This window comes from Micropterus salmoides, unplaced genomic scaffold, assembly GCF_014851395.1.
Source record: "Micropterus salmoides isolate LMB-PRFRI ecotype aquatic unplaced genomic scaffold, ASM1485139v1 Ms_hic_scaffold_17, whole genome shotgun sequence".
Taxonomy (NCBI): Eukaryota; Metazoa; Chordata; class Actinopteri; order Centrarchiformes; family Centrarchidae; genus Micropterus; species Micropterus salmoides.
Genome location: NW_024040817.1, coordinates 30387486 through 30458793, shown reverse-complemented (window position 1 = coordinate 30458793; position 71308 = coordinate 30387486). Strand labels below are relative to the sequence as shown.

At 40.9% G+C, this 71308-nt stretch overlaps 3 protein-coding genes across 6 annotated transcripts; 2 read left to right on the top strand and 1 right to left on the bottom strand.

The window, feature by feature from the left end:
• Positions 1-19356: 19356 nt before the first annotated feature.
• On the bottom strand, positions 19357-21989 carry oxsm (3-oxoacyl-ACP synthase, mitochondrial). Its single transcript, XM_038724066.1, has 2 exons — positions 20596-21989; positions 19357-19911 (listed from the first exon to the last, which is right to left on the bottom strand). The coding sequence occupies exons 1-2, from the start codon at positions 21585-21587 to the stop codon at positions 19509-19511; spliced, it is 1395 nt and encodes a 464-aa protein (XP_038579994.1). The 5' UTR covers positions 21588-21989; the 3' UTR covers positions 19357-19508.
• A 35-nt stretch (positions 21990-22024) lies between these two features.
• Positions 22025-33967, top strand: ngly1 (N-glycanase 1). Of its 2 annotated transcripts, XM_038724064.1 has the most exons (12): positions 22027-22186; positions 22862-22976; positions 23117-23329; positions 24876-25038; positions 25167-25386; positions 25852-25973; positions 27031-27176; positions 28968-29078; positions 29162-29347; positions 31613-31798; positions 32982-33159; positions 33257-33967. In XM_038724064.1, exons 1-12 carry the CDS (start codon positions 22086-22088, stop codon positions 33430-33432), a joined length of 1917 nt encoding a protein of 638 aa, XP_038579992.1. In that variant the 5' UTR covers positions 22027-22085; the 3' UTR covers positions 33433-33967. The 2 variants fall into 2 exon arrangements, with proteins under 2 accessions (XP_038579993.1, XP_038579992.1); XM_038724065.1 differs by lacking the exon at positions 29162-29347 and having other exon boundaries at positions 22025-22186.
• A 189-nt stretch (positions 33968-34156) lies between these two features.
• On the top strand, positions 34157-60055 carry top2b (DNA topoisomerase II beta). Of its 3 annotated transcripts, none has more exons than XM_038724062.1 (36): positions 34157-34692; positions 36907-37071; positions 37841-37931; positions 39551-39614; positions 41066-41211; positions 41294-41391; positions 42505-42717; positions 43113-43286; positions 43389-43490; positions 43600-43737; positions 43838-43976; positions 45171-45328; positions 45756-45881; positions 45968-46078; positions 46769-46874; positions 46985-47094; positions 47652-47744; positions 48048-48162; positions 48371-48492; positions 48929-49077; positions 49226-49457; positions 50243-50377; positions 50579-50779; positions 50868-51063; positions 51160-51251; positions 51459-51614; positions 51809-51892; positions 52405-52599; positions 52680-52806; positions 53395-53550; positions 56056-56272; positions 56469-56551; positions 57462-57557; positions 57864-57992; positions 58083-58168; positions 59561-60055. In XM_038724062.1, exons 1-36 carry the CDS (start codon positions 34651-34653, stop codon positions 59732-59734), a joined length of 4821 nt encoding a protein of 1606 aa, XP_038579990.1. In that variant the 5' UTR covers positions 34157-34650; the 3' UTR covers positions 59735-60055. The 3 variants fall into 3 exon arrangements, with proteins under 3 accessions (XP_038579990.1, XP_038579989.1, XP_038579991.1); XM_038724061.1 differs by having other exon boundaries at positions 57861-57992; XM_038724063.1 differs by lacking the exons at positions 34157-34692; positions 36907-37071; positions 37841-37931; positions 39551-39614; positions 41066-41211 and adding an exon at positions 42256-42282 and having other exon boundaries at positions 41328-41391; positions 57861-57992.
• Positions 60056-71308: the final 11253 nt, after the last annotated feature.

Below are 71308 nucleotides of genomic sequence, written 5' to 3'. Positions count from 1 at the left end.
TTTTCTTGGTTAATATTGAGTTAGTAGCAAACTTTTATTTGATATTATTGTTTATTTATTGTTTTTGTATTTCCCCTCATGAGTTAAAACTGTTTGGCTGTATGTTTCCCTTTTGTGTCATGTAGTTAGGTGAATTTTTTTAAATGCCTCACAGACTATGTCGCGCAGCCCCTCTATGACTGGAAGGTCTCAGGCCTGTCTCACTGTATGAGAGTTTGAGGGCTCTGTCTTTTTTAGCCCATCATACACACTTTCTGCAAATGTGGAACTTTGTGGAAGATTTTGATGAAGGAAAAACCGCGCACTTTTAGACACCCGTGTCTTTTGTTAAAGTCTGAATTCTTACTGGGCAACATCAAGTGAAAGGCTACCTACTGTACTACTTCGAGGCTTGGCATTACGATAAAATAACTTAATACAGGAGATGTTACTGTACAATACCATATTAAGAGTCAGACTGGTTACCCATTAATCTTTAAATTTTTAACACTAATGATGCCATATATATAGGACTAACGAGCAGGGAGGGGAATAAATAAAAATATAGGGTACGTTTAATTAGCTGTTAAGTTCTGCGTGTGTAGCATGAAGCAACTACAAATAGTCTTTTTGCTACACAACCTTGTGTTGTATAATGGCACATAAACTACCTTGTAATTATGGAACAACCTGCTCACAGGCGTTACCACATTTCAGACATTGGAAAGCAAATCTTTCAGTAAGGAAACATTTTCAGTACAGTTTACAATACCTACAATATAGAGGGTATGCGTTGATGTCACTTCCTTTCCGGAACACGCTGGACTGAGTGGCAAAACATCTGTTACCATGGCTGCGTTTAGCAAACCGGGAGTAAAACAAATGATTATTTGCTCAAATTAAAGGCAGTCAGACTCGACAGTGATCCTTACTGCTTTCCCATTTTAGATGTGTTGTTTGTGTTTTTGCTGATTCAATCTAACACTGCTGCTCGTCTTTCTGCCACTCAGTGAGCGTAACTGCATTCTGTGACGTCACGTGCATACCCTCTATTCTCAGATCTCAGTGCCCTGTCAGTGTCAGTCCTACAACTGGAGAAGAGAAGGGGTCTATACATTGGACTGTGTCTCTTACTTCTTTCAGAGAAACTGTCCAATGCACATGTGCTTTATGTCCACGTCACCTGGGTCCATCGTAACTTATTGGTTTAATGATTTAGGTTAGCAGTATTTGTAGTTGCCACTAAATATCAGAAACCCAGAGAAGTTTAACTTGTGGAATCTGATTAATTCATATGAATTAAAACAAATTTTTTCAACCAAGCTTTCAATATATAAAATATATCTAATTGATAATGGAATTCGGAATTATCAGTTTGTTACACAATAATAAGCACGTGTCATGGAAAACTGGACTGTGTGTAACAGTGAAACTAAGCAGATGAATGTCCACTGTGCAGTCTGTGTTTTGGATGAAGAAATATTTATCACCACCCATTTTTCAACGCCCACAACGTACTCTGTTATGATATCACATTATTGTAAACACATAACAAAACACAAATATTGACCAGCTACCATACTATTATAACAGTAGCTGACCAGCTGATTCCAGGGCTATGTGGCCAGAGAAATGATCTACCGAGCGCTATGTAAACAGCAGTCGATGTTTGTCAGACTGTTCCTCCAGCTCTGTTTGTCCCTCACGCTGGACTTTAGATTATGAGATTGGTCACGTATATGATCAAACGTAGGGGCACAAGCAGCAAATGTCAGTCTACATAAGGCAACTCGTTCCTGTGTGCGGTGTAAACGGGAAGATAAAAGACAAGATAATGGTCGGAGCACTTCCTTGTTGCTGAAATGCTTAAGGGCAATAAAGGTGAGGGGAGCTGCAAATTGAGGGGATAATTCTCTGTAGGTTCATCACTATGATTCCTGTACATTCTCTTCACATTGTCATTTGATAAATAAAAAAACAATAAATACAATTTAACAATTTGATTATAAGCATTGGCTCATGCAGATGTTAATATAAGATCCTTGTGCTTTTATGCATTTTTCCTGATTAGTCATGCAGACACAGACATGGGGATTTCACTCCTGTTCATTTGCAAAACTAGAAATAAGTTGCTAAAAACACAGCATTGATAGTAAGTAGTTTCTTTTATACCATAGTGCGAATGCTTTTTGGGTTTGACGTGTGAGGACACATCATTTATGTACAATTTGTTTCTTTTGATCAGAGTAGACTTCACACATACTCAAAGCCTGAGAGCTGGCAGTTGCTGTATCCTTTTATATTGCAAAATGACTGTTTCAGCATTTTAATGAATGTAAATTATATTAATACTTTTGGTGGAATTAGTGTTCCTGTTTGTTCACTCCTCTCCGGTTTAGAAGAAACGATTCACCAGAGGAGAAGATTGGAGATTAAATTTTTTTTTAAAAAAAGGATGATTACAGGGCCAGAGTCAGTTATTATTACCCAGCCCTGTGAAGAGATCATACACATTTCTCTCTGTTAAGGAAGCTGGTTAATTATATATGTGTGTGTGTGTGTGTGTGTGTGTCAGTCAGCGATCACAGCTCCACTCCTACTGACATTTCATTCAAAACAAGAGCTGAAGACCAGATTGAGCACTGCTGATACCAGCACTGGAGAAGCAGCAAGCATATTGTTTGTATTCACCTTCAAGGAAAATATGATGCAACCACTGCAGCATGTGTGGCAGTTTGCACCGTCCTTGACCTCTACTGTCTGCACTGACCCACTGTTCACTGTTATAGCGCCTGACTGTAGGACTGTCCATACTTCACATATCTTTTTAACTTTAGCATCATTTGTGGGCAACCTGTTATAACGTGTCTTTGGAGAGTGTGGCCTCCCTTTTGTGTATAAATATCAGTGTCTGCCATATACAGAATAGATGTGTTTTACTGCTGTGGTGAACATATGACAAAATGAAATGCATGTTTTATATGCATTATTATTATTATTATTATTGTATGCAGGTCCACCTTATATAAGATCCACCTTCCAACTCCCCCTGCCACCCTAAAATTCCCAGGTTCACGGTTTGATAGTTTGAGTAATTACTCATTTGTCAGAGAATTTACCCCTTATTGTACTAAAGTACAATATCAAGGTGGATCTTGCATTATTATCTAATCTGGTGGCTGTCTTGTTGTTAGAAGAAAGTTTTGTATGATCAATAGCATGGTAAAAAGTAGATGTATGTGCAAACTGTTCGCTGCTCCTACAATGCTGTTTTATTTACTGTTGCTGTGCAAAGTTTCAATCAATCAGATCTTTTTCAAAAAACGTTAAAGAATAGTATGCAGTGTACACATAATGCCTCCTGTTAGGTCCAGCAATGTGTGTATCTTTCTTTTTTTTTTTTTTACAATCAAAATACCAAAATATTTGACACAGAAATTCTGGGCCAGGGCCAAGTAGTATTATTCCAGCATACTGTAATAGCTCCACTTCCAGCAAATCAAAGCAGCAAATCCTCATTTAAGAAGCTGAAAAAAGAGAGTGCTGCTTGACAAATTACAGGGATTAATATTTTTTTAAAATGTTGCCAATCAAATTTCTGCTTACGGCCAAAACGATTTTTGGAGCCCTGAAGAAAATACAACAGAAATGTCCAAAAAACAAAACATAGTTTCATGAAGCCGATCATCTCACAACCCCTCAGATTTACCTGGGGACCCTTTTAGTTGTCCCAAGCTTTAAGTGGTGTGTACAGTTTCAGGTTAAGGTTAACACTGGACCTCGGTAATGGTCATAGCAGAGGAATGAAGGCCATCCAGAATGTGCCATAGTGAGAGAGAGAGGAGGTCTAATTTTAGAACCTGGTGATAAGCTGTGCTCCATGTGGGACAGGGTGATATCAAAGGGAATGCATGCTGACTCTGTTGCCATGGTGATCATAATTCAGCTTGGATATCTTCTAATTAGGAGGTAGGGATGTAAAAAAAAAAAAAAGGAGTAACAAAATCATCATCATTACAGCAATAGGAATCAATAGTTCTTGCCCTGCATAGGGACGATTGATATGGAGTGATGGAATGGGTACGCATAGCACCTTCTGAGTACCCAGGGCAGGGGACAAGGCAGGAGTCATGATGCAGTGCTGCTGCAAAATGCTCATCATCAAGTCTTTACATTCAGTGCTATTTTTTTAAACATATTTTTGGCATGTCACTCCTGATGCTATGTAAAGGTAGGGAATCCCGTCCATGCAACGGTACAGTGGTTATAATGTACAACTCCATATACAAACAAAACAATGGTGCATGTTAGCTCTTGATGCTCAATGATGCAAAGCTAAGATTAAGAAACTGCTGAAAAACCCCAACACACGTACTGTGCAGCACCAGTGTAAGAAACCAGAGTTGGACAGAGAGTGATGTATAAGTCCTGAGGCTAAAATATTCCCCATGAAGATGCTGGGCTTTCCTTTTCCAACCGGCGAAAAAAGCTTGTCGCAACTCATTTATCTGTGTCAGATTATTTCAAATTAAAAAATGTATGAATAATTGATTTATTCATTAGCTGGACGTGACATCCAGAGGAGCTAATAAAACGTAATCTCTAAAAATGGGTCTGGAAAGACATTCCCCAGTATAGTAATTCATCATTTGGGTCCAGCTGTACATCATGCCATTAAATTCAGTCGGGACAGTGAAATTATTCATCAAGTGAAATACAGAGCAAGGTCCAAGCTTCAATATACAGGACATCAAACAAAGGTTTCAGAACCAGGGACTGATAGAATTTGGCTTCATGCGCAACTTAGGACATTGTGAGAGCATGATTAGAGTGAATCAATAAAATAATTCCATCTGTGACTGTGGTGATATTTTACTGCTTTTTTTGTGTCCTGTGTTTTTCCCCTGTCTCTGCTTTGGTATGTGGGTGTGTGTGAATGTGCATTGGCGTGGTCTGCTCGGGGCACCTGGTTCACCTGGTTTGAGTTACAGCAAGTGTTTTGGATAAATTTTTTTCTTTGCTACAGTATTCTGGTGACAGTGTCTTCCACGCTATCTGCCACACCACGGGGAGGAGACAATACTGTAGCTCCATGAGTTTGAAGGTTTATCACACGACAAAACACTGCACAGTGGCTTATTTTCTTAATGATTGAGGTAAAAAGCAGGATGCTGTTCATTACAAAATAATATATCAGACACGTGCGCCTGTATCTACTGATTGGCAAAAACAGAGCGTTGCCAAATGATGCCCCATTGTGGTGGCAATAGTTGAGGCAGTTTTAGCACTGTGTGGGACCGTGTCATCCACTGAATGGTTGGGAAGTTCCCCTTCGAGGGAACTCGAACTGCGTCGGTGACGACACTATGGGAATGCCTCTGGGCATGGCAGGGCTGAACTATGAATGAAACTACTCCAATCCTATTGGTGTTACTAGAACAGTAGTGTGTGACGGCGTAACCGGAGGGGGTATACAAGCACACCGGCACATAGGACACATTAGCTTCTTTCTATTCAGCAGGCACTCTGGCTATGTTTGGAAGCTCCATCATCCTACCTGAAGTCGAGACGAAGCAGCAGATCATGTCGAAGCGATTCCGACAGTGTCTTTCCATGTGAGCGTTTCATCACGGAGGGTGATACCCATGGGATGTGCGTCTCATGCCTGGGGATGTCGCATGCTTAGGCAGCTCTCGAGGGGGCTGCCTGCGACCATTGCGAGGCCCTGTCCCTGAGGGTGCTGAGGTCTCGAGCGGCTCTTTTCCTAGAGGGTGGTCGGATTCGCTCCCGCTGTGGCACAGGCCCCGTGGTCGCTGCAGCGTCGCGGCGGCTCCGATCCTGGGGATTGCAAAGCAAGATCGCCGAGGGTACCGGAACGGCTGAGGCCTTTTTCCGGTCCTCGTCCACAGAATCCTCCTCCCCTCGGTTTTCAGTCGCCACATCCTTCTCAGAACCGACAATACGGCAGTGGTGGCCTATTTGAATCACCAGGGGGGTCTGCGCTCGCGCCCATTATGCAAACTACACTGTCCCCTGTGGTTCTCCCTCTCGCCCCCAGCCCCACTAGGGCTGGATGCCATGGTGCAGACGTGGCCGAGGCAGAGCTACTACTAGTAGCCCCGTTTTTTGAGTGTGGTTCTCGGATTTAATATCGCTCCTCGAGGGCCCACCCTGGCAGGTCCCTCTGAGGAGAGACCTGCTGTCCCAGGCGGAGGGCCAAATCTTTCACCCACACCCTGCCCTGTGGCAGCTATGGGTCTGGCCCCTGAGGGGGCGCAGTTCCTAGAGGCGGGCCTGACGAGGAGCAGTCGAGACGCTGCTCAGCTCCAGAGCCCCGTCCACGAGAAGGATGTGCAGCCTAAAGTGGAATGTGTTCACCACCTGGTGCAGAAAACGGGCGATGGACCCAGTTACCTGCTCGGTAATTGTGATACTGGAGTTCCTCCAGCACCTCGCTATCACCTCTCTGAGGAGGGTGGGGGATCTCCAGGCACTTTCAGTTTCTCCCCGATGCCTGGAGTTTGCCCCGGGGAGGGTCAGGGCTATCCTGCACCCTTGTCCAGGTTATGTCCCTAAGGTTCTGGCCAGACTGGCAGGGTCCACGGTGCTGCAGGCGTTTCATCCCCCACCTCATGTGACGGCGGAGGACGGGAGACTTCATCTGCTCTGCCCTGTCAGAGCACTGAGTATTTACACTCTGAGGTCTTCCCGGTGGAGGAAAGCAGACCAGTTGCTGGTGTGTTTCGGGTCCCCCAAGGCTGGGCTCCCCGCTTCTAAACACACCATCAGCAACTGGATCGTTCAGACTATTTCCCTTGCCTTCACCTATAGCCGTAAGGCGCACTCTACTCGAGGCATGGCGGCTTCTAGGGCCCTCCACGCAGGGGCGTCACTCCAGGATTTGTGTGACGCGGCTGGCTGGGCCACCCCTCGCACTTTTATCCGGTTTTACAGTCTGGACCTTCCTTCTTCACCCGGCACCCGCGTGCTCTACTCCTAGTCTTGCCGTCAGGTTCTGCACGCTGGGGGCAGGCGGGGTTTCGGCGTGGCCTAAGTGGGTATCTCGTTCCCATAGTGTCGTCACCGACGCAGTTCGAGTTCCCTCGAAGGGGAACGTCTCAGGTTACGTATGTAACCCTTGTTCCCCGAGAAGGGGAACGAGACACTGCGTCGGTGACGACACTATGGGAACACCTCTGGGCGTGGCAGGGCTGAACTATGAATGAAACTACTCCAATCCTATTGGTGTTATTAGAACGGTAGTGTGTGACGGCGTAACCGGAGGGGGTATATAAGCACGCCGGCACATAGGACACATTAGCCCTTTCTATGAAGCAAGGCACTCTAGGCGGGGTGAGGTGTGGCGGACCTACCTCAGACCTACATCTGCAAAAGTGATTAGTCCTCATACAGCATATGTCTCAACTTTGCATGGTTTGTCCAAATGTTTTTGAGTATAAAATGGGCTAACGGCGGTTCTTACCATAAGTAGAAGAAGTGGATGTAGGCACTGTGGCATCACCCATCACTTTGAAGTCTTGAGTTTTTGCCATCTTGGTTTTTTGGAACCAGAAGTGACCATATTGCAACAAGAGGGTGGAGCTAGCTAGCTTGATTAGTAAGCAAGATCAGTAATTCAAATTGATAATTCATGTGATATTAATTGGGATGCAAATTTTGGGCAGCGAAAAACAGGCTGCAGCTGACATGTTAAGGCACCCTAAATTTTACATTTAAATTTACAATTAACTTTCATGAACTGAAAACAACTAACTGAAATGGTTAGACAAGACACAGACTGCACCCAATAACATGTTCAAGGCTAGTTAAATGTACACAGTTCAGTGGAAATTATATCCTGATCCCAGATCACCATGGTAGCAACTTGTCACTCACATGGAAACTGCTCTCATAATCATACTGGGCTTTAAAGAGGTGGTATTATGCTCATTTTCAGGTTCAAAATCTTATTTAGGGGTTGTACCAGAACAGGTTTACATGGTTTAAGTTTCAAAAAACACCATATTTTTTGTCATACTGTACATTGCTGCAGCTCCTCTTTTCACCCTGTGTTGAAGGCTTTGTTTTAGCTATGGAGTGATACATCTTGTCTCTAGAGGATCTTTGTTGGGAGTTGCACATGCGCAGTTCCTAGTTAAGGACTACTAGCCAATCAGAAGCAGAGAAGGGCGGGGCAGCGAAAAGCTGGTAATAGCCAATCAGAGGCAGAGAAGAGCGGGTCAGCGAGAAGACGGCAAACAGCTTTGATTCGGCTGTAGGCTACATGTTGCTGACCAGCTTGGCATCATGGACTGGAGCAAGAGTTTCAGAGTGGTGAGTTATTAATCTATAACAAAAGTATCTTTCATCCATAAAGTTTAAACTGAGTTCTGTCTCTACATAACAGTAACAACTTTCTGTCCATTGACTGCCTGGAGGGTAGCCAGTGTTTGGAAGGGAGAGGTGTGCTGCAGCTCAGTGTTTTTCCATCTGTGTTTTTGAGGGCGTGTCGGACTAACTGCTTAGCGAGAGTTATATGAGGCACATTTAGCTTTCATCCCTGTGATGTCACAGGGATGAAAGGGAAGCGGCTGGACTACAAACTGTTTTCAGTCAGTTCAGAGCAGAGTTTTCTGTGGGAGATGGGAACTCCCTGTGGGGTGGACTTTGGGCTTTTACACTTTGCAAACCTATTACATGCACAAAAAAGAGGGAAAATGCCAAAAAGCATAATACCACCTCTATACGGTTTATTTTACTCTAAATGAACCTGTTTTGGCTAGGCGCACCACCATGACACAAAGAAAACACCAATATAAAACTTACTTCAACTTACTTTGATTTATTTTTATTATACAGAGATGTCTGTAAAACTGTTGACGGGACTCCTTGAACAAACAAGGTCAATCATTACACTTTGTGTTATGATTTAATAAACCATGGATCTGAAAGCCTCCTGTGTCTCTCCATTGGTTTTTCTCTTCTGAGACCTTTGATATTTCATAATTGCTCAACAGCTTTGAGCCTTTTAACCTTTCACCTGAGTCACTTTGAAGGACTGCTCTCAGGACTCCTTGAACAAACACTGTAGATCAATCATTACACTTGGGTTAGAGTATGTATTATGAATTACACCGGGTGGGCAATTTTCATTCAATTGAATTCAGAATCAGAAGGAGTTTTATTGCCAATTAGTGTTTTACACATACGAGGAATTTGCTGTGGTGATAAGGTGCTACATGTAGACAAACATACAGTCAACATAAATAAATGTAGAAATATATAAATATGGAATAGAAGAACAACCTTGTAGATATATACATGTGCATTATTCTGGGTCTGTTCCATGCAGAAGTAACGTAACGAAAGAGAATAATGTGTACATATACAGGTGCTGGTCATATAATTAGAATATCATCAAAAAGTTGATTTATTTCAGTAATTCCATTCAAAAGTGAAACTTGTATAATGTATACATTCATTCCACACAGACTGATATATTTCAAGTGTTCATTCCTTTTAATTTTGAGGATTATAACTGACAACTAATGAAAACCCCAAAATCAGTATCTCAGAAAATTAGAATATTGTGAAAAGGTTCAATATTGAAGACACCTGGTGCCACACTCTATAATAATAATAATAATAATAATCCTTATTTGTAGAGCACTTTTCAAAAACAAGTTACAAAGTGCTTTAACAAGTGTAAAGACAATAATACCCAAGAGACAATAATACAAAAAACAATACAAGATAAAAGCATGAAAACATTGAAAAGACTAAAATACAGATAAATATAAAATTAGTAAAATACAATAAAATAAAAGGGATAAAATAAAGTCAAATAAGATCGGGAAAGGCTCTCCTATAAAAGTATGTTTTAAGAAGGGACTTAAAGGAGTTCACTGACTCAGCCGACCTGATTTCCTCGGGCAGGCTGTTCCAGAGCCTCGGGGCCCTGACAGCAAACGCTCTGTCCCCTTTAGTTTTCAGTCGAGACTCTGGAACAGACAACAGACCTCTGCCCGAGGATGGTGGAGGTGTGTATGGGACTAAAAGTTCAGAAATATAACAAGGCGAGAGGCCATGAAGAGCTTTAAATGTGATCAATAGAATTTTAAAGTCAATTCTAAAACATACTGGGAGCCAGTGTAGTGAAGCTAAAATAGGAGTAATGTGGTCATATTTCTTTGTTCTGGTTAAAAGCCTGGCAGCTGAGTTCTGGACAGTCTAGAGTCGATCAATAGATTTTTGGGTTAAACAGGTGAAAAGGCTGTTGCAATAATCCAGGCGTGATGAGATGAAGGCGTGTAAAATGGTCTCGGTGTCCTTAAAAGTTAACATAGATCGAATTTTTGCTATATTTCTAAGTTGATAAAAACATGATTGAACAAGCTTTGTGGTGTGCTGCTCGAAATTTAAATTACTATCAAACCAAACACCAAGGTTCTTTGCAACAGGCTTAATGTGATTTACTAGCGAACCAGCAGATGGCAGTATTTGATTTGCCATCTGCTGGGACCCGATGACCAGGATTTCCGTTTTGTCTGAGTTCAGCTGGAGGAAATTATTTGACATCCATTTTTTAACTTCACAAAGGCAGTTGTTAAGTGAACTCAGCATTCCAGGGTCTGTGGATCTGACGGGCAAGTATATTTGTGTGTCATCAGCATAAATATGAAAAGAAATACCATGTTTATGGATAATATGTCCAAGGGGAAGCAGATACAAGGAAAACAAAATGGGTCCTATTTAACTGGACAGAACGAGGAGACATAGTTGTTTACAGACACGCAAAACTTCCTATTTGACAGGCAGGATGAAAACCATTCTAGGGCAGTACCAGAGATCCCCACCCAGTGCCTCAGTCTGTCTAACATGATGTTGTGATCAATGGTGTCAAAAGCAACGCTAAGGTCCAGGAGTACAAGGACTGAGCACATGCCTTCATCAGCAGACATTAAAAGGTCATTGGTGACTTTAAGCAGGGCAGTCTCAGTGTTCTGGTACTTCCTAAAACCAGACTGAAACTTTTCAAATATTTTGTTATTTTCCAGTACAGTGAGCAGCTGTTTGGACACAATTCTTTCTCGAATCTTCGCAATAAAAGGCAGTTTTGAAATTGGTCTAAAATTATGTGGGAGGGAGGGATCTAAACCAGGTTTCTTTAAAAGTGGGTTCACGCAAGCCGTTTTAAAATAATCAGGGACACAACCAGTAGATAGGGAGCTGTTAAAAACAGAGATCAACTGGGGCCCAACAGAATCCATTACTTTCAGTAAAAACTTTGTAGGTATTACAAGTGGGCTGGAGGACACTCATTTGTGTTACTGTTTTCAAAAGCTCAGACAAGTCGATGGGATAAAACTGGTTAAAACTCTCTTGTTGCTGGTGAGGAACCTCTGAGTAAGAGGCCGCGGGGGTAATAGAGGCTCTGATTGACACCACCTTATTGGTAAAATAAGATAAAAACAATTTACAGTCATCATTACTTCCAGCTGAAGCACAAGGAGGGGTTGGGTTTACCAGCTGATCCACAGTCTTAAACAGAAACCTGGGATTGTGTTTATGTGTAGTAATGAGAAAAATAGTGTGTTCTCGCATCCTTAACCATGTTATTGTAGTTAATTAATAAATCCTTCAGACTGAGGTAATGGACTTGGAGACTGGATTTTTTACATCTACGCTCTGCTTTCCTGCATTCCATTTTTAGGCTGCGAATGCTGTCATTTATCCACGGTTGCTTACTAGCTTTAGACGTAGGCCTAACCTTTAGAGGAGCAGTAATATTTAGTGACGACAAGCAGATATGATTGAAGTGATCGACCAGATTGTTGGTGTTGGAATCAGACAGGTGTTGGCTTTGGCTCTGAAAGAATGCGCAAAACTTTGAAACACTTTGTTCATTAAAGATGTGAGAACACACGGAGCTTGGTGAGGCGGAATGAGTAACAGGCGAATCGCAGCTAAAAACAATACATCTGTGGTCAGATATGGTCATGTCCACTAATTCCACCGAGGAAATGCTGACACCCAGGGTAAAAACCAAGTCCAGTGTATGACCACGGTTATGTGTTTGACCTTTGACATGTTGTTTGAAGTTAAAAGAAGTGGCCATATTTAAAAAGTCAGTTGCATTAACATTGTTGGGGTCATCAACATGAATATTAAAATCGCCACAAAGAACAATTCTGTCATAATTTAAAACCAGAGTAGATAAAAATTCAGGAAGTTCTGATAGAAATCCTCCAGGCGGTTTTGGGGGGCGATAAATTATAACAAATATGATAGGTTGCATCCCTCCAACTTTAAGAGTGAGAACTTCAAAGGAGTTAAATTCATCACAGCGTACTTGATGACATTTTAAATTTTTCCTAGACATGCTTACTAGCCCACCACCACGACCACTGACCCTCGGTTGACTAAAACAATCATATTGAGGCGGACACAGTTCAGCTAGCTGGCTATAGTCATTCATTTGCAACCAGGATTTAGTTAAAAACATAAAATCTAGATTTGCAGACAAGATAGAATCATTTAAGATAAAAGACTTACTTGAAAGTGATCTCACATTGAAGAGAGCCATTTTAAATGAGTTTGTTCTGAGTGCTGGAGTTGGTGCAGTTGTCCTAATCCTTAAGAGATTACTAATATTTCTGTGTGGGATGTGCACATTTCGGTTTACTGGTCTATGCGTGATGATGACAGGAATAGAAGTCTTTGGAACAGCGCTGGGAGCAGACGGCTTTACATGCCAGCAGGTGGAGACAGTTGTTTGTGGCAGTGAGGCAGAGATCTGTTCAGTGAGCGGTGGTGTGTCCAGGTGTGCTGCATGAATGATTAGTCATTCACGTAAATCATGTGTGTGTCTAATCAGCTAATTAACTCAAAACACCTGCAAAGGCCTTTAAATGGTCTCTCAGTCTAGTTCTGTAGGCTACACAATCATGGGGAAGACTGCTGACTTGACAGCTGTCCAAAAGACGACCATTGACACCTTGCACAAGGAGGGCAAGACACAAAAGGTCATTGCTAAAGAGGCTGGCTGTTCACAGAGCTCTGTGTCCAAGCACATTAATAGAGAGGCGAAGGGAAGAAAAAGATGTGGTAGAAAAAAGTGTACAAGCAATAGGGATAACCGCACCCTGGAGAGGATTGTGAAACAAAACCCATTCAAAAATGTGGGGGAGATTCACAAAGAGTGGACTGCAGCTGGAGTCAGTGCTTCAAGAACCACCACGCACAGACGTATGCAAGACATGGGTTTCAGCTGTCGCATTCCTTGTGTCAAGCCACTCTTGAACAAGACACAGCGTCAGAAGCGTCTCGCCTGGGCTAAAGACAAAAAGGACTGGACTGCTGCTGAGAGGTCCAAAGTTATGTTCTCTGATGAAAGTACATTTTGCATTTCCTTTGGAAATCAAGGTCCCAGAGTCTGGAGGAAGAGAGGAGAGGCACAGAATCCACGTTGCTTGAAGTCCAGTGTAAAGTTTCCACAGTCAGTGATGGTTTGGGGTGTCATGTCATCTGCTGCTGTTGGTCCAACGCAGCCATCTACCAGGAAGTTTTAGAGCACTTCATGCTTCCTGCTGCTGACCAACTTTATGGAGATGCAGATTTCATTTTCCAAAAGGACTTGGCACCTGCACATAGTGCCAAAGCTACCAGTACCTAGTTTAAGGACCATGGTATCCCTGTTCTTAATTGGCCAGCAAACTCGTCTGACCTTTCTAAAAATCCTTTTTTTGTATTGGTCTTAAGTAATATTCTAATTTTCGATTTGCGAGATACTGAATTTTGGTTTTTCATTAGTTGTCAGTTTTAATCATCACAATTAAATGAAATAAACATTTGAAATATATCAGTCTGTGTGTAATGAATGAATATAATATCCAAGTTTCACTTTTTGAATGGAATTACTGAAATAAATCAACTTTATGATGATATTCTAATTATATGACCAGCACCTTTAAATATATAAACTTGACACATAAAAATATACAACAACAAAGATCAACAATCAACAACAAATATGTGCAACGTGCCAGGTCTGTGCCCGACACGAGATGAATTGAATGCATCATCTTGAGTGCAGTAGCTATGTAATACATTATTGCTTATACTCCAGGAAGGTCATTCCTCTGAATTGTTATCATTCATGTTGTAATAATAATAATAGGGATAAGGATAAAATTTAAAGGTGCCCTATGGAGTTTTCTAAGCTAACTGCCTTCTGGTTCCAGCTCCATATTTAACATACAAACACAAGATTGGTATTAGTTAAGGCTGAACAATTCGTTTTCAAATTGAAATTGTGATTTGAAAGAACGTGACTAGCTAATCATGAAGATGGCGATTAAAATGTAGGTTAATTACACAGCGCATCTGACCAGTTTTAAACAGTCATGCAGTTACAACTTCATTCCGTTGTCATCCTTGTGTGAAAGACCTGCTTGCCAATCACAAGTGCCATGTGCCTCCTGTAACTGTCCTTCTCACCAATCAGAGCGGGCACAGGGCGTGTACATTTTACAACAACAAACGAAACTAGAGGAAAATGTGGGTAACTGACGCAGTTTTGTCCGGCGTCAACTCACACTTAAGTGTTTCAGCAGTGGAGTGTTTAGCCTGAACGTTGTTGATTTGTTGTTAATTTGTCATTTTGTGTGCTTCAACTATGGATAACAGGTTCCTTTCCGCTCTCTGCAGGCTAACATTACATATCCACATGGAGCATTTCAGAATAAGAGCGTTTTTCCTGTCTGATTCTGCTGACTTGTTCAGATTTTGCTTATTTGTTCAGTTGTCCTGGATTTTTGTGCTTCTACCATGGTTAAGTAGGCTACATAGTTAAATTGTTTCTTTTTTTGTCTGTTTTAACTGTGTTTATTGTTGATGTACAATCGGGAGTCTGCAAAGAGGGTTTTATTTTGAAAATCGAGCGGATTCTCTATGCTTCCGTTAAAAATAGACTGGCAGTGAATAATGAACTTTAGCTAAATTTCAGTAAAAAAAGATTGCAAATCGAATCTTAATTGCAATATCTGGTAGAAAAATCGCAATTAGATTTCCCCCCAAATTGTTCAACCCTAGTATCGATCTTATTGAACTCTTGGGACAAAAACAAATAGGTATATTTCCCAAAATGTTAAGCTATTCCTTCAAGGCTCCATGAACAATAAACATTAGTACAACAGTACATTGTTCCTCCTACTCCTACCCTCCTACTTCCACCTACGATTGTTCTGTGGGGTAATATGGACACTACAGTCTGTAGGAGCCACTAATGAGGCTTTAGTCTGGTTTATTGTCAGCCTACTTATTATATTTCAGTTTCTCTCTTCCTCAACCATCATGTAAGAGGCTTCATATGGCCATTTGATGTCCCTACCTAGTCATTATATATCTCCCCCAGGATGTCAGACACAAACTCTGGGTTTCGTCTGGCACATAAAGGAGCACAATAATTGTTGTTCAAACTTTAAGACAGACTGTCCTTCTCCATTAGGGGACTGCTTACTCTGTTCATTTCATTTCAACCCCGACATAAATGCACTATCCCCAATTAACCTTTCTCACTGCTCCTCTCTGTTCTGGTGATCCATTATTGTTTCCTCTACACTAAAGTAAAAGGCCAAAGCAGGCTGAATCCAGGGGAGAACAACAGAGTCACAGGTCCTGGTTTGGAAAGTGCCTTCATCGACTGTGAGCTCATGCCTCCATTAGGATGTTATTAAAGTCAGCTGCATACACCTACAGCACCACTTGTTCCCTGATTACAATAAATGGTCCAAGCTATTTGGAGTCTGGCTTTTTGTTAAAAGAAACACAGGTTGGATATGGGAAACGAACAGCAGGCAATTTACAGTTATTATCTTCTTAATATGATTATTCAGATCAACCACTTCTATTGGATGATTTCCTCTCAATTTACTCTAATGGATGTAGAAGCCTCCTGTGTCCCTGCCTTTCTATTTCTCTTCTGAGCACTTTAAAATTTCATGATTGCTTTAAGGTCAGGTAAGGATAATATGAATAGCACTAGAGTCCTGACCTTTGACCTTAGTCAGTTTGGATGCTTTAAACTGTGGTGATGTTTATTTCCCTGTTGTACTAAGGTATCAACTGAATGCCTAAATTGTAAACTGTACAGGAAATGCACACGAAAGCAGTATGCAGGACTTGCTGTGAGCCAGCGCCACCTGCTGGAATACAGAGAACGTCTTTCTAGCAGTGATGGTTGAGCTCACTCATTACTGGTCCAATAGTGAAATGCTCATTTTCAGCATATTTTGCAAAAGCAATTTAACATATGTAGGGACTGGCTCTTACATGTAAGTAGAAAGTAACTGCATACATTTTCTAACTTAGAGTACCAAGTACAATTTTAAGGTACTTTTGTATGCTACTTTATACTTTTACTCCACAACATTTCTAGGGGAAATACTCATTTATTTTACATACAAACATGTGATAAGCTAATAAAAAACAGTATCTTCTTAGGGTCTCTTTTCATATTTCTGATGTTAGCAATTCCACTAAAGAGGCATTTAAATGGTTCCATTTAAATAACTTTTCAAGGCACAGAAAGGTCAAATTAGCCAATATTTCACAAAACAGCAAAGATAGGAGAAAAGTAGGACATACTAGCTGTGTTTCCATCAGCGTTTCTTTATGTGTATTTTGAAGTATTGCATTAGAAAAGGTTGATGGAAAAAAAAATCGTTAATTTCACAAAAAAGTTTTTACACTGGCTTGAGATGGTTTTTGCCTTTGTCGAAAAAGAGTTAATGTACTAAATGGGATATGGGAAGATTTTTTGCCGAATACGTTCTGACGCAGTGAACATGTAATTCACGTCTGATCAGCTGTTTCCGCTGCCAGCGTCTTGCCAGATATTCCCATAACACGCAGATACATGACTGGTCGCATTTTGCCCGCTTGAAACACATTCCTGAGGACCTCTCTCCATTTGTCTAAGATCAGTGCTACTCAAGTCCATGCGGTGGTTTTGTTTCTGGTCTGGAACCCATACGTCTTGTTTATTACAGCCATGTGTAACGTCAACTACCAACGTAACTACGCTCGCCTAGCTTGGTTTATTTGCTCCAAACCAGCTGATGGAAACCTATTTCGCATTTACTTTTTTTTTTTTTGCGACATTTCAAAAGTCCGCTTAAAATTGACATGACAATTAGATGGAAACATAGCTTCTTTCCCGCCTGATTAGTCATCTCACAACCCCTCAAATTTATCTTGTGGCCCTTTGAGAGGCCCTGAACCCTAGATCGGGAACCACTAACATTTATTTTACTAACTTTTACTAACTTATTTTTACCTTGTGGTATTGGTGCTTTCCCTCAGATGGTGCATTTCTTAGATAGATCCAGTCCCCATTGGGGCTGAAGCCAAGATTTTTAGAAATGATGAGGTCAGTCATCAGTCCAAATTCCCCCAGTGCAACCCCACTGCCCAAACAAAGTTCTGACCAGTCACCAAACATGTCTGTAAAATGTTCTTTTTACATTTTATTTAATTTAAATAACATATTCTCTGTAATATTCTACTCCCCACACAATGGCACAAAGGCTTTTCCATTTGTGTCATTAAAGCCCCCACAAAACAATACCAAGGACACGTTTTTTGTTTGCTAATTTTAATGTTGTGGTAGTTAAAGTGTTCCAGTTCTTGAAATGCCACTTTAATTCTTTTGATAACCTCATAGCCAAAAGCTCTCACTTTGACTTTAAATAGTCTGTGGACCAAGACTAAGAAAGAAATTATGACTTCTACATAGACTTGAACTTAGTAGTAGTAGTAATTTGGAAAAACAGAAATGAGTGCTGTTATAAAAAGCTACAAACAATTAATCCATGAATCAATTAGCTAATCAAATATTTTCCATTTTGATAATCAAGAAATAATTTGAGTAATTTTTCAAGATAAAATAACTGTTTAAGCTTCTCCAATGTGACGACTTGGTGTGGGGTGTGGTTGGCCAGAGCAAGACATTTGAAAATGTCCCCTTTGGCTTCAAGACATTGTAATTGGCATTTTTCACTATTAACTTTTATAACATGTGATTTATTTGACTATTTTATAGACCAAAGAATGAATCTAGTAATCCAGAAATCCAGAATAGAATTTAAAATCATTCTTCTTACCTACAAAGCTCTTAATGGTCAGGCACCATCTTATCTTAAAGAGCTCATAGTACCTTACTACCCCACCAGAGCACTGCGCTCCCAGAATGCAGGGTTACTTGTGGTTCCTAGAGTCTCCAAAAGTAGACTAGGAGCCAGAGCTTTCAGCTATCAAGCTCCTCTCATGTGGAACCAGGTTCCAGTTTGGGTTCAGGAGGCAGACACCATCTCCACATTTAAGAGTAGGCTTAAGACTTTCCTCTTTGATAAAGCTTATAGTTAGGGCTGGCTCAGGTGAGTCCTGAACCATCCCTTAGTTATGTTGCTATAGGCCTAGACTGCCGGGGGATTTCCCACTATGCACTGAGCTCCTCTCTCCTCTACTTTCTCTCCCTCTGTATGCAACCTCATCCCATTATTGCACGTTACTAACACAACTTCTCCCCTTTCAGGTAGTCTTGTGCTTTCTCGTCCCTCTCCTCTCTCCTCCTATCACTTCCTGCAGGTTTTCTGGCTCTGGAGCTGTGGAGTCTGGATCTGTGGTTGCGGGTCACCTGCTGCCCCCGTGTTCCTGCTCGACACCCTCTGCTGCAACGACTATTGTTGCTAGTCTTATTGTTATTATAATCATTAACATTACGACTGTTACCATTAACACTACTATAAATATCTGTACCATTTTTCATTTAGTCTATAGCAACATCACCTTTACTGTCTGTACCTCTGTGTGTATATTGTGTAGGCTGCCTCCCTCCCCTCTCTCTCTCCTTACATCCCTCTCTTTTTCTCTCTGTTCCTCTCCTGCCCTCTCTCTCTCTCGCTCTCTCTCCCTCTCTCTCCTTCACCCCAACCGGTGGAGGCAGATGGCCGCCCACCCTGAGCCATGGTTCTGCTCGAGGTTTCTGCCTCTTAAAAGGAAGTTCTTCCTTGCCTCTGTCTCCTAGTGCTGCTCTTGGTGGGAATTGTTGGGCTTCTGTAAATAACATCACAGAGTACGGTCTAGACCTGCTCTTTTATGAAAAGCGCTGTGAGATAACTGTTGTTGTGATTTGGTGCTATATAAATAAAATTGAATTGAATTGAATTAATCAAGACTGTAACTGATAGATTGACTGAAGTCTGATCAGTTGGCCACTGAGCGGCTCAATGGCACCTGAAAGACTGTACATTTGACATTTTTTAAGTAAAAAAAAAAATACCCAACAACTCCACCAAATTAAAAACACTACAAGTATTTAGTGCTTTTCTCAGATTTTTTTTTAAGTAGTAGTTGAAATATTGTATTTATTCCTTTAAAATCAGTTCATAAGAACTTCGTCCAAACAACCAGTAGTAGTACTGATCAATTCTACTGAAAGATATTCACTCAGTGACACTCAAGGCTGCTCAGATGCTGGCAAGACACAATGAGGCGTTGGTGCCACCAAATCCAAATGAGTTTGTGAGGGCCACCCGTCGGCCCTGGGCCCTCCACGGCTGTGCTGAGCAAGGAACATAATTCAGGTCGAACTCTGGCTCAGTGCGGTCCAGGTTGAGGGTTGGGGGCAGGACCCTGTGGTAGCAGGCCAAAGCAGTGAACGCTACCTCCAGGGCCCCTGCAGCCCCGAGTAGATGTCCGGTGGCTCCCTTGGTGGAGGAAACAGCTAGGCTCTCGACACTTTGGTGGAAGAGCCTCTTGATCGCAGCATTTTCAGCGGCATCCCCCAAAGGCGTGGATGTGGCGTGAGCGTTCACATATGTCACATCTGCTGGTGAGACGCCAGCATCTCTGAGGGCCGCAGACATGCATCTGTAAAGACAGGGGTTGCACAATTAAAGGATAATTCCGGTTTATTACAGCTTTGATCTTACTATAGCTGTTTTGGCTCATTGTTTTTTTATACAAAAACATGGTTGTACTCCCAGATCTCAGCAGTTACTGAGATTGTTACATTGTTACAACAAACACCAATGGAACAAGAAACAGATGATTATAGAGGTTGTAGGTCACAAGTTTTACACAGTTTTATTTGAATATTGTTTTTAGAAGGCCTTAAGAGGCAACATGATCTGACCAAGCCAATCATTTTCTGACATGCATTAAGGGTTGTTCTTTTTGACAGTTTCTTGGTTTTTTTGCTCATTTAAAAACATTTATTGGTGTCCACTAAAATACACATCTGTATTTTTGTATAATGTTAAAATAAATAAGAAAAAAATATTGGAGGAAAGTGGGAAAAAAACATCATGTGTGCAGCAGAGATGTGTTTTTGTCTTTTTTCCTATACTGTTCATCATCTTATAACCCCTCTGAACTATCAACAACCCCAATTCCCAGGTTGGAAACCACTGATTAAAAAAGTGACAGCAGTTTTGTGGAGTAAATTATGGCATTTTTGTCGTCATCTGAAAATTTTAATGTAAGGGGAAAAGTTGTCTCTCGCATGCTAAAAAAAAAAGTATCTGCTTCTAAGAGAACCCTCAAATGAGTCACCTGAACGCTCCATCTCCGTCTGCAGTGGGTGCAGTGATGTGGCTGGCGTCCCCTGAGAGTCCATAGCCCAGGACCTCTGCATAGATCCTCGCTCCTCTTTTCACTGCATGGTTCAGCTCCTCCAGAAGGAGCACCGCTGCTCCTTCGCCCATCACAAAGCCCTCTCTCTCTGGGTGAAAGGGTCTTGACGCCTGCGTTGGGTTGTCATTCCATTTGGTGGCGAGGGCGCGTGCCCTGGCAAAGCCGGCTACTGCCAGGGGCCCCACACAGGCTTCCGTTCCCCCTGTAACCATAGCAACTGCATCCCCGTGGGCAATGAACCTGGCGGCATCGCCTACAGCGTGTGCACCCGTGGTGCATGCTGTAGACACAGCATGGTTAGGACCCTTCAATTTGTGTTTGATACTTATGTGCCCAGCAGCCATGTTGACAAGGATGCGAGGCACAAAGAAGGGACTGACTTTGTTGTAACCCTTTTCGTGGAAGGCAATGGAGGTGCGAGCAATTTCCTCCAGTGACACCATGCCCATGCCAACAGCCACCCCAGTCTTAAACTGTTCCTCTGCAGTTTTGGGGTACCACCCTGAGTCCTCCAGAGCCAGCTGAGCAGCTCCGAGGGCCATTACAGTGGCTGATGACATGCTGTTAATCTCCCCTCGAGAGGCAAAACTCTCCTCCTTAAAGTGACCTTGTTCATTTCCTCGGGGTACCAGTGCTGCCACTTTACATGGAACAGTCTTATAGTCCTCTGAGTCAAGAGCAACAATCCCACTGTGGCCTTTAATCAGGCGGTCCCAGGGTAGTGCACTCCCTGTTCCCAGAGGACACACTAACCCTATGCCAGTAATAACAACCCTCCTTTTGAGCTGTCCAGAGCTGTGGTGTCTGGAGTCTTGGTTTGGACAAACACATACTGTCTTTTGAAGAAGTGCCCTTATGTTCTGTGTTCTCAGCTGGAGTTTAGTCCAACAGTATAGTGACAAAGCGGACATCCTGTTATCTCTGTCAAGTTTGACACAGCTAGCTTGTAGCTTTCGTGAACCCCTCTTAATATAAGAGAAATAAATTCCCCAAACCAAAGGGGAAAGGTCCTCCAGATGCCACTGAACTTAAGTCTGTAACGTACCCGGCCGAGAACTTCTTCAGATAACTGTCAATTGAGAAAACTTGTCCTTAAACGAGAAGTCCATTCCTGCATCTATGAAGCTATTTTTAGGTCGCATTTTTGAACGCCAGATTCGTTTTACAAGTAAATATTCAATTTAAAGATGTAATAAAGCAGATGGAGCAGGTAAACATATAATTGCGCTTTATGAAACACCACTATGGCAAAATACAATTATAAACAATATATTTTTTATGCTGCAAACACATATTCAGGCGCTTTCGGTCAGCTACATCGAGGACCCAAAACGAGTAATAGCCAAATGCGTGCATTTGCTAGCATACTCAAGACATTTAGCTCGTCACGTTACAAGCAAAAAAGCAGTATGGCTGTGTCACCGGCAGTGACAACATTGTTTGAGAATTCAAATGAAGTATTTCTTGACGCCGCCAAGTTGTTACTTACATACGCGGACAACATTTTAAGGTAAGGCTGTGAACTTAACAACGCAGTACGTTACACAGCGGTGTTATTGGGATGTGATGTGTTAGCTAACGTTAAGCTGCGGTTGTATTAGAAATGGTTACGTTTCAAATAAATCCAACAGTTGCTAACATCGTGCCGTCGGGGTGAAGCTAACCTCGCTTTACTTGAGCCCCGATATAACGTTATCCGGTTGTTATTTATACACAGCTTTTTTTTATTTGTTTTTGCGTGTTGGAACACCTTGACATAACTTTAGTTTTAGTCGCCAGGGTGTTTTTTAATTACTTACCAGGAAGCAGTTTTAAATGGCTAACTTTACAAGCTCTATGTTCACTTATCTCTCCTAACATTGCCTCTAAAATACGCTGTGGAGTGAAGCAGATGTCTCAATTGAAAGTTGTCACATTTGTTTTTGAGTAACGTTAACGTGTACATATTAACGGCCACTTTTGTGGAAAGCAGGTGTCAGTAAACTTCCAGATCATTGCCACATCTGAAAGTGACAATAAACAAGTTGAAGTTAGTTATCTAATGATACCCATGTATTATGTGTCTGTATATTTCTTTTTTATGAACACATAACTCGGTGTACTGTACTTGTTTGAACATAATGCTCTGAAAGGCCTCGAGAAAAGCTCTAACGTTACTTCCTCATATGATGTCACCTCCAAACAGGTATCCCAATGAGGAAAAATACAGATCAATCCGCATAGGCAATCCTACTTTCTCTACAAAGCTGTTGCCAATCAAAGGTGCTGTGGAATGTCTCTTTGAGATGGGATTTGAGGAGGTAATTAATAACTAACTTCCAGGTGGCTACTGTGGTAAATTAAAGCCAGTATTAAGTTGCTTCATTGCCTATGGTTTATTTGATCATCTGTCATTGGCCTGACTGTAAGTAAACATTTAATCTCTTGCACCTGTTTTCAGGCTGAGACCCACCTTGTGTTCCCCAAGTCTGCATCTGTGAAACAGCTTAAGCTCATCAGGGAATCCATATCGGCAGAGAGGGATCGGAGACTGTGTGGAGGACAGCCTTTCCAACCCACCACTCAGACTGCTGCCTCAGCCTCAGCCTTAGCTTCAGCACCGGAGAACACTACTGCTGCCTCCAGCCAGCAAGTTACACAGCCATCATCCTTGGTAAAGATGCGTCCATCCCAAGTTTAAATGGCAGAAATTGTGATTGAACATATCTGTATTTAGCTGTAATGTCTAAAGACACCTCAGCACACTAAGAGTATGTCAAAGGGATGATTGCAAGATAAGAAGTAGTTACAATGAGCTATGAGTGAAATTCAGTTCAGACTTATTTTGTCATTAGGGACTGTAGGAAAATTTATAAGGATGGGAGGTGGCGTCAGTAATTTATATTTTTCTCATCGCAGATTTATTTTGGCCCTTGTCAGATTAATAAAATTAGCATGTAATTGTTGCAGATAATAGCCTTACTGGGTGCAGTATGTTATAGGGGTGGTGATGGTGCAGTGGATAAGACACCTGGGTTTCAATCCACTGTGAGACACCATTGTGTCCCTGAGCAAGACAATTAACCCGTAGTTGCTCCAGAGGCGTGCGACCTCTCTGACTGCGACTCCGACTGAAATGATCAATCAATCATCGAGTTTCTGATAAATTTTCTGTTGATCAGCTTATCAATTGACCCACTAATAACTTCATCTCTAATGTGAGCTAGTCGCTGATAGGACCACTGAGTATCTTAATTATGCGTTTGATTTGGTTATGACACCTAATCTTAAACCTGCTTGTACAGGCTAAAGCATCACCTGATCTGATCCATATTTATTCTGCTGTCAGTGCACAGTTTACTCAATCAGCGGCAGTCACTGTCCATAAATTGACAACTGTTTTTTACTGATTATCTGATTTGTTTGTTATGCCAATTGTCATCAATTCTAAAATTGCTAATTCCACTGCAATTAAGGGTTTTAAATTAGGGTACTACATCTCGATTCTTAATGCTTTGCCTTTCTGTGGCATTAATACTGTTTTTAAGTTAACTATTTTAAGATATCAAGGGGGAGGGTGTTTAAGGTTTATTTCCAAGACAAGTGGTGGGAGCAGAGAAAATATAAATAACGCTAGCAAGGGCCATGTTTATATTTTAAATGTTAAGGGGTACTATGACACCGGTTTCCCCAGGTCATGGTAGTGTAAATTGCTGAGCTAAAGTAAACTGAAGTTGACTCTGCCTGCGCCTTTCAGTAGGTCAGACACTCCCTCCTCACTGCCTGCTTGGTTGACTGCCTGACGCAGCTGTCTTGATAAGGATGTACTGTTATCTTTTCGCTAGGTAACCCAATGCTGAGATTTTCTTTATTTTGTTTCATTATAGACAGACTGACTGGCTCTATGTAGAGACACAAGTGTTGCATGTGACTTGAATGACACACAATGTGTCTTAAACATAACTTAAGTGCATCTCTGTATGTCTAGGAAGGATAAATATCCCCAGATAGGAAGTAATCTATAGATCTGGTGTTGGCATTGCATGTTCACACTTGGATGGTGACTCTGTATACCCTTTGACTGGGTTCATTAAACAAATGCTGTGTAAGTATTCATCAGTCGCCAAAACTTCTTCATCACTCGTGAAATTAACTCTGTCTCTATATTTCATTATTCTTGGTTTGTTTGCAATCCGGATGTTTTCTTGTCTTTCTTCCAGGAGAACAGTATGAGTTTCTTTGTGACTCTCCAGTCAAACTTTCAACATGTTATGCTGTATGAAAATCTTGAGCTGCAGCAGAAAGCTAGGAGCTGCATCCCTCACCAGCAGATGTCCTCTGCTGCTGAACACAAGCTGAAGGAGGTGAAAGAGGCTGATCCAGGTGCAGTCCCCTCACTTACTCAAAAGAATTGGTTGTGTATCTGGATTATGCTCCATGCAAGTAAAGATATGCGTGTTCCTTTAAACCGTGATTCATAGGGACCAACTGACAAGCTTTCCTGTGTGCAGAATGTAAACTTGGAATAGAGGACTTCCTGGTGCTGGAGTTGCTCAGATGGTTCAAACAGGACTTTTTCTCCTGGGTGGACTGTCTGCCCTGCAGCAGCTGCGGAGGCCCCACCCAAAACGCCAGCTCCCTCAGTCCAACCACCGATGACCTCCGCTGGGGAGCCCAGCGAGTAGAGAACCACTACTGTCAGAGCTGCTCGCTCCCTACCAGATTCCCCAGGTCTGTATGTGTCTTTGTGTGACATTTTAGTTTAGTTGTTACTACTGCAACGAGGAAGTCTAGGACCAGTGTTTGAGGTAGGATTAAAATTAGGATTAAGTTGCAGAACAAGTGAGGCAAGTTGGGGCGGCAACAGCTCAGTCTGTGGGGACTTGGCTTGGGAACCGGAGGGTCGCTGGTTCAAGTCCAGCGCTGACCACTGCTGAAGGTGTCCTTGAGCAAGGCCCTGAACCCCTGACCCCCTAACCTAATTAGGATGGGTTAAATGCAGAGAATGAATTTTGCTTCCGTGGTTCTGTGTATAACTGTTTGTGACAAATAAAGCTGATTATGTTATTGATTATAAAAGTTAGGCAGTGATATGCATCTTGCTTGTAGGAAGTTATAAATTATTACTCATATGGAGTAGAGTGCTTTCATTGATGAACATTTTGCTTTTATGTTTTCTTTGTATTATTAAACCAGATATAACAGTCCTGAGAAGCTGCTTGAAACCAGGAGGGGACGCTGTGGGGAGTGGGCTAACTGTTTCACACTGTGCTGCAGAGCCCTGGGCCTGGAGGCCAGATATGTCTGGGACAGCACAGGTATGTACATGACTAACAGATGTGGCTCTTACTTGACTAATTTGACTCTCTGTTCTGCAGTTTACTTACACACCTGTGCGTGTGACATATTAGGAGGACAAACTGTCTCTGCTCAAGGTCCACTTAATAGCTTTAATCAATTAATTGTTTTGAGTCAATTCAATTCAGCTTTATTGGCATGAATGGGGAGATAGCAGGTTAGTATATATCACATAGAAGTGGAATACATTGTATACATCTGTGAGCTGGCAACCTGAAGAGAACAGCTCAGCACTGTCAAGGTTTTGTAGTCAGAAATCTGCAAACATTACTGTGGTTTGGTCGGGTGCCAAATCAAAGTTTGAAAGTTTAGAGTGCCTAGAACATTATGACTGAACTACATGATGGCCATTCCCATGCTCTATTATGTCTCATAAGTTGTTGCAGCATTTGTGTCACAGATTCTTGACTAATCAGAAATTGATAAAAATGGTCAAAAAATATCTTCACTCTAGCTATAAAAGTGAATCTGCTACAGCGTCTGAAAGACAGTAATGTTGGTCGGGCGTAGCCATCCTTGTGGAGTTAGGAGAACAGATATCACAGCAGAGATTGGTTATAGAGTGGGGTGAGAGAACTGTATTGTTGGCCTGCAGTGAAACCTGCCTCACGTTGCCTGAAAGAGGTGCTGTTTAAAACAAAAACACTTCAGTGAAGAGTTTTAGTTGTATTCTTTAGTGATTCTTGACCTAGTCCCAAGGTCAAGAATGAACTTGCATGCTCAAATGTTTGCGTTTGTGATGGTCTACATGTGGTTTTACGTTTCCACCCTCTGCCTTCAAAATTAGAATTGTTTTCTGAAACACTGAACCAATTTTAAATACTCTGCCATTAAAATAGTACCAATATAAGGTATTGAATACTAATTATATTGGTATGTAATAGTTACACATGTATATTAGGAACATGTCGTCATATTACAAATATCACAAAATGTTGTACTTTCTTATTTGGGCTGATGTCAGAATAATTCATATAGTGTGTGAAAGTGAGTTCAGGTCTCTCTGTCTTGTTTCAGACCATGTGTGGACAGAGATTTACTCTGTCTCTCAGCGTCGTTGGCTGCACTGTGACTCATGTGAGAACGTCTGTGATAAGCCTCTACTGTATGAGGTTGGCTGGGGGAAGAAGCTGGCCTACGTTCTGGCTTTCTCTAAGGACCAGGTCAGACAGATGGACACTACATGCTGATACTGTCAAGTCAATTTTACGCATACAGCCCAATATCACAAATCACTTGAATGCTTCAAGGGGCTTTACAATCTGTACAGAATAAGTGACCCTCTATCCTTTAGACCAAGAATTTAGAAAAACTCCTCCAAAGAACCCTTTAACGGTGAAATAATGGAATAAAGCTCAGGAAGAGCAACAGAGAAGTGATCAGGACAGACAGACACGCAATAGATGTTGTGCGTACGGAATAGGCCAACATGGTAAAATGACAGTGTGGACAATCACGATGACAAAGTTATGGATAGATTGTAAACTTATTGTGGCTACTACTACAACTTTTACTGCTGCTGGTACTTCTTCTACTACTAGTTGTTACAGTATATAATGGTGTCAGTCCAGTTTTGTCTAATGAACACCAAAATAAAAGTCTCATTTCATTAAAAGATAAATATGCTTTCATTCTACATTTTTACTTGCTCACATCAGATCAAAAAATTTCAGTCTGTCTGTCAGTGCTTTCTGACTTCCCTACCCTTGCTGCAACCCATTGGATAATACTGAAGATGTAAATCATTTTAAACAAAGCTTGCAAATATATAGTTTCATTGGGTTTTTTTTCTAAAAGGCTTAGTCATGTCCTTAAAAAAACAGCTGGCCACTGTAGCTTTTAGCAAACCTTGCTTAAACAGAAGGAAATGGTGCATTTGTTGGTGACTACTATCAGCTACTGGTTACTAACCATATGGTATCCAGTGTTTCCTCTAGGATTTTTTTTCAGCAGCAGGGGGGAGGACAAACATTTTATTTGCACATTAAAATCCAAAAAGAAACATCTCCTCATTAGCTTAAAAGGACTAATTTGCATCACTAATTAGCTTTACTAACCTCAGCTCCTCCAGTCACCTCCCTCCTTTCTTTGCCAAAACTACTTTTTCAGACTGAAAACTGAAAAGAAGCTGCTCAGCTGCGCAGTCTGAAGGGGAGATGTTAGCTAACTTAGCGCTAACCGCCTTCACTTTTCCAGCAGGTGGGAAGCAACAGACTTTTCTGGGTCTTGGGAAGCTGACACACTGTAACAGACACCGTACATTTACTGCCAGAATATTTCCCTCCGCTGGTGTGGGAAATTTTAGTAGTGGGGGTCGTGAATGCATATAGAGGAAACGCATCATAGTGTTTGGAGCTCAGTGGCACAAATGAATTCAGGCTTTGGGTCCACAGACAATGCTTGGTCTGTCTTCTGATTTCTAAAAATGACTCAGTTTACGATATGCCTGTCAGAAAAGCCACATTGTTTTTGTGCTTACATCTAAAGGCAACAGAAATGTGTAACTTTATTCTGGCAGGTAGTACCAGTTGTTTGCATCTAGTGTTTCTCACCAGAATGCACCGTTGAGGTCTGACAAACATGTTAAATTCATTTCCTTCCTCATAAGATATTAGCAAACTGATTTTTCTTCAAAGTTTGAAACCTGCATTGTTTACATCCATGTTTACTTGGTAGCTGTCATCTGCACTACCTTGCTGATGCATTGCTGCACTTATAAGCACGTAGTTGTCACCTGTACATCAGCGCAGTTCTGTGAAAGTATTGGCAGGAATGTGAATACATCATGCGCTTGCACAAGAGCAAGCAAAGACTCCACTATGACTGGAATTGTCAGTATGATATCATGCTATGCAGGTGGTTTGCTTTTGAGGGTTATAGAATAACTATGTGGGTATGGTGTTTTCTTTCAGTGACGTGTGTGTGTGTGTGTGTGTGTGTGTGTTGTGATGCAGGTGGTTGATGTGACGTGGAGGTATTCCTGCAAACACCCAGAGGTTTTGTCGAGAAGGACCAAGGTTCAGGAGGCCTGGCTGCTGCACACCATTAATGGGCTCAATGCCTCGGTAAGTCTTAACCCTTTTAACCTGTCATGTAAGACTAATTGCTGTGGTGAGTCTGATGTAAAGAACCTGCTCTGATACCAAAGAGGCAGCAGTTCCTGAGTCCAGAGAGGAAGAAGGAGCTGACAGAAAGGCTGCTTGTCGAGCTGGTGGAGTTTATTTCGCCCACCAAAAAACAAACAGGAGAGCTGGGCGGACGCAACTCTGGCTCTCTGGCCTGGAGGATAGCACGGGGGGAGACCAGAAATGTTGACACAGGGACCCCTACACAGGTACAGTATATATATATATATATATATATATATATATATATATATATATATATATATATATATATATATATATATATATATATATATATATATATATATATACAGTCTCCTCTAAAAGTATTGGAACGGTAAAGCAAATCCCTTTGTTTTTGTTGTTCACTGAAGACATTTGGGTTTAAGATCAAAGAGTATGAGACAAGAGTTCAGAATTTCAGCTCTCATTTCCTGGTATTCACATCTAGATGTGTTAAACAACTCAGGACATATCACAGTTTGTATTAGACCCCACAGCATTCTTAGGTGAGCAAAAGTAAAGGAACAATTAATCTTAAAGTAAATAACATTTAAAATTTGGTGGCAGAACCCTTGCTTGCTAACTGTCTCAAGCCTGCGACCCATCGACATCACCAAACTGTTACATTCTTCATTTGTGATGCTATTCCAGGCTTTTACCGCAGCTTCTTTCAGTTCTTGTTTGTTTCGGGGTGTTTCTCCCTTCAGTCTCCTCTTAAGGAGCTGAAATGCAGCTCTGTTGGGTTAAGGTCAGGTGATTGACTTGTCCTGCTGCATGATAAACTTCCTCCCCATTAGTTTCAATGCATTTCTACCGTAAATTGGCAGACAAAATGTTTCTGTCCACTTCTGAATTCATTCTGCTGCTCCCATCATCAGTTCCATCATCAGTAAATATTAATGAGCCTGTTCCAGAAGCAGCCATGCACGCCCAAGCCATGACATTACCTCCATCCTTCACAGATGAGCTTGGATGCTTCGGATCATAAGCAGTTCCTTTCTTTCTCCACACTTTGGCCTTTCCATCACTTTGCTAGAGATTAATCTTGGTCTCATCAGTCCATAAGATTGTGTTCCAGAACTTTTGCGGCTCATCTCTGTACTTCTTTGCGAATTTATAATCTGGCCTTCCGATTCTTCCTGCTGATGAGCGGTTTGCATCTTGTGGTGTGGCCTCTAGATTTCTGCTCTCTGAGTCTTCTTCCAACAGTGGATTGTGATACCTTCACCCTGCACCGTGGAGGTCGTTGCTGATGTCACTTCCTGATGTTTTGGGGGTTTTCTTCACAGCTCTCACCATATTTCTGTCATCAACTACTGTTGTTTCTCTCGGCCGACCTGTTGGACGTCTGTTGCTCAGTACACCAGTAGTTTCTTTCTTTTTCAGGACGTTCCAAATTGTTGTGCTTGCTATGTCCAATGTTTGTCCAACGGCTCTGCTCGATATTCCTTCTTTTCTCAGCTTGACAGCGGCTTGCTTTTCTCCCATAGACAGCTCTCTGGTCTTCATGCTGGTTTATCCTCTTTAACAGGAAATGCAGTCTTTATAGGTTTGAACTAAGGATGAAAACTTCGACTAGTCATGCAGAGCTATTTAATGTTTAAACAATCAACCTAAAAGGCAACACCTGGGCAACAAGAAACATCTGTCAGTCACATGTTCCAATAGTTTTGCTCACTTGAAAAAATGGGTGGGTTCAAACAAAGGGTGCTATGTCCTGAGTTGTTTAACACATCTAGATGTGAATACCAGGAAATGAGAGCTGAAATTCTGAACTCTTGTCTCATACTCTTTGATCTTAAGCCCAAATGTCTTCAGTGAACAACAAAAACAAAGGGATTTGCCTTACTGTTCCAATACTTTTGGAGGGGACTGTATGCTGTTTATAATTGAGCTCACTCCTCTCAGCAATTATGTATTTACTGATACATGTCATTATGTCTGTTTAATAGACCTTTTCCCATCAGCAACATGATCGTAAGTGTAATGTTTGGCTAGGGATCAATATTAGGCTTCAGCAATTACTTTACAATATTATGGATGAATGAAGAAATGCCTGCTGTCTCCTAGTATTGAAAATCCTTCAGTTGCAACATGGCTCTTATTTTTGTAGCTCTGGGCAACAGTTCTGTTGGTAGTAATTGCTAAATCACTACAATAAAGCCCTTGATTTGGGCCATTGTAGGACACTAAAACCTTTTATTACAACCAAGGATCATAATCTTAGTATACAATCGACTAAAAATGAATGCTGTGTAATTTTCATAGTTCATCATAATAGTTTTTGTATTTACGGTATTTGTACAATAAATATGTAATTTACTGCAAACTACATTATACACCACACAGGTAGATGAGTGTTAAACCAGTATTGTGTTCTTAATATTTTAATAGCTTGATCTGTCATAGATGGATGTCCAATTTAAATCAGTATTTGACTGAAAGAGTGTCTCTCTCTTTCTCTCTCTCAGGCTGCAGGTTATGTGTTCACTCCTACTGAGAAAGAGAGGAGTGACAGGTTACTGCATGTGCGCTACATTTCCACCAAAGACCAGTACTGTAGAGTGTCCAACAACTCTGAGGTCATTCAGAACTGGGATCAGTGTGTGTGGAGGAAGGAGTCAGTCTTCAGAAAGGTGGAGAATGACTGGCAGATGGTACGTTTATTATTGTTTTGATGACAAATACTTTTCAGTTTAACATTGATTTTTCTTTGTTCTATGGCTCAGAATAGGAAATGCATCCTTAATGAAATGAAATTGAATGGAGGACTTAAAATGTAAACACTCAACATAAGTCGAAGCACTGTAGTTTTCTTTTTATCGTTTTGGAAATTCTCTTTGTGTATGTGGCACCTGTCAGACAAGTACAACCACAACAAACTGCAACTGACACATCCATCATATCACAAGGATCTGTTTAAGAGAGCTATACTGGAAGGTGTGAAGGATCTCTGGGCACCGATGGTCCGCAAAGGGTGGTATCCTGTACCGCCTTCCTGATTGTGGCAACTCACATTCACCATAGAGATAGGTGCGATACATCACTGAGGATTGCTCTGCCTTTCTCCACCATTCCAGACGCACATTAAAAATTCCATGGCAACCTATCCAATAGTGATCCAGACATTTTACTGAAAACCAAATGTCGACCTACAGGTGACGCTGGGGGCAAAAAATCACCGGCGGCAGGATTGATCCTTTGAGGACCATGAATGTCTGTTCCAAATGTCATAGCCATCCATCTTTCAGTCTGGACCTAAGCGGTGGACCGACATTGCAGAGCCATAGAAATATAGCGAACTATAACTGTTTTCACAGACTGAATAATGGTCCCCATAATGAGTAAACTGGTGGAGTGTCCCTTTTTTAATCAAATGAAAACATTTACATTTTGAATGAAGTTGTAGTTATTGTTTTTAATCAGACAGCGTGACAACCACATTATACAGACATGAGTATGTTTGGAGAAAGCACCTTCTGTCACAGACCAGCAAACCAAAACAAACACTAAACACTTCAATGTTTTCTTGCTTTTATCTTGTATTGTTTTTGTATTATTGTCTTTTGGGTATTATTGTCTTTACACTTGTTAAAGCACTTTGTAACTTGTTTTTGTGCTCTACAAATAAAGACGATTATTATAAAGCAAGGAGCTGCAGTATAAAAAATGTGAACATGATTATGATTAGGAACAGATTAAATATATTGGCAATACAGTGATGTAAAACAATAAGGGAATGTAGCAAATGAGAATTAACTCTGTTAATACTATAGTTATTGTTTTAGTTCCTGGAACATACAAGTAGGGATGATGACCAGTTTGTATTTCCCTCTTCAGGTGTACATAGCTCGAACAGAAGGCGCCTCAATGGGAAGAATCAGCTGGAAGTTTGACTTTGCTCCTGTGGGAATGAAGATAAAGTCTGTCTCAATTATGGCCAGTAGCCAGACCTTCCACTCTGGAAAAATGTGCTGGCACATGCAGGCAGGCCAGATTACTACAGAGTTCTCTGGAGGTATGGTTATGTTATAGATATTCTGATAAAATACTTAAATGGAATTGTGTGACACGATCCCTCCGAATAATTTCCTTTCCTGTGTTTGAACCTTCAGATGGGAAGTTGCAGTCATTCCAGAGTTTATCCGGCTCCTCAGAGTTCATTGTTGTAGCAGAACTCAGTGGTGGAGAAGGGGAGACATCATGGCAGCAGTCTCAGATCTTCAGACATAGCTTAAAGGAGCCAGAAGAGTCTTCATTTGAAGTCCTCATCCACTTAGAAGATGCTTAACAGTTGGACCCCATATTATTTTTGGTTACTTGCTTATTGTTTGGATGAATATTTGACTGTCTGTCTTCCCGAATGATTGAATACGCTTGACCTAATGATAAATGGATGACAACATGAATTTTGTACCTATGGCAGAGAAAAGATGTTACACATTTAATTTGTTTTATCTGGGCCAAATAACGGATGAGACATGAAGACTACAATGTACCTGTAAAGATTTAACCATAAAGCCATAGTTTTTGTAACATTTACCTCCCCTGTGAACGTGTCTGTATTTTGTGAGGCATGGAGAGATTTCACAGCAAATCAGGCTTGATGCTTTTGTCAGCTCTGGTTGCTACAGTTCTCCTGCTAGTAATAAATTGTAATTATTTGTGAGTGTGTCATTTAATACTGGGTATTTTTACACCTTGCCCCCAGTTACATACATGTGTAACAATAAATTAGGCAAATTAATGTATGTGTTGGTGTAATGGAAAGGGCTGAATGTTAGAAAATATATACGGTGGTATAATAAAGATATTTTTGTAGTCTGGTAGTCGAGTCTAGTATAAAGCTCGGTAAGGAATGCATTTAATTACATGCTGTCTGGTCTTTCCATGGTTTCTTGAGTGTATTTTTGCCGCCATCTTGCGTTAGTAGATGAGCATGGGTCACTAAATGTTGACTTTTCGTATTGGTCAAAGTACCGGTGCCTTTGAAAAGCTACCACCTGATTGGTCTGTTTATCTGCGAGACGATTCGCCGTCTATGGTGCAGATGGAGGAACCGGACAGCGGGTGCTGTTGCTAGCTAATATTCGTGATATTTCTAAATGAGAAGTATTTAACTATATCGTTTTCTAAGCACTTCAGTTAAACTCCTATTTTATTATGTTGAGTATTCCCATGAAATTGTAAGCCTATTTAATCCGTGCGTTTTGTACAGTATTTATTTCGCAGCAAGTAGCTTAGCCCGGTTAGCATCTTTGTTGGAAGTTTAGGCCTACTGTGCCACCGCTCGTCGATTTTAACAATAGCCGCGATACACTCCCCTGTGCTTGTTTTGATACATTCAGAGGATTATCTTGAAGATAAACGGACTAGAACATGGGAGATAAACAGGTTTGGGTACCTTTCCGCAACTGAGACGTTTGTTGTGCAGACGGACTTTTAATTTCACTGGAATTTAAGACGTTTAGCGACCTGCATCACACAAAATACAGGATCACAAAGGAAGATGTCCAACGGCGCAGCAGGAAGCGGGGGGCTGGCTTGGATGGTGAGTTAGTTTGTCATACAACTAACGTTAACAAACCAATAGTTTTACAATCTAAACGGTGCGTGTGTAACACGTAAAATGTTCACCTTAACAGAGTGCACTAGGTCGCTGAAAGCTTTAAGGTTAGCTAGCATTTAAATCCCTTAGCAAGTCCATAGTGTCTATTCTCCCGTCCAGAATACGCTTGTTAAAGACCAGCCAGCTGCAGTCTCCATTTAAATTATGCCCGGGTTAACGTTTCAAAGGCCGTAGGCCGGTTTTTAAAAAGATAACAGCAACTGATAGGCGCAAAGGCTGCCATAAACCAGTGCCCGGCTCCAGCGGACTAAAGACTCAGTTACGTTAGTTTACTGCATCGAACTAATGTTAAACGAAGAAAACTCCGCTCCCAAGTGAAACCAGCCTTGTTCATTAGTAATTAAATGTTTAATATACAATTGACCCTTACGGCCTAGCTTCAACAATCATTAGCTGTAACCTTATTGTTTATCACAGTATAAAAGTGTTTCCTAGTGTTGACCGATGAGGAACATTGGGAGTGAACTCACAGTGTTCAAACGTGCTGCCTCAGTTAGTAAATCACTTTGAAACGGCTGTAAGTTACTATTACAAGTTTAACTGTACTTGTTTAACTTACGGAGTCTTGAAGTATGCAGTAAGAGGATATGTACTATTGCCAATGAGCAGGAACTTTCAACGTCAACACAAGAGATAACCATTATGTTGACCCAGAATGCCCCCACTCACACAGGCGCGCGTGCGCGCACACAGAGTGTGGGTCCATCACTTTCGGGGACATTACATTGACTACACTTAACCTTAACACAAGGCTTCCCCCTTCCCCCCATACACATTCAGTCAGGCATCCTCAGAGACCTAGCCCGTCCACTTTAAGTTTCTGGTCTGGGATTGCATTTACAGTTGATTACATTAGTCTGACTTGAAGTACCAGATGTTGCGCCCTGGGTATATCCGGTATTAATTGCACAGTATTTACTCAGCATAGTCTCCATACCAGCACCTTCATTAACACAGACACTAAAAACAATGACATGTGTGGTTTGATAAGCTTTCCATACTATAAACCATTAGCTTCTTAAAATACAGTAGTGCAATGAGACAGCTATACCACTTTCATTACAGCAGACATGCATATGGTGTGGATCTGTCTATTAGTTTTACTAAGTGTAATAGTAGCAATAGTAATAGGACAGTAAAGAATTGGAAAAAGAAGAAAAATTTACTGCCTAACTTTTAATGGAACTTGAAAGTTAAGCATTGGTATTTTTAATAAAATGTTTCATTTGTGGTGCAGTTTCTGGTGAATGTTCAAAGCTTGACTAAACTGTTAGTTTTTGATTTCAGAGACATTTACATGTTCCATGAGGCAAAAGGCTTCTTTTTGTCTTGCATATGAAATATTACATGTTATACAAGTATATCCATTTTATTATTGATGTCCTAATTAATTTCCTTGGAATAGTAGAACAATCTTGTATTTTATAATCACCAATGGGTAAATATGATATTTAACTTCCCCAAATATTAATGTAGTTTGGAATGGAAAGATAGAAGATTTAAATCTCACTTCAATATAAACTACTGATGCTGACTACTAAGCTTAGGGGCTTCAAACACAGCCAGAGCAGTGACATCTGGTGGCTTATAAAACGTACAGCAGCCCTTCAAGACTGGAGCTGAAGCGCCACAATACCTCTCTGATTTTGATAGTTTTAGTCTTGTGTGTGCTACAAAAGTCCAAGAACCCTGTTTGTTATTATTAAATCTGCTGTCTTTCATTCTGATGTGCTGAACTGAACGAAGGCATTTTTGTGCAATATGTTACAGTAAAATAATTGATAAATGCAAGAGCAACAGCCTAGACATAACATTTTTTGCTGACATGAAATATTGTACCTTTTGTTACCTTTTTTGGTAACTGCGCTTCACAGGAGTGAAACAAGCTTCAGCGCTTCGGTATCGGACCATCTTTAGTATAAACTCAGTGTGGTCCTTCCAATTACTGTATAATGGCCAGTAGTTTGCTTCTGTTACTATCTGTCACCAAACTCTTAAAGCCACAGAGAGGACAGTTCTCCCTGTGGCAGTGAGCACTGATAATCTGCTGTCAGCAGCAGAGTCATTTTCTTGCAGGTCCTGGGTTTGTTCCAGAGTTATGTGTGTATTAATAATAAAAACAATTCTGCCAAACAGGAGGCTGCTAATGGCAGAGGTGATACCGGCAAGATGGAAGGGGCCAAGAAAGACAAGGCGGGCTCCAAGTTATCAGTGGAGCGAGTTTACCAGAAGAAGACCCAACTAGAGCACATTCTTCTCCGTCCAGACACATACATCGGCAGTGTGGAGCCCATGACCCACGTGAGTCCAGAGCAAACTGCCTTCATCATTGACTTCAGAGATAGTCCCTTTCAGACGTACACTGTAATGAACTGTAAACACTGCTCATTTTACATGTTGGCTTTGTGTTACAAGAGCACCTCTGGTTGATCTTGCAATCTGCTTACTGAGGAGTCTCATTTTATTAACATTTTCTACACAGCTTAAAAAAAAATAGTGACATAAATCTGGTTGACTCTTCAGCTGTTCCCACCTCCTGTGGGGGACTCTCTGTTGGCCCTTAAACTACATAACTAGTTAAAGGCTGAATGACAGACTCTCGCTAGTTTTAAAGCAACACTGGGGAGAGCAAATGTGGCAGGTCATAGTGGCCAACTTGCTGTTAGAGCTGACAGATCGCAGGAGGGAAAAGCTGTGAAGCTCTGTTTTTTAACACAATAAAACACAAGCTTTAAATCAAACGTCTATAATTCACTTGGACATATATTGAATCCATTTATCCAACCACTTAAGATAGTGATGTGTTTCAGTCACGTGGTTCCATGTCACATTATGGTTTATATGTTGCATTCAAATAATTGTTTATTGTATCCCTAGTTCAAACATATCTTGGTGTCAACATCAGTTATCAAAAATCCATATCAGCCTTTAAACTGGTTAATATATTATGGCTGACACATGACTCTGTTTATCTGCTCATTTGCATACTTATTTGTTTTAACAGTGGCATTTTTTGCTACCAATGTGTTGTCTACTGCGGACTTAAAAATAATTTGTATCTTTGTTTCAGCAAATGTGGGTTTTTGATGAAGACATAGGAATGAACCAGAGGGAGATCACCTACGTTCCTGGACTGTACAAAATCTTTGATGAAATTCTTGGTGAGTGAATCCACACTGTTCATCTTCCTTTGGCACTGTAGTCTACACTATTAATATAAAGGTTAATTTGTAATTCGAGGTTGTCTTTTCTAAAACTGGGATATTGAAGACTTGTAAAAAATCTCAGCATCTGTCACAGAATCACAGTCTGCTGTTGGCACTGCTCAGCGAAGAGTGTTCCAGGACTGTATGTGGAGATTAGCTTCCCTCTGTGAGCTTGTCTTTGTGTGCACTGTTTGCAGCCTGAATAGAGACATTTGTGACGGAGAAATCATTTCAGTGTTTGTGGCAGCCCACGGTCAAAGCTTCAGTCTTATTTATGTTCTCTGGTAAAGTGCTCAGTCAGCTTTTCTTAGCTTAATAATGGTTAATAAAGCAGTTGTACAGTCAATCTGTTGCACAATGTAGGAGTAATTCTGTGGTTGATGCCTCTGCTAGTAAAGTGCACCAGTGTAATCAGGTTTTAAATGATGCTGCTCAACACTGCTCACTGCATGGGAGTGTTTCTGATTATTGCTTTCATCTCTGCACACTTGGCCCTCTTAGCCTGTGTGTTAATAAACATGTTTGATTAATGTATGGATATTACTGCTGTGTCCATGTAATTACTTAGACAAGGAGGCACAGGCCAGAGGTCTCAGCAAAAATGCAAGTTACAGTTTCCCTCTGCCTGTGTGAAGTGATGACCAAGTGGGGCGCACAGTTGTTATTCAGTAGTTTCAATGTCCCTATTGTACTTCATTTAATCCAGATATTATCACATTCTTGTTGTCAGTGATTGTAATCTGTCCAAGATACAACCTTACTGTCCATCATAACTTGTCAAGACTCTTAGGCTTAACATATATTCTTCTAAACACTTTCATCTTTTTACAAGCGTTCGGGTGCCCACTAGAGCAGCAACTAACGGTTTTAATTATCTTATTCATTAACGTGTTGATTATTATTTTAATGAGATCGATGGTCTATTAAATATACTTCTGTAATACTGGGGGAAATGCCCATTACGTAGCCAAAGGTGAGAAATTGAATTGCTTGTTTTATCCGGCCAACAGTCCTAAACCCCAAGATATTCAAGTTATAATGATAAAAACAGCCCAGCAGCAAATCCTCACACTGAAGAAGCTGGAACCAAAGGATGTTTGGCATTTTTGCTTGATAAATGCAGTACCTTAAATTTAATAAAATATTTGTATGAATTTGTTTGCTTTTTGTGTGCTGGTAAATATGAGTGTGAAAATTTGTTTTCATTCATCTTTAATTGATTATTCTGTAATCACTCATTTGCAGACATAGTTCTTTATATATCGTTATGAGACGCCAATGGATATCTTTAATAATACCCTTCATGTGTGGAATAGAGCAAATATCTTCTAAGTTTAGTGTAGTACCAAAATTAGTCAATCACGTAATCGATACAAAATTATTCAGCATACATACACACGTCACCTTGGATCTGGAAAATTCTGATCTGACACTGTTTGATATTGTGACACACATGATATTACAGCAGCAGACGAATTGATTGATTTTAGTTGCACCCCAAGTTCATGTCTTCAGCATCTTATTGGATGTTTCTGTGTATAACGTTTTGTTTTGATGTTTTGTTTCTTGGACAGTCAATGCAGCAGACAACAAACAAAGGGACAAGAACATGACTGCCATTAAGATCACCATTGATCCGTGAGTACATAGTTTCACAATATTATTACCAAAAAGAGTATGCAAAGTACAATGTGTACCTCTGTGAAAATACTGTATCATTGCCACATGTTGGATTTTGACCAAAAGGTTTATCGTATCTTTGTTGTCCAATGGCCAGCTTTTCTGCTTAATGTTATGTAAAAATGTATTTATAACTATTATGAGCTTATGAAATCCTTTTTAAAAATGACAGCTACTTTTGGAAGGAAATGCTTGTTCTTTTCTCAGACTGTGATTTTGTTTTCATTATCAGTAAATTTTGATGCCGATGGTCGGGCTAGATGCTCAGCCCTGCCTGTTTTCAGATGGCTGTTTTCTTCATGCATATAACCAGGGCTTGGTTAATACATGGAGTAGATGAGGAGGTTTGAGACATGGATCCAGGCAGAATTGCAGTGTAATGAGTTTATGCTGAGTTTTATATGCGGTTCACCTCCAGCCTTCCAAGTGCATCTGCATCTGACTGCTCAAACAGCAGCGTGTCCTTCAGCCGAGCTGCTGCTCTCTCTAATGTCCCCTGCTGTATAAGTGATACCATTAGCCTTGCCGCACTCGGGTCTCTGCTGCTAATATGGTTTTATAGCGATGTTAATGGTCCTCTTCACAGCTCCCCCTGCCTGTTTGTGGGTGCGCTAACTGCATCATATCAGCGGTGGGGGGCACTGCATATGTCGGATTCTTTTTAAAGAGCAAAGTGTTTTTGCTTGAACACATATTCAAAATGTATTAATACCCACACACCCGCTGTTACCTCATGATCATTTACAATCCCACCCTCCCTCATAGCTCTGACAGATCATTACTCCACTGTCCCTCTATCTTTCTTTTCTCCTGTTTAAACAGGACACATGCTTTAGCAGATGCAGCCGAGGCAATGGAGAGATAGAATAGGGATGTTCATGATTTGTAGGGAGGATGTAGTTTTGCCCCCAAATGTACATAACCACTATGGTAGAGAGGTTTTTTTTTGGTCTGTTTTGGTTTAGAATTCCAGAAAAAGCAAATAACTACTGCTGAAAGCAATGCTAATGTCTGCGACCCGAATCACACCATAATAAACAGACTTAAATGCAGATATTGGGCCAATTTACTGTCAAATTAAGGAATCACAAATTTTCTGATATGGGTTTTGGTAAGGACAACAAAGAGATACTTTGAAGAAATGGAAAAATGTTTTTTTAACAAAAACCATTCTTTAAACCGTATAAGCCTTAAAGCAAAAACTCAAAATCAGAAACTAAAAGAATTGGTAAACACCACTAAGAATCTGACTAGGTACTACATGAGATTTTCCGATCTCTATGTTGACACATTTGGTCGGTACCCAGAAAGTATTGAGGCTCAAACCCCTTCCCAATATACTGTTTATCAGATTGTCTGTATCCTGGTTCTATTCATTTAATCTCTGTCCTTTATTCTGCCTCCGCCAGTGAGTCCAACACCATTTCTATCTGGAACAATGGTAAAGGAATACCTGTGGTGGAGCACAAGGACGAGAAGATGTATGTCCCAGCTCTCATTTTTGGTCACCTGCTCACCTCGAGCAACTATGATGACGATGAGAAAAAGGTCACAGGTGAGAGGCGCCGTGTTAACATCAGCGGTTACTGAAGTCAGTTCAGGAAGGTGAATGCTGCTAACTGTTTGTTTGGCCCAAGGTGGAAGGAACGGGTATGGTGCTAAACTCTGCAACATCTTCAGTACCAAGTTCACAGTGGAAACTGCCTGCAAGGAATACAGACACAGTTTCAAACAGGTGAGGATGTTTCTTCTGTTAAAGGTGCTTTGATAGTTTGATATTGTGACACCACCAAACAAAAAACACCAGGACCATTGACAGGCTCAGAGTGTTTTTATTAGTGTCTGATAACATTATGGGAAAGCATTCCTACAAAGATTTACCTTTTTTCTACCTTTTTTTTTTTAAAGAATAAGATCTTTTTTGTTTAACCAGTTGCTATACCACTCCATTCTGAGCAACCAGACTCCATTGGCAAAATGTCATTTTGCCTACTGCCACTGCCTTGGTCTGTTAGTTTGTTTGTGTAATTGTGGGACTTTGGTATTTATGTTTGTTTACCGTTGTTAACCCTTTAATTTACCAAAGTCACGCAATCAAGGTAGCGGTGGACCAGAGGTAAAATAGCTGTTTTTGTAAAGGGAGTCTGGTGGCTTTGATGAGAGTGATATAGTGACTCTTAAATAATGTCTTGTTAAACAAAAAGGATCTTTCTCTTTAAAAAGATATCTCGGTAGGGATACTTTCCATAATGTTGTCAGACGCTTGTAATAACAATCTGAGCCCGTCAGTGGCAGCACGCTTGCTCAATGCCAGACCAATTTCAGAAAAAGTTGTCCCAATTAGTCTCACAGACACGAAAATAAGGTCCAGGTTGAAAAATACAGAATTTACCCTTTAAATTAAGATTATGATGACGATGTTTGCTTCTTTGATCAAAGGATTCTCCACTACACTAAAAGATAAGTCGTCAGTAATAATCAATTTTTTTTTTATCATCTCCCTCATATTCCCTGCATATTTCCTGCTTTGTACTGTACATGCAGTAAAATCTTCACCAGTGCTGCTTGATATCTGAATGAAGTAATTGCTGTTTTGTAGGGGTTTTGACATGTGGTCATATCTGGGGTAAGGTTGTGTGTATTATTACATTTTGTGATTGTATGGGCACAATTGTTAAGTCACCGGGTGTTTCATATCATGGTTGTTTTGGAGATGGACTAAACTTAACACAGCAAAGGTGGTCTGAGTTTAATAGGATATAAGATAGTTTTGCATTACAGTTTAAGTAATACAATTAAAGAGCAGCAGGTAAAGGTTGCATGTTACATTGTATTTTACCGTCCTCAGACATGGCAGAACAACATGAGCAAGACTTCTGACCCCAAGATCAAGTTCTTTGATGGGGACGATTTCACCTGTGTGACATTCCAGCCAGACCTAACTAAGTTCAAGATGGAGAAACTGGACAAGGATATTGTAGCGCTTCTTACCCGCAGAGCATATGATGTAGCTGGCTCCTGCAGGGGCGTTAAAGTCACGCTGAATGGCAAAAAACTACCTGTAAGTCTCTTTCGCATCTCATTATGCAATTTTTCCCTAGCTAGTGTGTGTTGATATTGAACTAATACGGGACTTGGACTGCTGTAAAAAAATTGGTAAAGACAATGTTGCAGTCTATGCCAAGAAATATTAACCAGATTAGAGTTTTTTTGTAATTTACAGCTGCTCCTGATGAGTTGCAAATTGCCTAATGTTGTGTTGACCTGATTCAGAGATTCCTCTTTTTTTGGCATTTTTGGTATATCAATAAATTGTTACAGTCTATGGTAATTTACAACACAGTTTCTTTTGACTTATGACAGGCAGGAGTGCAGTTGTGATGTTTGTTTTTTAATGGTGTTGAAGGTGAATATTACTTTTTGAACCTAACTTTAATCTTACCTTTCTGTCACAAGATTAATGGTTTCCGCAGCTATGTGGATCTGTATGTAAAAGACAAACTGGACGAGACGGGTGTGGCCCTGAAGGTGGTGAATGAGACTGTAAATGACCGGTGGGAGGTTTGCCTCACCCTGAGCGAGAAGGGATTCCAACAAATCAGCTTTGTTAACAGCATCGCCACTACCAAGGTATCTAAATATCAACAGTGAAAACTGGTAGATGTGGTATAAGTAAACATAGAAGCAAAGAGTAAAAATGTGTTTCTAACAGTGTGGGTGTGTACGTTTCAGGGTGGCAGACACATTGACTATGTGGTGGACCAGATAGTGGCCAAACTTATTGAAGTGGTAAAGAAGAAGAACAAGGCAGGAGTGTCAGTCAAACCATTCCAGGTAAGGTTACAGAAGATTTTTATGCAGCATTTCTAACTCTGAGTGACTGGTGATGTCATTGAAGACGTGTGTTAAAAACCGATTGGCCTTCCTCTCATTTGTGCTTCAGGTGAAGAACCACATCTGGGTGTTTGTGAACGCGCTGATCGAGAACCCCAGCTTTGATTCCCAGACCAAGGAGAATATGACACTCCAGACCAAGAGCTTCGGGTCCAAGTGCCTTCTGTCAGACAAGTTTGTCAGGGCTGTAAGGACACTTCTCATTCACTTCAACTCCTCACTTGGTTTCTCATGTAAAATTGCTTGGAATCAGTCATGAAAGGATTTTGTCTCTTTGTCACCCACAGGCAACCAACTGTGGGATTGTTGAGAGTATACTCAACTGGGTGAAGTTCAAAGCTCAGACCCAGCTGAATAAGAAGTGCTCATCTGTGAAGCACAGCAAGATCAAAGGGATCCCCAAGCTAGACGACGCCAACGATGCAGGTGTGTTAAGTGCGATGTGTTACCCTGAATATCCAGCACTGACAGCAGAGCGGTGGTTGTTGCCTCGTAAACTAAATAAAATATTGATGATAGGTGATAATATGATGATTGATAGAGAGGTTTACGGGGCACATTACTGGTTATACTTAATGGTTATTACTTTAATCAGTACATGATATAGGCTTAATGAACACTTCTGGGAGTTGAATATAAAATGTTGAATATACCATTTTTCCTCTAAATAGTGGTGAGAGCCTTTGTTTCCCTCAACTGAAAAGTGAACTGGGCCTTTATTTTTAGTCCTCTTTTATTTATTATCTTACCTTATCTTTCATGAGCTACAGGATCCAAAAACTGAAGCTCCTTGTTCAAAACTATCAAATTGTTAGTCTTCAGTAATCGATCTGATATGAGTGAAAGTTCATTAGGACATTGAGCGCACTGAAATTGACATTGAGATTGAGATCTGCTAGAGAGAAGACGTTTCACTCTGCTGTAGGAGTTGGAACCACAGAAACACTTGTCTACTTATATATGTACTGTGCTGCAACAAAGTGGGGGTGCCTCCTCTTAAATGGTCTTTGGCTGAATACAGACACCACATGCAGAGAGCACTTTAACCCGGAAAACAAACTTTTTTTATTTTGTTCTGTCATCAAGTTAGTTACAGAATTAACCATGACGGTCAGTGCTGGCTTAAAAGAGAAGCTGCTGCCTGGATGTTCTGTGCACAGCTTCTTGCTAAGAAAAGGAGTGTTGGAGTCTGAGCTCAGGAGATCTGTGTATTTTGCCAGCCACAACGAGAATTCAGAATCCACTCAAATCATTTTTCACTTTCATACACTCCAATTTTCACTCCCATATGCAGCGAATGCTCACACTACAGGCTGTCATAAAGTAAAGCAGCGTTTCAGCACTAGCCCGCTGAGGTCGACAAAAAGTAGTATGGTAAAGGAAGGGTCGGATTTTGATTGGCTTTATTTTAGCTGATATCAATCCATGAAAATATGCTCAGATCAGTGTTTAGGATCTCTGTTAATGTTGTTAGTAACGCCTGTCCCTTTCCTGTGACAGCTCAAAATCTGCTTTGAAAAAGGCTTATATGAGAATTTACTATAAATTTGGATTAAAGCCATCCATAAAACTATACAATGATACGCAGTGATTTTATTTTTCATCTTTTCCATCTCCTAGGTGGCAAACACTCTTCTGAATGCACACTCATCCTCACTGAGGGAGACTCGGCCAAGTCTCTGGCTGTCTCTGGACTAGGAGTCATCGGGCGCGACCGCTACGGAGTGTTCCCACTGAGAGGGAAGATCCTAAATGTGCGAGAGGCAACACATAAGCAGGTATGAGACCGGATAAGTGTGAAATTTCTCCCACAGATATGCGTTAGTGTGGTCACTACTACTTTCCCTATGTGAAAAAGCTGTTGTACTAAATGTTGCTTACAGACACTACAAAGGTGAGTCATGTTAGAGTGAGTGAGTCAGGGCTTTAAGTGGCACTACAGGATGTCAGCTGAAAAGGAAGCAAGAGGCAGCTTATGCTGCAGCTCAGTTCCACTCATAGCAAACAGTTAGTGTTCACACTCTATATTTAGTTTTAGAGAAATTGTAACAAAACAGCTGAAATCTTTGTTGACTGGGATTATCAATGTGAATAATCTGCTTCTGTTTCACATAATCAGTTTATTCAAAATTCATATAGAAATATTACTTTATGAAACTTTATTATGTTCTGCTTTGCATCTGACATGACCTGTTTTGTCAACAGATCATGGAAAATGCTGAGATTAACAACATTATCAAAATCGTCGGCCTTCAATACAAGAAGAGCTATGACGACCCAGAGTCACTGAGGAGCCTGCGCTACGGCAAGATCATGATCATGACAGATCAGGTGACCTATCTCATAGACACTTGCACAGCCTTCATATAATTATAAGCTGTTCAACCAGTAGTTCTAACATTGCTTTCTTGACCCAGGATCAAGATGGCTCCCATATCAAAGGTCTGCTTATCAACTTCTTTCACCACAACTGGCCATCTCTACTGAAACACACATTCCTGGAGGAGTTTATCACACCCATTGTCAAAGTAAGAGACAGACACACTCACACATACTGAACGTTACCATCTCAATACACCTGATAACAAGCAGCACTTAGCTGCAAAATATGCTGGGAATGCTCTTTAACACATGCAGCAGCAGACCTTCTGTTATGCACACAATTGTCCATAATATGCAGATGAAGCAATTTGAAGCTGCAGCAGGTGAAAAGGGGACATGTGCCTCTGCACAGGGGGACTCCGACAATTTTACACATCCAAGTCTGTTTCCAGGTGTGGGGGAGTACTACTGCATAAGTGAAAAAAGTCTCTTGTGTCTCCATAGGGAGCTGTGTCAAGTCTGATAAATGTCCTCAAGTGATGTCACTTGAGTCAGTCTCGATTGGGTCTGAAGACGACAAGTTTGAAAATTAAAAAAAATAAAATCATTTTCAAATTGCATTGTGGGTAATGCGGGCGCCAGGCTGTAACAAGGACAAAGAATGTGCGCAATTAGAAAGCTGTCGTCTGGTTCTCCTGCATCGATGTTTTCGCAAAGTGTCCGTTATGAGCCTGATGATGTTCATAGGAGTGAAATGCTAAATCAGTGGAGCGCTTTTTTAAGGGACTGTTTGCATCACATGTTAATTTGCATGAAATATCTAGTGGACATGATGAAAACTCAACGCAAACGCACACTAAAGCTGGACCTCACTGATCTTCATTTGTTGTCTGCAGGTGACCAAGAATAAGCAGGAGCAGGCCTTCTACAGCATTCCAGAGTTTGATGAGTGGAAGAAACAGACAGAGAACTATAAAACTTGGCATATAAAGTACTACAAAGGTTTGCTACTCAAGTATTTAAATATATCACCATCAACTTTGCAAATTAAACTTCTTTCTGTTGCTCTTTTTTTATGTATTTGTTTTAAAAATGTTATATTTATGTTTCAGGTTTGGGTACAAGTACAAGCAAAGAGGCAAAGGAATACTTTGCTGACATGGAGAAACATCGCATCACATTCAGATACAGCGGTGCAGAGGACGACGCTGCCATTACTCTGGTGAGTACTGCAACACTGAAATACTGTTCTCTACTGGACCTTCAGTAAAAGAAGAGGGAAAACGGAAATGTTAAGGAAGTCAGCATTGATTTATGTTAAGTGAAAATATGTCGGAGTTGCGTACACTTCTCGAAAATTGAGGCAGAGCGTTTTGTGAAGCAAGCGACACATCTGTCCGTTCACTGACACATAAAGCAGGTTAGAACCTCTTTACTGCAGGTGGGCCTCCTCGTGAGTATGTGTAGGTCTTGGTGCTTTTTTGATAATTGTTCCAGGACTGTACCTGAGATTTGGTAGCAATACCTTACCTTTTCAACAAAAAATTGTTTTTTATTTGATTAAAAAAAGTTTCTTAAATGTAAATCACATGCGTCAGTACAAGAACAATGCTTAAATTAAATACAGATTAGGAGTGTATGAACAGTGAACAGTTCTTCAGTACTCTGCTTTAAACACATTAGGGTCGATACAAAAAATAGCCGTGTACCTATATCTAATATGAAAAAGTGTGTGGTAAATGGAGACTGAGCTGCGGTGTTGTGGTTGTTTTGCTTCAGGCCTTCAGTAAGAAGAAGACAGATGACAGGAAGGAGTGGCTGACTAACTTCATGGAGGACAGACGCCAGAGGAGGATGCATGGACTGCCGGAGGTTTGTGGCTTTGCTCGAAGTTGTGTGCAGCACTGATTAGAGAACGCAAGTCGTGGTGTGTGTGTGTGTGTGTGTGTGTGAAGATGTTTTGTTTTTTCGTGTGTGATCATCCCACTGTGGGAATTCTTTGGACTGATTAGGTGGAATTTGGTCATGGCTGTTTTCCTCAGATAGAATTTGAATTGGATATGGCCCTAAAAGATCATTATACAGTTTGTAAAACCTTCCTGTGCTAAAGCTAATCTCAACATTATACCACCAATTGAAGTATGTGTATTAATATATATATATTTTATTTTTCAGCAATACCTCTATGGAACTCAGGCCAGGCACCTCTCCTACAATGACTTCATCAACAAAGAGCTGATTCTGTTCTCCAACTCTGACAACGAGAGATCCATTCCATCCTTGGTTGACGGTCTGTAGACTCACTCCATCTCTGTCTACTGTTTTTTTTACTACACATCTGTAGGAACTTTTCCTTAAGCCATCGTGAAAGAATTGTAACACCACCAACACAAAAAGTAATTCTTTTGTAAAACTATTATGATTAAAATCATCACTATCTGTTCTGACTCTGGATGAATGGTGATGTGTTGAATATGGGATGTGTGTGTTGTTTCCAGGCTTAAAGCCAGGCCAGAGGAAGGTGCTGTTCACCTGCATGAAGAGGAACGACAAGAGGGAAGTGAAGGTAGCACAGCTGGCTGGTTCAGTGGCAGAGATGTCTGCCTACCATCATGGAGAGGTACAGTAAACGCAACGTTGTGAAGGCTGTGACACTGTGTGAAGAGAGTCATTATAACAATGGAGATTTGTGTGGCGCCCCCTCCTGTACAGCCATTCTAGCAGGTTCGCTTTAGATTTCAATCCATTGTTTTCTTTACTCCTATGATAGTAAAGTGAATATCTTTGGGTTGTGGACAGAGCAACACATTTGAGGACAGCTTCTTGGGCTTTGAGAAACAGTGATGTGTTTCTGACTAGACAAATAATCGATTAATTAAGGAAATAATGGACAGATTAATTGACAATTACAATAGTCGTTAGTTGCAGGCCTAAAGTTAAGAATGTCCTTTTTTTGTCTGTCATGTTTGTTTTGTTGCAGATATTTATACGTAGTTATTGCATCATTATCTATTCTGTTCACTGTTAAATTATTAAGTTTCCATTTGTCCTTATAGCAAGCTCTCATGATGACCATAGTGAACTTGGCCCAGAACTTTGTGGGCAGTAACAACGTGAACATCCTGCAGCCACTGGGTCAGTTTGGTACTCGCATCAATGGAGGCAAAGACGCTGCCAGCCCTCGTTACATCTTCACCATGCTCAGGTAAAGCAGCAATGAACGTTTAGATTCTTTTCTTTATGCCAATGTCTTTTCACAGAATTAGTGTATTTTCCAAAACCTTTATACAAACTCTTAAGTCAAGATTATTGTGAATACGTTAGCCTCATAATGGTGGTCTTATTTCCCACAGTCCTCTAGCCAAGCTGCTGTTCCCGGCGGTGGATTCCAACCTGCTCAAGTTCCTGTACGATGACAACCAGAAGGTGGAGCCTGAGTGGTACATTCCCATCATTCCAATGGTGCTGGTGAATGGTGCCGAGGGCATCGGGACAGGCTGGGCGTGTAAGATCCCCAACTACGACCCCCGAGAGATCGTCAACAACATCAATCGCATGCTGAACCACCAGGATCCCCTGCCAATGGTAAACAGTCGAAGGGCTCTGGGCATGAAAAAGAAACCATTCATGTCTGCCAATCTGACTTCTGTTGCTGAGGCTACTTGATTGATGCATCCCTGATTTCTGTATGTTAATGCAATGACATACCTTTATTTGTCAGGTATTTAATTCTGCCAAAAATATTTAATGTGTAGTTTCATCTACATACTCACACATTTCCAGAAAACTACACCATTTATACATCAGGATTTCTTCATAACAAATGAATGATATTCTGTGATAGATCCATAGGGCCAGATCCATCCATATTACCCAGCTCTAAGTCACTAGTCACTCCTGAATCCAACGAACCACTTGGCCAGTCCCACTGACTGATCAATAAAGGAATAGAAAACCCTTTCTTCACAAAACCCTCAATCAGTCAATAATGCTTTAGATTATTGGGCCTGGCGTTTGATACATTGAATCTGAATTGTTTGTTTCCTGTACTCCTTCAAAGAAAGGTTGTAGAGAATTTTGCCCAACTATGCTTTTTCCTAAAATGAAATTACATTGTTGTGTAAACAAAACAAAGGAAACTTTTTGGCAGCCCTGGCCACATTTTCTTGTCTGATAAGCTGTTTTCTGGCAGTATACAGATCAGCTGTGCTTTCCTGATTGCTCATGGACCTCCATGGCGTGCTGCTTGCAGTGTGGATGCAGGCAGCAGACTACATCTTGGCATCAAAATTTGAAGCATTTGTTTTGGTGAAAAAATGTGCCACTTTTCTCAGTTGTAATCCCTGTGTAATCTTTGTCCCCTAAAACAGCTCCCGAGCTACAAAAACTTCAAAGGGTTGATCCATGAACTGGGTCAGAACCAGTACCTGGTCAGTGGAGAGGTGTCAGTCATAGACAGAAACACCATTGAGATCACAGAGCTTCCTGTTCGGACATGGACACAGGTACGTTTCAGCCTCTTTTTCTAATAATCTATTGTTTATTTTTTTTCACCAGAGATAGGAATGAACTGGTGTCCATATGAAGATCGGGAATATTTAATGATATAAATAGGAGACAACAATAAACAGTACAAATACGATGTGTGGTAAATCTTGGTGCATATGCGTTGTCAGATGTATTATTGTGAGTTATTGTGTGTGCAGGCCTATAAGGAGTCTGTGCTGGAGCCCATGTTGCAGGGCACTGACAAAACACCAGCTCTCATCAATGATTATAAGGAATACCACACAGATGCCACAGTCAAGTTTGTGGTTCGCATGTCTGAGGAGAAACTGGCCCAGGCCGAGGCAGCTGGCCTTCACAAAGTCTTCAAGCTGCAGTCCAGCCTTACCTGCAACTCCATGGTAATCTGTGATTGTCTTGGCCTCCTTGGTTTGTCCATTTTTAAAATCTTGCATTTAAATGACAGATTTTAAACGACGTATTCCTCAGGTGCTGTTTGACCACATGGGTTGTCTAAAGAGGTACGATTCAGTCCAAGACATTCTCAAGGAGTTCTTTGAGCTCCGCCTGCACTACTACAAACTGAGGAAGGACTGGTCACTGGGCAGCATGGGAGCCGAGGCGGCCAAACTGTCCAACCAGGCTCGCTTTGTGCTGGAGAAGATCGAAGGAAAAATTTCAATCGGTAAGAATGCTAAAAATCCTTTTTAATCAGATTCTTACGTAAGAGTGGGTAGTTCAATATTTTTTCTTCTAACCTATATATTTTTTTTCCTGACAGAGAACAAATCCAAGCGTGAACTGATCCGCATGCTGGTCCAGAAAGGCTACGAGTCCGATCCAGTAGCTGCCTGGGTCAAGGCTCAGGAAAAGGTACTGTTACAGTGGCTTGGTCATACGTCTACACAAAATTCATTAGGCCTAATAAAAGCATTATACATATTTATATTTCAAGAAAAGCAAATGGCTTCAGTTTCATGGTTATAGTAATCTTTGCTGCTGCTGCACAAGGACTATACATTACAGCATGTCATTAAATTCACATGTAGTTACTCTCTGTCTCTTGTTTTTCTCTGTCAGGCTCAGGAAGATGATTACCGTGACGCAAACGACAGCGACAGCTCTGTGGACTCCGGCTCCACTTCGGGGCCAAACTTCAACTACATCCTGAACATGCCTCTGTGGTGCCTGACTAAAGAGAAGGTGGAGGAGTTGCTCAAACAGAGGGACCAAAAGGTATTATTAATCATTATTTTATTTCTTTTAATCTCATCATTCACATGTTATCTCAGTAATCTCCTGCCATGCCTCTCAGGACTTTGTGGTTAATGTAAACAAACACTGTTGCAGCCCTGCTCAGTTGACTGATCCAGGACCACGGTTCAGATTTACGTGTGTTGATTAACAAATGAATGTGTGCTGATGTACAGAGAGCAGAGCTGAATGACCTTCAGAGGAAACATCCAGAGGATCTGTGGAAGGATGACTTGGCAGTGTTCATTGAGGAGCTGGATGTAAGTTTTGTGTGTTAGTCATTTCTTGTCGTCTCAACATGCAGCACTTACTCAGCTGTGAAAAGTGATATCTGATAGTTTCCTTTAAGGTTGGTATGCTTCCAGTCACTGTTAGCAAGTTATTATTAACTGATCTATGTCTGATATCAAAAACAAATTGAAACTTACATTTCCACAGCACCAATTCCTTCAGAACAACAGAGGCTGTCACTCTCACCACACTCTTCTCTACAGTTTTCATTCACTTAATTGTGTTCAGTTGATTCTACTCTGTCCAAATGTTACAAAATCCACCTACCAGCACCTCTAGAGCTCACTAATTAATAATAATAATAATAATAAAAACTTTATTTATATAGCACCTTTCAAAACAAAGTTACAAAGTTCTTTACAATAAAAACATAATTCTGGCCACTGCCATAATGTGAGTACTGGCTTCTATTTGAGAATTTTCTATATTTAGAAACTTTGAAAGTTATGTAACTTAAGAATTGCTGTGTTTTGTCTTTCAGAAACTGGAGGCCCATGAGCGAGAGGAGCAGAGTTTAGGTAAGGCCGTTAAACTGGTGAAGGGGAAGGTGGGCAAACCTAAAGTGAAGAAGATGAACCTGGAGGAGACCATGCCCTCGCCATTTGGTCGCAGAGTGGAGCCTCCAACTCAGCCAATCAAATCCGATGCGGCCAAGAAACTGACCAAAAAGAAGAAGGTAACAACTGCTGATGTAATGCTGACATGAGAAGGGATGCCAGGGATGCAGCATTCTTACAGGTTGTGTTTTTCTCTCAGGGTGACACAGATCTGTCGGTGAAGTTGGAGTTTGATGATGATGGTTTGGGCGGTGATGGAGGAACAGGAGAAAACTCTGTGGCCAAACCAAAGGCTCCACGTGTGAAGAAAGAGAAGAAGGAGCCCGGTCAGTGCTACACTAAAATTAAAAACAAGTTTAACAAGTACCATTTACCTCAAGTAAACCAATGGTTCTCAGTAGCTGGCATAGTATCAGACATTCAGCAGTAGTTATCTTGACTCTAGCCCTCCATGCAGTGTCTCAACTACTATCTGCTTTAGAAAAGTATCGCCCAGTGGTATAAGCAGACACACACTTTACTTGAAGTTTCCATGGTTAAGTTTTTGCTGTTTCTCAAGTACTGAATTAAAAAGGCCAAATTGAAAATGGAAATTCAGTTGCAAACTTTTTGAAGATTCAGGCAGTGGGTTGTAAGAAATGATGGATTTGGACTTTCTGTATCAGTAGATAAATGATTTATCAGCACAGACAGAGACAGCTATTTATCAACCACCATCCACAGCTGATACAGCGTTCTTCCCCTGTGTGCGGTGGATAGGACTGGTTTGAAAGTAGCTGTTACCCGGGCCTCCTTTGATGCTTTGCAGTGCATTGAGAAAACTGTAATCCATTATTGAACAACCAGGGGCTCCTCAGACCTAAGTGAGAATACTGACAGTCAACAAGCAGTCTGGTAATGTTACTGTATTGCAGGAGCTCCCAGAGTGAGAAAGCCTCCAGGACCCAAAGCTGCCTCTGTGAAGAAGGTGAAGAAGAGAAACCCCTGGTCTGATGACGAGTCCAAGTCAGACAGTGATCTGGACAGTCAGCCCATCATCCCCAGAGAGAACAAGTCCCAGAGAGCATCAGGTAACGATGGGCACTCAGTTGCAATAATATATCATTGGCAGCTATTTTAAATCTAAATCTTAAAGGGTAAATCTGGTGTCAGCAAATCATATGAAAAGACCCAAAGCAGCATTGAGCATTTGAGTGATGTCAAGTAAAGTATACTAAAGTTTCTCAATTATCTGTTTTTTTCTATCGGTTAATCTAACGACTATTATTCAAAAGGAAAAACATTTATTTTCTCAGTTATATTACTTATATTACAACGTAGCCAAAATTATTCATTCATTATTTGTCAAATGCCTGATCAGAAAAATACTGGACCTCATATTCAAAAGGACTGTTATGACACAGATTCATTTAATCAGTGTACATCACCCCTTTCCTGAACTAGAGAATCTGTATTTTTACTGAAGTACTTGACTTAAAAATAGGGCTGGGCAAGTTAACGCAGTAATTAATTAATGCCGACAATTATTTTATCTCACGTTAACGCAGTTTTTACAATCAAACCATGGGTCACAGAGGGGGCAGGATGTTGATCAGCCTGCGAATCACCCACCCAAACAAGCAGTGGAGGGAGGCTTCGGCAGACTACGCTGCAGCGTGTGGGACACAATGCATGCTGATCAGTATTGGGGAAGATGTCGCGTAGTTTCTTGGCCCCGCGGGGTCGCTATGCACTCCTCAGATGAACAGAAAGGGAAACAAGCACTTGGCGAGAAAACAGCAAGCGCTCTATGGATAGTAACCATGGCAACGGCTTGTGTGCGCTACACAGCTGTAGCCTATTTAACTTAAGTTAAAATTATAGGCTACATGACTTTACCTGATCGGCCTTCGTCTAGTTTTGCGGGGCTTGCTCTAACATGCAAATTCCCCCCTGTTGATGTCCTATTTAGCAAACAGTTATAGATTCTGGAAACTCATAAACAGCGAGGATCAGTCGCTCTTGTGATGATTTGTGCAGCGCGTTGTTTATAAAACGGGCAAGACAATTCAGCTTCGATGGCGGACGTGTGCGTGAGGCGAGCACAACCGCGTCAGTTTCATAGGAACGTGCCTGCTTGTCGCTACAGCCTGTGCGCGACCACTTCACCTCACAGGGACACTTGCTACTGATCATAGAGTGTTTCTGCTGCTCCCTGACAAAAGAAAAATGTTTCTGCTGATACCTGAAAACAGATTTATGTGTTAACCTGTTGCTCAGAAGGAGCCTGTTATGATGTTCTGATCGTGGCTATGGACTCCAACTTGTTTTAACAAGCTAGATAAAAGGTAATGCCCTGGCAGTGACAAATAGCTTTGGTTTTATATTTGACTTGATCACATTGAGATTTACAAGAGATATTTCGTTGCTACTGTGTAAAGGGAATACTTCTGGTAAAAAGCTCCTTATTTGTTTAAAGTGTTTGCAAACCACATGTTATTGCACTTTTGTGTATATAGCAGTACATTTAAATTAAAAGTTCACAATACACTACTTAAGAATTCATTATTCAATTTTGAGCATAACTATGAGATCGCAATTAAAATTTTTAATTGTTGCCTAGCAGAACTTAAAATGTAAAATGATTATGACATGGATTTATTTCATCTCTGGAGTAAGGCACAATAAAATAATCACTGGCAAATGTATTTTTGCATCAGTGTAGGGCAAAGAAAATAACTAAGACCATTGACAGATTGTAACAACAGTCTGTAACGTTAGTTTAAGCTGTTTCTCACCCTCACTGTACGTGGCCGAACACAACAGAACAGAAAAACCCCCAGAAAATATGAAACAGCCAAGCGTTAGATGATACATGGTGTAACGTAACCATGACTTTTAACATAGGGAGGAAATTCATTTTATGTGACTACTACTAACAGAAACACCATCCTTGTGTAGAAAATCCTCATATATTGTGCTGGTGTGGAGACAAGAAGGAACCAGGATTTGCAGCTCTGTCCTGGATAAGTGTCCTGGGGAATTCCTGCTTTCACCAGGCACATTGCGACGCGCTGACGCACACTATGCAACTTGACGTATTTCTATAATCGATGATTAAACCTAGCCCTAGACAGGAGAAATTATTACACTGACCAATAACTTTCAACATGCGTATGTTATGTGACAGCCATAAAAAAAAAAGAACTTATCAAAGTCATCCTTTAAAGGACAGGTGCTGAATATTCACTGTACTGTAAAAAAATTTGAGTCACTTCAGACTTTTTTAGTGCTTGTTACAACGTCCATATTGTATTTCTTTAAACTGTTTTTTTCTCTTTCACATGGACAAATCCTTTGATATGACCCATCATCAGCATCAGGCACTCCATTTCATTCTGATTCAAGTGGCCTGGGGCCAAAAATAACTTGTGAGCTGGGTCTGCGCTTCCTCTGCCTGATTAGCCTCTGTCGGCTTCAAGTGTCTGAGGGCGCAGTCTGATGCAACCCAGCCGCAACACGAATAATTACAACCTGCACCACAATCCACAGCAATAACAATATGGTTTGAGACAGACTCTGTTCTCGTCTTTCAGCTTCCAAACCAAAATACACGTTTGACTTCTCGGAGGAGGAGGAGGAGGAGGCAGATGAAGAGGAGAACGGTGACGATGATGTGGCTTCTTCTCCAGTGAGGTCATTTAAAGATGATTTCACTTCCTCTGAGACCAAGGAGCGCTACAGCGACCATCAAGATGACGACGACGAAGACGACAACAAAGACTCTTACTCTCCCCCGAAACAAAAGACCACGTAAGATTTCTGAACACACTGAAATGGAATGGTTGTAGTGTGTCGAAGGGAACAGGGGCAGTACTTTGGGACACTTTCATGTGCTCTGGGTATAAGACCCTTAACCATCTAATCATAATGTTCAACCCCCCCCACCACGCAGGCAAAAATGCTTAAAAAGAAATAGAAAAGAAATGTTGTTTCTGCTTCTTTGAAGGTCTGCACCTGTAGCTAAAAAGAAAGAGACAACAAGCATCTTCTCATCCAAGACGGCCTTCTCTGAAAAAAGCATTGACAGTGGTGAGTACAAGTGTTAAGTGTGCAGTCACTCCTGTTTACAGGTTTTCCTAAAACATACAGCAGTGTAAGGTTTGGCAGTATGATTATTATTTTTCTGTGACAATAGAAGTTTGTCAACCATCAGAAATCATTCTATACCATTTAGGGCTACAGCAAACATTTATTTTCAGTATTGATTAATCTGTTGATTATTTTCATGATGAATCGTTTGGTCCTAAAATGCCTGAAATTTGTCAAAAACATTAAAAAGGCTGAAAGAAAGAACAGAGATTTTCTTTCCACATCCACAGGGGATGTATTGATAAAAAACAAAATTGTGGTATGACATCTTTCTGACAAGCAGTCACATGTCCTTGGTTTGTAAGTCCTCATGAACACATTATTAAATGATGCAGCTGAGCTCTATGCTCCATTCACGCCTGTAGGTTTGTCTGCTTGTATTGAATGAATTAACTGCTTGACTGTGAGTTGCCATCAGTGTGGTACAAACCCTTCTTCTAACTCTGACTTCCATCAGTGACATATTAGTTTAGTGATGCATACTGCCAACACTGGCTGCTTCCTTTTTTTGCACTGAACACTGCAGCCACTTAAGAAATGTCTGTTCTAGTTCTGTTAGAACCTGAAGTGTAATACGCTCAGCATCAAATTAGTTTGTTTGTATAGAAGACACAATCACAATCATCTGCAACAAAGCCAAAATGTGAAGAAAGCAAATGTGAATTCTTCTTTCATGCACAGTATTAAAGAAATGCTTCCTGTTGACATTGTGCCTGCAGAGCGTCGTGGCCCAGGAGGAAATTTGCACATTTGAATGATATGCTTTACAAATTATTAACCCTGTCAGAACTCTCCACGTGCAGGAGGGATCTGTACAGCTGGTGAACGTTGGCCTGTGTTTGTCTTGCAGATGGGTCCAAGTCTGACAGCGATGATGACAACGGCCCAGTATTCTCTACGTACTCCAGCAGCTCCGCATTTGACAAACTGTCGCCAGCAAAGAAAGGTAATGACTCACTGTGTTCACCAGTAAGAGCTCTAATGCAGCATCATAGCTAACGCCATAAAAGAAGAGATATTTTAAAAGAGATTACTGACTTGTTCATGAATAGAGTGACAGCTGGAGTGGAGCTCATTAAGTCTAATATGTATTTCATAAAGACAGCGTGGATGTAACTCATCAAAGCATGATGTTATTGCACAGTCCAAAATGGAGGTGATAAAAAGCTTCCACCACGATTGACTGTGGTAGATAACTCACCATGTGGAAGCAGTATTTCACTGTGAGGTTTTTATGTGTGATCTGTAGCAGCTAAGAAGCCCTCCGATGCAGCTCCCAAACCCAAGAAGCCTCCAGCACCAAAAGCAAAGAAACCAGATAAATCCATCTGGGACTCGGACTCTGACACGGGGTCCAAGAAGCCAGCACCAGCCCTTAAAGGTACGGCACCTGTCCAGTGTTTTCTTGCAAAAGATGAATAAACACAATTCACACTGCTGATGGTGAATGTTCTGATCACTTTTTGCTCAGGTAAAGGCAGGGGGAGGAAGAGGAAGGGCTCTGGCTCTGAAGAAGATTACAGTCCCATGAAGAAAACGGCAAAACCTGCCAGCAGAGTGAGTATCTCCCTGCGTTTGTTAGATGCTGTGTTGCACAATATAGAAGCTGCTGCTGTGAACATCAGCGAAGAAAAAACGCCCTCTGCTTCTTGTACACCGTGCTCTCTGTGGCCTGACGTCATATTTTATATACTACATTTACATTAGCCTGCCAACATATACTGTATGTCTTTGGTCAGATAGACATTTCAAAAGCTCTTCTGCTCTGTCAGCCTAAATGAAGAACTAAAGACATGGAGGGAAAAAGCTGAAGGACAGTCCAAGTACTAAGAACGTTTTATTTTCATTATTACTAATAACAAGTGTATTTCCTTTTTAATCTATTCTAGATGTTACGTATTTTTTCCATTAGTTTGTAAAAGTATTTAAAGAGCCCTCTGAAGGCCATCTCCTGAGTACTGAGAAGAAGTACTCCAGCCACAAATGCAGCTACACTGAGGGTCTGTGAAGGAGCAGTACAAGACATGCTGGAATAAATGTAATAAATGAAGTACACAGTGCCTGAAGGACAGCACGTCAAATAAATGGGTTTTTAGAGTGGAATCTTGCTTGAAGAATATTTTCTACACAAAACTTTCGTAGGTAAATTCTTGTCCGAACACAAGCAGCCGTAGAATAACATTGTGTGGCAGTGGTGGGCAATAGGCGGCCCGCGGGTCAGAACTGGCCCGCCAGCAATAATATCTGGCCAGATCGCTTTGATAGCAGAAAAATAAAAAATAAATAAATGGATAGCGGCTGATGCTGAAATAGATCTCACTCATGACAGCAACAGTTACTCACATAATCACTTCCTCTTAAGGGATTGTGCCTACAAAATAAAAGCACAAGAATGTTCTTGCCCGCCATGTAACGGCTTGAAAAAGATTTGGCCCGATGCCAGACTTACTTGCTGACCCCTGTTGTATGGGTACAGTAGTTTAAACTAAAATTGGCCACATTAGACTAAATCAGGAACTGTCTGATCAAAGAATGAATAAATAAGATTACATATCTGATCAAATATTCAGTGGCAGCTCTTGATACATGAAGCTTTTTGATGTAACTCTGTCTTTTGATTTAAGTTAAAACGTTTCACCATTACTCGGAATGTAAAGACAGAATAGCGGCATGAATATGTTACAGCTGTGGTTTCCTCTGCCGTTGTTGCTGGAGTCATTGCTGCGTTGGCCGCATCATTTCATTTGGTTGGAGGTTGCCCTTTTGTTGGTTTTAAACGAGTATGCTGATATTGCAGTATTGCGATATTTACTGAAAGAATATGAATACCTCTCTACCGCTGCAAAAATGTGTTCTAGGTGTCTTAGACAACAACCTTTTGTTTTGCAGTTTCAATGCAGTAATAGCCTAAATTGTAACTATAATAAAGTATTTTGTCTTCCTGCGCAGAAGCCTCAGAAACCTCAGAAACCTCCATCCGATGACGAGGATGATGACACCAACAGCATGAGTGCGATGAACACTCTGTCCCGTGACCGACCGGGCCGGTCCAAAAAGGAGGTGAAGTACTTTGACGAGTCAGACAACGAGGAGGACGACGACGATGACGACATGTTTGATTAAAGCAACCCTCGGTCACTTTCAACCACACTCTGCTTGTATGGAAGTTCCCTCCTCCTCCTGTGTTCCCACAGACTTTTGTACATTTCCTGTCTCATTTTCTTTTCATTAATGGTGATGTTCAATGATTTTTAATGTGTAGGTGTTTTACACTTTTTATTATACATATACAGGTTTCTTTTTTTATGCTCATTGAAATGTTCTGTATTTGTCCGAAGCGGCTTTTAGAAGTTTAGAACGCTGTGCTTTAGCACATTTTAATTGTTAAAATACTATGTAACTTTTTGAACATGAAGTTGAAAGTAAACAATGAAATGTCCACGTTCTGCTGGCTTGATTCTTTCATGACTGAGCAGTATTACAAATACGAGAATTCACACCAATACTTATGTATGTATGTATGTAGTGCTGAGAGGTCATAGTTGAAGGTACACAATGAAAAAGACAGTCACATCTATTTTCCACTAGGATGCGTGTTGGAGTAAAACAATATCAAGCAGAGTTGAAACCGATAAATCTGCAACCAAATATCTCCTGTCCCGAAAAGTTTATTTAGCTTGTGATGTTTCAAGCACTCTTCCTCAGACTCCTGAAACACCCAGAGAGTCGCCATCTTAAATACCCCAATGCTATATTAGACAGCGGTGCCTCTTAATGTGTGTTTTTGACAGCTTTCAAAGGTCTGAGCCCTTTCAGAGCATACGATCCTGTCAGCATACATATTTTGTTTATACTATGAATTTCCATTTGTATATTTTGGAGGCTTGTAGCCTAGCTGTATCTGTGTTTAAGTCTGAAGAGTCAGAGTTTTCCAAAGTGGGTTAAAATCAAGGGCGACTGTACTTGGTTGAGGCTGCTTGAAGACGTTTCACCTCTCATCCATGACTGACTGGCTGGGAGCTCTGTGGTGTTATCCTGTAGATGTATATCACTTGGTTCGTTAGTGCTCCTGGCTGTTGTGATGCCGTCGTTATGGTTGTTAGAGTCACCCCAGGCGCATTGTCACAGGAGGCCAAATGTGAGTGTTTTTTCAATCTCCTGCAAAGACAGCATTTTAAGGGGGGATAAGTGTTGTCATAGTCCTTGACCCATGGCCTTGTGACAATGCCAACGACAGTCATTCAGACTCTGCCTCAGGTGATTCCAACGACAATAATGACTGCTGTTATAACATCCAGGAGCTCTAACAAACCAGGTGGTATCCATCACTGTGATAATGAGTCCAGACTTACCGGTTTTCTTGCTGAAAGGCAGGGATGATAAAACTGACAGTTGATCTTTATTATATGATTTAGATCAACTGATTTGGCTGCCTTTGCCATATTAAGGCCTCGTTTCACCACATGATCAACGATGATGGCCCAGACTTCATTAGAGACAACAGTTCTGCCTCCCTCTCTCTGACGACCAACTGTTCGACAGGCCCTATGCCCACCTCTCTGACCAGAGGGGTGGGGGACTGAGTAGGCTTCTTTCAGAAAGTAATTACTTTTGCATTTGGCTGGATGTCGAGTTAAAGTATCTGGCAACCCTAACTTCTTCAGCTAGGCTTAAGTAATTCTTTAGAGCAATAATGTTTAGTATTAACTCTGGCAAATAAGAATCTCATATCTGTATAAACTCATGTTCTTGACCAGTTAATCACTTTGACAAACCAATGCCCTTCTGAGCTGAGAAAGTTTAGAACCATACCGCTATATGAATGATCTTATATGTTGAAAATGTTTGAATTGCAGTATAGAGGATCTCGTTATTGTGTATGAGAAAAGGACTGTTTGATATAGTGAGTGCACAGAAGGAAAAATGTAGAAGGAAATATTGTGCTATAAAATTGCAAGGCTTGGTGGTACGAAAAGATGAAGTCAAAAGAAAAATTATGAGCAGTCTTAAAACGACGAAAAAAACAAAACAAATAAATTTAAGTTAATCTAGGATAAAAAAACCCCACAAAGATGTGAGATCCAGCCTAAAGGGAAATTCCATTTTTGTCAACTAGCCAAAGAAGGAGGGTTTTTGAGGCGCGTATTGTTCGAGCTGAAACATCTATTCCTTTGTCCTGAGAGACATGTGGTGTGGAACTGAAATGCCATCTCGCTCAGTTTTATAGTGAAGAAATCTAGTGATTAAAAGTTCACATATTCACACATATAAAGGCGAGGAAAATAAGTATTTGAACACCCTGCTATTTTGCAAGTTCTCCCACTTAGAAATCATGGAGGGGTCTGAAATTGTCATCGTAGGTGCATGTCCACTGTGAGAGACATAATCAAAAAAAAAAAATCCAGAAATCACAATGTATGATTTTTTAACTATTTCTTTGTATGATACAGCTGCAAATAATTATTTGAACACCTGAGAAAATCAATGTTAATATTTGGTACAGTAGCCTTTGTTTGCAATTACAGAGGTCAAACGTTTCCTGTAGTTTTTCACCAGGTTTACACACACTGCAGGAGGGATTTTGGCCCACTCCTTCACACAGATCTTCTCTAGATCAGTCAGGTTTCTGGGCTGTCGCTGAGAAACAGTTTGAGCTCCCTCCAAAGATTCTCTATTGGGTTTAGGTCTGGAGACTGGCTAGGCCACGCCAGAACCTTGATATGCTTCTTACAGAGCCACTCCTTGGTTATCCTGGCTGTGTGCTTCGGGTCATTGTCATGTTGGAAGACCCGGCCTCGACCCATCTTCAATGCTCTAACTGAGGGAAGGAGGTTGTTCCCCAAAATCTCGCAATACATGGCCCCGGCCATCCTCTCCTTAATACAGTGCAGTCGCCCTGTCCCATGTGCAGAAAAACACCCCCAAAGCATGATGCTACCACCCCCATGCTTCACAGTAGGGATGGTGTTCTTGGGATGGTACTCATCATTCTTCTTCCTCCAAACACGGTTAGTGGAATTATGACCAAAAAGTTCTATTTTGGTCTCATCTGACCACATGACTTTCTCCCATGACTCCTCTGGATCATCCAAATGGTCATTGGCAAACTGAAGACGGGCCTTGACATGTGCTGGTTTAAGCAGGGGAACCTTCCGTGCCATGCGTGATTTCAAACCATGACGTCTTAGTGTATTACCAACAGTAACCTTGGAAACGGTGGTCCCAGCACTTTTCAGGTCATTGACCAGCTCCTCCCGTGTAGTTCTGGGCTGATTTCGCACCTTTCTTAGGATCATTGAGACCCCACGAGGTGAGATCTTGCATGGAGCCCCAGTCCGAGGGAGATTGACAGTCATGTTTAGCTTCTTCCATTTTCTAATAATTGCAGTGGACCTTTTTTCACCAAGCTGCTTGTGGAGGTGTACAATTTTGTCTCTAGTGTCTTTGGACAGCTCTTTGGTCTTGGCCATGTTAGTAGTTGGATTCTTACTGATTGTATGGGGTGGACAGGTGTCTTTATGCAGCTAACAACCTCAAACAGGTGCATCTAGTTTAGGATAATAAATGGAGTGGAGGTGGACATTTTGAAGGCAGACTAACAGGTCTTTGAGAGTCAGAATTCTAGCTGATAGACAGGTGTTCAAATACTTATTTGCAGCTGTATCATACAAATAAATAGTTAAAAAATCATACATTGTGATTTCTGGATTTTTGTTTTTAGATTATGTCTCTCACAGTGGACATGCACCTACGATGACAATTTCAGACCCCTCCATGATTTCTAAGTGGGAGAACTTGCAAAATAGCAGGGTGTTCAAATACTTATTTTCCTCACTGTATCTCAAACCATCTCTAGGGCCAATCAACCCCGATTCAAGATGTAGATATAGTTTCCCTGGTTACTTCCACAGGACTGCACGTTCTTGGGATTTTTTTTACCAGCATTTATTCTTGATTACTTTAACTGCCAAAAGACAAATTACAGTTTACATTTTTACATGACTAATAAGTGTCATAGGGTTAAACAACACAGCTTGCTTAGTAGCATTGAACTATCCTGGTTCGTTGCATCGTTAAACTAACCAACATATTTTGGTTTCCCAAAACTGTACCGTACCTTGTTGGTATTTCTTGAACTAACCTAGTTTGAACCAACAGAGTTCGAACTAACCAGATGGGTTTGTCTGACTTTCACGGCGGGACACTAGCAAAACTCACAAAACGTCACAATATGTATGTGTATGACAGTTGTGACCGATATTAAGTGAAATTATCATGCTAATTTATTATCTAGGCTTTTCATGTTGTAGTTGTATACAGGCAATAACAAGAAAATCAACAACATATGACCCAATAATTTTATTCAGCCTAAATATAGAACCTTTTTATAACAATAGCAACATTTTAGAAGAAAAAATCAAGAACTATTAGCAATTACAAAACATTTAGTAAAATAGGTTTAATCTTCAAATATCTTTTCAACACTAACGCTATTATGATTGGCTCAGCCGATAATACCTGCTGTGTCTGGAAAACAGCTCAGTTTGCTAAGCGGTGTGTGTGAGTGTTATTTATTGAGACAGACATAAGTTTGAATTTATCTTTGAAACAATAGCAACGCAATAATAGCAACTTTTATGTATATGTGGGGTATGTCGTCACACTTTTCACACTGTCTAATATTTACCACCGTATATCACAATGGTACAAATGTCATGCCAAATGAAAGAATGAAGTCTCGGGCACATATTTTGTAGTCATCACATCTTCATATCTCCTCTCATTACGGAGTTGTTGACTGTTGTGAGAGTGTGCCCTTGTAACAATTTTCCCCATTGGCAGGTAAGTTGTCACACTGGATTATCAAACAATAAAAAATACTGCTACTTAATTGTGAATATGGATTTAAATATATTATATTTAAAATTCACACCAGAACTACATTTACATTACATTTACATTTACTCAATTTACGCTTTTATCCAAAGCGACTTACATTTGAGGAACAACATATAAGCATCAACAGAGCATCAAATACAGATCTACAACTGACAATACATACTAGTAAGAGCAGCAATAAATACTAGTAAGAGCTCATAGTACATATCACATCAATGGGGTAAATACCTAGGGAAGGAAGTAAGAGTTAACAAAAAGTGCAATCAATACAAGATCATTGTAGGGGATAGAAGAAGAAGAGCACAGGAAGTGCATGTTAGAGGTTAGGAGTTAGAGGTGTTATAAGAGGAAGTGTGAGAGTGTGTAAGAGATGAGTTTTCAAGAGCTTCTTGAATTTAGAGAGGGACTCCCTGCTCTGATGGCGTCTGGTAGCTCGTTCCACCATCGTGGTGTCACAGATGATGCTTTGTGTGAAGGGATGGCAGAGCCAGAGATAACCATGGCCTGTACCAGAAGCTGGGTGGTGTAATGAGTGAGGTAGGGCCTGATTTTCCTTATGTTGTATAGAGCAAAGCAGCATGACCGAGAGACAGCAGCAACATGGTCTGAAAAGGACAGCTGGTCATGAATCATGACACCCAAGATTCTCACCACCCTGTTTGGAGTGATGGTTGAGGAGTCAATTTGTAGTGTGATGTTATGGTGGATAGATTGCTTGGCTGGAATGACCAAGAGTTCAGTCTTAGAGAGGTTTAGCTGAAGGTGGCAAGCCTTCATCCATGCAGATATGTCCGAGAGACAGTCCGTGATCCGCACCTAGATGGTGGGATCGCCTTGCGGGAAGGATAGGTAGAGTTGCGTATCGTCTGCGTAGCAGTGGTAAGAGAAGCCGTACGAGTGAATGATCAGCCCCAGTGAGGTGGTGTAAATTGAGAAGAGAAGGGGCCCTAGCACTGAGCTTTGGGGCACCCCTGTGGAGAGGCAGTGGGAGGAGGATAATTGTCCTTGCCACAAAACATTGTAGGAACGCCCCGAGAGGTAGGATTCAAACCACAGGAGTGATTTACTCGAGAGCGGAGAGCAGGATCCTGTGGTTGACTGTGTCAAAGGCAGCTTATAGGTCAAGCAGGGTAAGAACCGAACTAAAAATAAAAACAATCATGACTAGAGAATCTGGAAAATCTGTCCTTTCAATCCAAACAAAATTGCTGGCAGAACAGTAAGAGGCACGAACACTTTATTTTGAACTTTAAAATCGAACGTTCTCTGGAGTGCAAATAGAACTATGGTAATTGAATGGAATACTGCAGATAACTTGCTTAAAGTATGTTACACTGTCAGATGTTAAATGTGGCCAACCTTCAAAAAAATAGGGTAAACATATTAAAAGAAATACCCTTGAGCTAAAACCTCAGATTTCCCTCTGCTCTGAATGCTCCGGTTTTTTAGTTTTTTCTGCTCTCAGTTACTTCAAGGTTGTTGTTGTTTATTAGTCATTATACAGCACAAGGCTGCATAACGAAATGAAATTTGTTTTTCCTTTGTGCTACACACACAACATAAATAATTAAATATGGTTACATATTAATATTTATATACATAAAAATACACATATGCACCCTGAACATTCCATACTGAATTTTTTGAATTTGCATCTGGGGTGAATGTAAACAGCCGCAACCAGATGATAATCTATAGTGTGTATATATGTGTTCTCTATACTGTAGCCTGTGTTTGATTTTATTACTGTATTATTGTATAAGTAAGCACATTGTGAGCATTGTACAATCCAGAGTCAAATTCCTCGTATGTGTACACATAACTGGCAAATAAAGCTGAATCTGAATCTGATATAAAAGTTCCATCTTCACAATAAACAGTCTGACATTTGGGAAACAGAGTCCATCTTGACTGCGTTTGTGCACCAAGCATAGTCCAAGAGTCCACTTCCTCTCATCTTGCAGGAGTCTTGCTCTGGCACGTCGGAACATGGACCTCCCGCTGAGTGTTAGGTCTCTGTAATGATGTGTTCACACTCACTACTCATGATGTCATATGGAGCCGGTTATATATATATATATGTATCTGTATCTGACTAATCAGAGTCTTATTTAGAGTCACAGTTCTGGCACATAGAAATTGCCTGGCCTGAGGTGCAAGCATCATGGGCCTATTTGTTGCATTTCACACTCTTTATCCACATACTGTCTGAAATTCTGTTGATAATTATAATAAAACAATCTTCCTTCCTTTCTTCTAAAACACATTTCCTACATTGCAATTACAAATGAATTACATTATTCATCTACTAACCTTGTTGCCTAACTAAATTAATGACTGTATGAAGAAGTGCGCGCATGTGTGTGTGTGTGTGTGTGTGTGTGTGTGTGTGTGCGTGTTTGTCTACTAACATACTACATGCCTACAGTATGAGAATGTATATTCCCACACGCACACACTACTTCATACAGTGTCATGAATTCATTCTTGAGCAGCCCAGAGATCAGATTAATACTGCTGTCAGAGGTAATTACACAATTTCACACTGTTTGAGCAAAATTGTCATTCATACCTAACAAAGTTGGATTACATAAAATGTAAAGTGCAAATGTTTTTTAAAGCAAACAAATAAGAAAGTTGCACTCACCTCAGATTAGAATGACCTTGACCACATGTGAACAGGAAGTTGACCATTTGATATATACTATTTGATTTTCGAGATAGAGCCTCTAGTGTTGGAGTTATGAACAGTGTGACAACTTACCCTGCTCTCCCCTATATGTTTTTATGTAAGACTTGAGAACACCCATCTTCTTCATTGGCCTAGTAATGTACACACACAGGCTACACATGAAGGTAATATTAAAAGTCTTGTCTTTACATTCTCCGTTTTGTTGTTTTACCTCTGGGTGACTCATATTAAATGAACAGATTAGTAATCTGTGAGAAAACACCTGCTTTTCTTAGATGGTCTACACTACAACACTGCCCATGACCCAACAAATACATTTAGAAAAACTTTTACTACATTTAAAAAAAACTTCTCCTTAAGTATTCTTGTAACATTAGCGAACATTCCCTTCTTACTCACATATAAGGTGGATGTACCACCTCCTTTTGCATTTTCTGCTATCTGTGACGTAGTCACCATGACATTATTTATTCATCATTTTCTAGACCTGCACATAAAACTTATTTATTCCAGCAACCTTTGCACTGTGCTCCACCACACTGTGTACATGTATGTGTTTGTGTACCTGTATATCTCTATATATAATAATAATAATAACAATTTTACTCCTGCATCCTTTGCACTCTGCTCACTGCACTGTTGTCTCAATCTGTCTATATTGTTTTTGCTTATAGTGTGTATGTGTGTGTTCTCTATACTGTGGCCTGTGTCTGATTTTATTATTGTATTATTGTGTTATTATTGTATTGTAAGTAAGCACACTGTGAGCATTGTACAATCCAGAGTCAAATTCCTTGTATGTGTACACATACCAAATAAAGCTGATTCTGATTCTGATTCTGATTAACTAAACTTCTAACCACAGGTCAGGAGCTGTAGTTCGAACTATGCAACTTAACGACAGTGGTTGTGAACGTTCGTCTGGATATGGTTTCTGGAAACACCTGCGTTGCTTAATGATGGTTCGTATCATGCAAGTTACCAACTTAGTGGACTCGATAGCTCAAACTAGGGTTTTGGGAAATGGTTGCATCGCAACATCATAGTTCTAACCAAGGAAGTTGCAACCGTAGTTAGCAAAGATACTTTTGGGAAACGCACCCTAGACCAGTCCGATCAGCTGCAGCGTCCAAATAGCAACTGATATCATTTACATTACATTTTTGTCCCTAATTTACTTTCCCCTTTTACTTTTTTATAGAATAGATTTACTGTTTGATAAGTCCGCTCTCTGCTCTTGGTGGGAACTGTTGGGCTTCTGTAAATAGCATCATAGAGTACGGTCTAGACCTGCTCTTTTATGAAAAGCGCTGTGAGATAACTGTTGTTATGATTTGGCGCTATATAAATAAAATTGAATTTAATTTAATTGAATTGAATAGATTGGAATCCAATACTGTTATGTGTACTTAAACTGGACTCCAAGGCACAACAGAGACAGCAGTATAGATAGCAAGCAAAGGGGGTCTTTATTGAAGAGTTCGGCAAAGTTCTCAGAGGGCAAGTGGGAATGATTCAGGTCCAGACAGGGAACTACTGGGCTGATGGCGAGGCTGGTGCGGCGAGTGATGAGCAGGTGGGCAGGCAGGTTCGGGTGGTTCTGTGAGAAGGAGGGAGAACAGACAAAGGATAGCATGCAAAAGGGAAGGTCACAAAAGTTTGCTACGAATACTGGCGTGCTGGACCCGGGTATATAACAGGTGGAATGAGGTGCAGGTGTGTGGAGACAGCGAGCAGGAGCCAGGGGGACAGAACCACGCCCACCTGCAACCAAGCAGACACACAAGGGGAAAACAGACAGACAGACACAATAGGATGGGGGAAACAGCAGAGAACAAAAGGCAAACAGAGGAGAGGGACTACTAGATACAACAAATACATGTTTTGTTAAATTCAGTGAATATTTCCTCATGGTTTGCCAGCTCTCTGTCCTCTGTGTGCTCTGACAGAAAAATCTCGTTTTCCTACACAGCCCTAGCTCTGTAAATGAAAAACAAAGAAAGTGGTGTGGACCTTGCCCTCAACCAGACAATCAGCAATAGGTAGTGCTCGTTCACAGGAGTGATGGAGGGAGCTTCAGAGGGATCACTGAAGGGAGGGGTGTATGTGTTTGGCAGTTGAGTTCAAATATCAACAGTCCTTCTGCAGAATCACTTACCTCCCTCCCTTTAATTAGGGATGCAAGCCCGAGTGAGCTGGGAACCACGAATGCAATGTATCGCGGATCCCAGTACCAGCGGAGCCGGGAACCCTATTATTATTATTATTCTTTATTAAAAATTCGCACACCTATAGAGGGCGCTATAAGCTAGGTCAACGGATTTGGGCTTGGAACTCACGCCTACGAAGGCGCATAACAAAAACCATATATCCACGCGTTCGGGGGATTCAGCTGAATCTCGTGGTATAGGCCACACCCATTTCCCCCTAAACGTTTTTTTTGCAATTGTTCAGCATGATCCCCTTACTTCATGTACCAAGTTCACCCAAATATGCCCATAGGAGGCGCCATTATTACGGATTAAAGACATCAAAAAAAAATAAAAAAAATCCCATTGACTTACATGCATTTTATATCTCCATTGATACCAAATTTGGGTCATTTGTCCCCCACAGGCCCCTGATGACACCTGAAAAATTTGGTGCAGTTCGGCTTATAGGTGGTGCTATAATTGGAGCTCAAATACCATCAGAAAATCCCATTCATTTCAATGGGATTTTGAACCAAAGGACATTTTGCCTCATAACTATGCGCCACTACATCGCACATTCATAAACCTTATGTCTCCGTTTTTGCGGGATGCTGCCGATTCGTATGGTATAGGACATGCCTCTGTGTGATGACGTTTTCATTTTTCTAAATCGCGAAAACTGGAACTCCTCCGAAACCGCAAGTCCGATCGCCACGAAACTTGGCACGGATGATCTCTGGACCGAGCCGCTAAAAGTTTGTAGAGGGAATTTTGATCCGCCAAAAAACGTCTGAATTAAAGGCTAACAATGTTTTGCCGAAACGCAAAAAACTGGATGCGATGTGATATCTTAGGTTTGCAAATGCCGATATACACCAAACTCAGGGGCCTTATCTGCCACGCCCTCCCGACGCACTGTGTGAAATTTGGCCTCTAGGTGGAGCTACTAAGCGTATATCAAATGACACTCCCATAGATATACATTCATTTTATATCTCCGTAATCGCAAGTCCCTTATAACTCTGGTCGTTTATTCTCCATGGGTCCCCCGAGCCACGGCGGGGCACCTGGGTCGAGTCAGGGCGGCTGGCGCCGGGAGGCTTTGACCCCGCTTACAACTGCTTGCAGTTCTACTTCATTTTGTTTCTTTTTTATCTTTAGACCTTTGAAGAGTTTTGAGGATGTTGCTTTGGATTTATTGACATCGTTACAACTATTGTGCCGTTTTTGTATCTTTCTAATCTTTTTAATACTATTTTCTGACTGGCGACGCATATGCTTTGTGTTAATCAGCCAGACCAGACCTCTGTGGTCCTCTGATTGCATGATGGAGGCAGCTCTAATGTGTATAGTTAGTGAAGTGTTGTGATGCTGCCCAATCTGAAAGTAGGTGTTATAATTTAGGAAGCTATTTTTTTGAATAGAAACCAAAGTGACTAACACTGTAATATAAATGTATTGGAGTAAAAAGCACAATGCTTTCACCTGAAATGTATTGTACTGAAGTATAAAGTAGAAAATGGAAACACTCAAGTGAAATCCAGTCAGGAAGAGAGGAGGCCAGAGAGAGCTAAAGTGAGAGAATTTTACACTCGAGTTTTGTGTGTGAGCAACAAAAAACAATTGCATTATAATAATCTATGTGATTCAAGTTAAGGTTATATGTTTAGTCTCACATCGCCATATTGATCTAAAAAGCAGATAAAGGTTTTTCACTCTTTTAGTTTCCTGTATTGAGGGTTTTGGACATAATAATAATAATTTTGACTTTTTCCAAGGCACAAAGAATAAATCAAATCAAATCAGTCTATTTACCTGCCCATTGGATTCAATTACACAACCTGAATTAGGCAAGCACGAAGACAGATTTTTCCCAGAGATCCTCTAGGGAACATCTGTTGTTTTTTCTTTATG

Coding starts and splice junctions, on each gene's coding strand:
- ngly1 (XM_038724064.1), top strand. CDS start 22,086: ATGGCTGTGTCACCGGCAGTGACAACATTGTTTGAGAATTCAAATGAA. Junction 23,330..24,875: donor TTACACAGCCATCATCCTTG/GTAAAGATGCGT, acceptor TCTTTCTTCCAG/GAGAACAGTATGAGTTTCTT. Junction 29,079..29,161: donor TTAATGGGCTCAATGCCTCG/GTAAGTCTTAAC, acceptor CTGATACCAAAG/AGGCAGCAGTTCCTGAGTCC.
- top2b (XM_038724061.1), top strand. CDS start 34,651: ATGTCCAACGGCGCAGCAGGAAGCGGGGGGCTGGCTTGGATG. Junction 48,163..48,370: donor CATTCCATCCTTGGTTGACG/GTCTGTAGACTC, acceptor TGTTGTTTCCAG/GCTTAAAGCCAGGCCAGAGG. Junction 51,893..52,404: donor TGTTCATTGAGGAGCTGGAT/GTAAGTTTTGTG, acceptor TTTGTCTTTCAG/AAACTGGAGGCCCATGAGCG.
- oxsm (XM_038724066.1), bottom strand. CDS start 21,587: ATGTCCGCTTTGTCACTATACTGTTGGACTAAACTCCAGCTGAGAACA. Junction 19,912..20,595: donor GACGGAGATGGAGCGTTCAG/GTGACTCATTTG, acceptor CTGTCTTTACAG/ATGCATGTCTGCGGCCCTCA.